At 45.6% G+C, this 72,089-nt stretch overlaps 3 protein-coding genes across 3 annotated transcripts; 1 reads left to right on the plus strand and 2 right to left on the minus strand.

Moving 5' to 3' along the window:
* Positions 1–35,430: 35,430 nt before the first annotated feature.
* Positions 35,431–38,712, plus strand: LOC109767125 (porphobilinogen deaminase, chloroplastic). Its single transcript, XM_020325893.3, has 5 exons — positions 35,431–35,748; positions 36,500–36,905; positions 37,285–37,488; positions 38,039–38,216; positions 38,313–38,712. Exons 1-5 carry the CDS (start codon positions 35,600–35,602, stop codon positions 38,429–38,431), a joined length of 1,056 nt encoding a protein of 351 aa, XP_020181482.1. The 5' UTR covers positions 35,431–35,599; the 3' UTR covers positions 38,432–38,712.
* Positions 38,713–39,107: 395 nt separating this feature from the next.
* On the minus strand, positions 39,108–41,509 carry LOC109767129 (uncharacterized). Its single transcript, XM_020325896.3, has 4 exons — positions 41,243–41,509; positions 41,059–41,151; positions 40,248–40,426; positions 39,108–39,549 (listed from the first exon to the last, which is right to left on the minus strand). Exons 1-4 carry the CDS (start codon positions 41,385–41,387, stop codon positions 39,484–39,486), a joined length of 483 nt encoding a protein of 160 aa, XP_020181485.1. The 5' UTR covers positions 41,388–41,509; the 3' UTR covers positions 39,108–39,483.
* A 5,813-nt stretch (positions 41,510–47,322) lies between these two features.
* LOC109767128 (protein DETOXIFICATION 29-like) lies at positions 47,323–48,317 on the minus strand. Its single transcript, XM_020325895.1, has 4 exons — positions 48,211–48,317; positions 47,875–48,080; positions 47,547–47,669; positions 47,323–47,435 (listed from the first exon to the last, which is right to left on the minus strand). The coding sequence occupies exons 1-4, from the start codon at positions 48,315–48,317 to the stop codon at positions 47,323–47,325; spliced, it is 549 nt and encodes a 182-aa protein (XP_020181484.1).
* Between the last annotated feature and the right edge of the window lie 23,772 nt (positions 48,318–72,089).

Below are 72,089 nucleotides of genomic sequence, written 5' to 3' on the forward strand. Positions count from 1 at the left end.
TGCAGGGAATCATCGTAGCAATTCCCAATGCTGGAAGTGACAGGAATGGAGTGTCGAACCCACAAGGAGCTAAAGGTAAGATCAATACTCTCTCAAGTTCTATCTGCCACTGATACGACTCTACATACACCGAACATTTGCTTCCAACTAGATACGAGAAATAAACCTACGTTGTGGGTATGAAGAGGATAACTTTGCATGATATCGGAGAGCTAAAATATAAAAGTAGGTGCTGTTATCATAAAGTTATAATATATTACTAAACACTATAAATAGCGAGTGTGGAATAAGGATGGGTTGGTGTGCGGAATTGTCCTAGGCAATTGTTAACAAGACCGATAATCACTATTGCAATTTCATATGAGGGAGAGGCATAAGCTAACATACTTTCTCTTCTTGGATCATATGCACTTATGATTGGAACTCGATCTAGCATCTGCAACTACTAAAGATCAGTAAGGTAAAACCCAACCATAGCATTAAAGCATCAAGTCCCCTTTATCCCATACGCAACAACCCCCTTACTCGGGTTTATGCTTCTGTCACTCAAGCAACCCACTATAAGCGAATCATAAACGTATTGCAACACCCTACAACTGGAATCCCTCACACTTGCGCGACACGGAGGGCACAATAGGATAGCACCAAAATAAAACATACAACTCATACCAATCTAGATCATCAATCAACCCAAAGACAAAGGATATCTACTCAAAGCATCATAGGATGGCAACACATCATTGGATCATAATATGTGGCATAAAGCACCATGTTCAAGTAGGGATTACAGCGGGGTGCGGGAGAGTGGACCGCGTACAAGAGGTGAGGATGCTGATGATGATGGTGATGTTGATGAAGATGATCACCGCGGCGATGATTCCCCTCTCGATGGCACTCCAGCGCCGCCGAGAGAGAGGAGGAGAAGTCCTCCCCCTTGTGCTTCCTCCTCCATGATGTCCCCCCTGGATGGGGAGAGGTTCTCCCTCTGGTCCTTGGCCTTCATGGCGATGATGGCCCCTCCGGGATCCTACTCCATGGCCTCCGGTGATGATGGCCCCCTCCGGCTAGAGCGGGCCTAGATTGATTTCTCATGGCTACAGAGGCTTGCGGCAGCGGAACTTCCGATCTCTCTTCTGTTCTGGGGTTTTCTTGATTTATAGGAGGAGTTGGCATTGATTTCACGTCAGGGGGGCCCTCGGGGAGTCCACGAGGCAGGGGGCGTGCCCCCACCCTCATGGAGCCCATGGGACTCCCCTCCGGTAGATTTTTTTCTAGTATTTTTTATATTTTCCAGAAAAATTCTCCGTTGATTTTCATCGCATTCTGAGAACTTTTATTTCTGCACAAAAACAACACCACGGTAGTTCTGCTGAAAACAACGTCAGTCCGGGTTAGTTCTAATCAAATCATACCAAAATCATATAAAACTATTGTAAACATGGCATGAATACTTCATAAATTATAGATACGTTGGAGACGTATCAGCTATCAATTCTAATATGTCGCAAGTTATTGATGATGCTTATGATGATGCTAGTACCTTGCTTGTTAATGATGATGTGTCACTTGGTGAATTTCTTGATGAACAAATTGCTAGAGTAATACAACATTATGTTGTTGAATCTGATGATGAACTTGAAATTGAATCTCCTGAAACACCTGCTAGAACTAGCCTTCCTAGATATGAATTGCCTTAGGTACCGGAAGGTTATGTTATGAGTGAAGAAACAACTAGAGATATTCTTGCTTGCAATGATAGAGATGATCTAGAGAAGTTACTATGCAAGTATAAAGAAAAATCTCTGAATGCTAGAATGAAATGTGATCCCAAGTTTGCTACTTCACCTATATTTATTGATGATAAGGATTATGAATTCTCTGTCGACCCAGAGTTAATTACTTTGGTTGAATATGATCATTTCCATGGTTATGAAACTGAAACTGTTGTGGCACATCTTACTAAGTTGAATGATATAGCCACCCTTTTTACTCATGACGAGAAAACTCGCTACTACTTTATTCTCAAATTATTTCCTTTCTCATTAAAGGGTGATGCTAAAGGTTGGTACAATACTCTTGCTCCTGGTTGTGTGCGTAGTCCCCAGGATAAGATTTATTACTTCTCTGAAAAATATTTTCCTGCTCATAAGAAACAAGCTGCCTTACAGGAAATATTTAACTTTGTGCAAACTAAAGAAGAGAGTCTCCCACAAGCTTGGGGGAGGCTTTGCCAGTTACTTAATGCTTTGCCTGATCATTCTATTAAGAAAAATGAAATACTTGATATCTTCTATAATGGACTAACCGAAGCTTCTAGGGACTTCCTAGATAGTTGTGCTGTTTGTGTTTTCAGGGAATGGACTGTTGGACAAGCAGAAGAATTATTGAATAACATATTGAAAAATTATGATGATTGGACTCTTCCCGAACCACCGGCTAAACCAACTCCGATGAAGAGGGGTATATTATATCTCAGTCCCAAAGATATGCAAGAGTCAAAGAAATCTATGAAGGAAAAAGGTATTAAAGCTGAAGATGTTAAAAATTTACCTCCTATTGAAGAAATACATGGGCTTAATACACCACCACTTCCTAAGGTGGTAGAGGTAAATCCTCTTCTGAAGTTCAATGAAAATTATAATCCTCACAATATGCATCCTAGTCAATGCCTTTATGAGTTTGAAAACTATATTAGAAAACAAGATCTCTTCAATGAAAATGTTATGAAACAATTGAAATATAATTCTAATATGATTGCTCGCTTGAGTGACTTGTTATTTAGAATTTAAAATGATGTTAGAGGTGTTGGAAAACATGCTTCTATGGTTCAAACTCGGTTATAACAAGTTGCTAAATCACAAAGAGAATTGCTTGATGAAATGAATCATAATATGCATGACTTTGCTATTAGAGTTGCAACTAGAGGAGGTAAAATGACTCAGGAACCACTTTATCCTGAGGGACACCCAAAAAGAATTGAACAAGATTCACAAAGAAATAACACTAGTGCACCTAGTTCTTCTAGAAAGAAAAAGGAAAAGAAAAATGATAGGACTTTGCACACTTCTAGTGAACCTGAAATAGAAAAACCTCCTGATAATGAAAATGAAACTTCTATCTCTGATGCTGAAACTCAATCTGGTAATGAACACTCACCTAGTGATAATGAAAAATATAATGATGAGGTTCATGAAGACACTCAACCAAATAATGAAAAAGAACCAGACAATGATGTTGAGATAGAACCACCTCTTGATCTTGATAACCCACAACCTAAGAATAAAAGGTATGATAAAAGAGACTTTGTGGCTAGGAAACACAGTAAAGAAAGAGAACCATGGGTTCAAAAACCTATGCCTTTTCCACCCAAGTCAACTAAAAAGAAAGATGATGAAGAATTTGAACGCTTTGCTGAAATGCTGAGGCCAGTCTTTTTGCGTACTCGCTTGACTGATATCCTTAAAATGCCTCCTTATGCAAAGTATATGAAAGACATCATCACAAATAAGAGAAAAATACCGGAAGCTGAAATCTCCACTATGCTTGCTAATTATACTTTTAAAGATGGAGTACCTAAAAAACTTGGAGATCCGGGTATACCAACTATACCTTGCTCTATCAAAAAGAATTATGTGAAAACTGCTTTGTGTGATTTAGGAGTTGGTGTTAGTGTTATGTCTTTCTCTTTATACAAAAGACTTGACTTGAATAAACTCACACCTACTGAGATATCTTTGCAAATGGCTGATAAATCAACTGCCATACCTATCGGTATATGTGAGGATGTGCCCGTTGTTGTTGCTAATGTCACTATTTTGACTGACTTTGTTATACTTGAGATGCCCGAGGACGACAACATGTCGATTTCCCTTGGTAGACCCTTCTTGAATACTACAGGGGTTGTTATTGATTGCAATAAAAGCAAGGTCACTTTTCATATCAATGGTAATGAGCATACGGTGCACTTTCTGAACAAAAATTCCAAGTGAATGGTATTAATGTTATTGAAAAATCTCCGACAATCACTATTGAAAGTTTTCAAATACCTCTACCTACTGTCAAAAAGAAATATGAAATGCTTATTGTTGGAGACATTCATATCCCCATTGAGGTAACTTAGTGATTTACGAAAGTTCTTCGGTTTCATGCTAATCGAAAGTGGTTGTTAATAAGACCTGATCAACCTTATTAATGAATCATTTTTGAGAGGTATGAAGTTGATGAATTTAGTAAGCACTACCTTCTGTCCCTACTTTTTATTTTCTGTTTTTATTAGTTAAATAAAATAAAATGCCATGTTTTGTCTGTTTTCTGATTTTTCCCGTGCAATAAAAAAATGACCCCAAAAAAAGTTCTCAGAATGACCTGAAAATTGAACATGATTTTTTCTAAATGTTTATGAACTTTTGGTGCAAATAATACCAGAGGGAGGTGCACCAGGTGGGCACAACCCACCTGGGCGCGTAAGGATCCCCAGGCGCGCCCTGGTGGGTTGTGGTCCCCATGTGGGCCCCCTCACTTATCTCTTTAGCCCACATCATCACTTACCTCCAGAAAAAAATCTCCATTGCTCTCTCTCCCGTGTTCTTGAGCTCAAACCCGCGGATTTCGATCTCTTTGCTCGAAGCTCCGTTTCTGAAACTGTTTCGGGCGATTGCTGCTTGGTATGTGACTCCACCATTTGTCCAATTAGTTTTTGTTTTAGTGGTTTATACTTTGAATAATTAGCTACTCTTGGTGCTGCTGTAGATGTGCTTGCATGTTGAATTCTTAGTGTTCTAAGTAGTTTGAATGCTTGCTATGGCCTCTATGTATCCCTATGAGTAGTTGCTATGAATTTTGTAAAGTTTTGTTAACAAATTTTTTGTCACCCCAAAAAATTTATTTTCAGAAAATTATACGCGGACATGAATATCTTCAGGAAGTTTGGCTCTAAGAAGAACTCCAAGGGTGTTATTGGGGAGTCTTCTGACAGTGATCTCCGCCCTCGGAGGTTGGTGGAGGTACGGCCGTGCGAATGGCCGCACACCCCGTTCCCGCAAGAGGCTGGAATTTTTGAGGAGTTCACACAATATATTGCCAATGCCGGCCTCATCGACTTCATCGCAGATGAGTGTGACCAGCACCAAATCCTCACAAACATCTTTGCTCAGAGTTTTACTTTCCTGCCTAGAAATAATCCTCCTGAATTGAGCTTTGATTTATATGCTGAAAACCATCAGATACCACTTACTGAATTTTGTGACATATGCATGCTCCCTTCTGATGGGAGTTTAGTTGAGCCTAGGCCAGCTGGGTTTGAGGCATTTTATCGCACTTTGACAGTGGGAGATGAGAGAGGGGTGTCCGCCACCACGGCTGTTAGCCTACACTTTCCTGTTGTACATTATTTTGCTTTATTTGTTGCTAAGTGCCTGCTTGCTAGAAACAAAGTAGGTGCGCTCAGCGCTCCAGACTTTGCTATTTTACGCCGGGCACTGGAGGGTGACAACACTTATAGCTTGGGAGCTATTGTGGCTCGTCGCCTTCATCTTAATAAATCACAGGGTGAAATACATGGTGGGATTTTTGCTACTCGTTTGGCGGCTCTTTTCGAGGTTGCGATTCGTCCTCATGATTACCCTCTGACCAAGGTTTACCTAGACCGTGCAGTGATGTCTACTACACAGCCTTCTTCTTGTACACGTTGTTGGGCCTCCAAGTGCAGAGGTTTGTAGGACAGTAGCAAATTTCCCTCAGTGGATGACCTAAGGTTTATCAATCCGTGGGAGGCGTAGGATGAAGATGGTCTCTCTCAAGCAACCCTGCAACCAAATAACAAAGAGTCTCTTGTATCCCCAACACACCCAATACAATGGTAAATTGTATAGGTGCACTAGTTCGGCGAAGAGATGGTGATACAAGTGCAATATGGATGGTAGATATAGGTTTTTGTAATCTGAAATTATAAAAACAGCAAGGTAACTAATGATAAAAGTGAGCAAAAACGGTATTGCAATGCTTAGAAACAAGGCCTAGGGTTCATACTTTCACTAGTGCAAGTTCTCTCAACAATAATAACATAATTGGATCATATAACAATCCCTCGACGTGCAACAAAGAGTCACTCCAAAGTCACTAATAGCAGAGAACAAACGAAGAGATTATTGTAGGGTACGAAACCACCTCAAAGTTATCCTTTCTGATTGATCTATTCAAGAGTCCGTAGTAAAATAACACGAAGCTATTCTTTCCGTTCGATCTATCCTAGAGTTCGTACTAGAATAACACCTTAAGACACAAATCAACCAAAACCCTAATGTCACCTAAATACTCCAATGTCACCTCAAGTATCTGTGGGTATGATTATATGATATGCATCACACAATCTCAGATTCATCTATTCAACGAACACAAATAACTTCAAAGAGTGCCCCAAAGTTTCTACCGGAGAGTCAAGACGAAAACGTGTGCCAACCCCTATGCATAAGTTCACAAGGTCACTGTGACGCCCCCGTTTTGACCATACACTAATCATGCACGCAAACGTGTACGATCAAGATCAGGGACTCACGGGAAGATATCACAACACAACTCTAAAACATAAATAAGTCATACAAGCATCATAATACAAGCCAGGGGCCTCGAGGGCTCGAATACAAGTGCTCGATCATAGACGAGTCAGCGGAAGCAACAATATCTGAGTACAGACATAAGTTAAACAAGTTTGCCTTAAGAAGGCTAGCACAAACTAGGATACAGATCGAAAGAGGCGCAAGCCTCCTACCTGGGATCCTCCTAACTACTCCTGGTCGTCGTCAGCGGGCTGCACGTAGTAGTAGGAACCTCCGGTGTAGTAGGAGTCATCGTCGACGGTGGCGTCTGGCTCCTGGGCTCCAGCATCTGGTTGCGACAACCAGGTAGAAAGGAAAGGGGAAAAGAGGGAGAAAAGCAACCGTGAGTACTCATCCAAAGTACTCGCAAGCAAGGAGCTACACTACATATGCATGGTTATATGTGTAAAGGGCCATATCGGTGGACTGAACTACAGAATGCAAGAATAAGGGGGGATAGCTAGTCCTGTCGAAGACTACGCTTCTGGCAGCCTCCATCTTGCAGCATGTAGAAGAGAGTAGATTGAAGTCCTCCAAGTAGCATCGCATAGCATAATCCTACCCGGCGATCCCCTCCTTGTCGCCCTGTTAGAGAGCGATCACCGGGTTTATCTGGCACTTGGAAGGGTGTGTTTTATTAAGTATCCAGTTCTAGTTGTCATAGGGTCAAGGTACAACTCCGGGTCGTCCTTTTACCGAGGGACACAGCTATTCGAATAGATAAATTTCCCTGCAGGGGTGCACCACATAACCCAACACGCTCGATCCCATTTGGCCGGACACACTTTTCTGGGTCATGCCCGGCCTCGGAAGATCAACACGTCGCAGCCCCACCTAGGCACAACAGAGAGGTCAGCACACCGGTCTAAATCCTATGGCGCAGGGGTCTGGGCCCATCGCCCATTGCACACCTGCACGTTGCGAACGCGGCCGAAAGCAGACCTAGCCTAGTAGGCGTTCCAGTCCAATCTGGCGCGCGCCGCTCAGTCGCTGACGTCACGAAGGCTTCGACTAATACCGCGACGTCGAGTGCCCATAACTGTTCCCGCGTAGTTGGTTAGTGCGTATAGACCAAATGGCCAGACTCAGATCAAATACCAAGAACTCGTTAAGCGTGTTATTTTGAAGTAACCGCGGACGCCGTCCACGGCCAGGCCCACCTCTCACCTAGGTGGTCTCAACCTGCCCTGTCGCCCCGCCACAAGATCCACTCGCGGGTACTCCTACGAGCCGACCCGACTGTAGTCACCACAGGTATCATGTATAGAGTATATAAGTATATACCCGTGATCACCATCCAAGTGATCACGGCCCAATAGTATAGCACAGCAGACGGACAAGAATGTAGGGCCACTGATGGAAAACTAGCATCCTATACTAAGCATGTAGGATTGCAGGTAAAGGTAACAACAGTAGTAGCAAGGACAGGCTATGCATCAGGATAGGATTAACGGAAAGCAGTAACATGCTATACTACTCTAATGCAAGCAGTATAGAGAAGAATAGGCGATATCTGGTGATTAAGGGGGGGCTTGCCTGGAAGCTCAGCCGAGAAGGAGGGGTCGTCAACAGCGTAGTCGGTCGGGGCACCAGCAGCGGCGTCGGTCTCGTAGTCTACCAGAGAGAAGAGGGGGAAGAAACAATGAATACAATGCAAACATATGCATAACGATGCATGACATGACAAAGCATGATGCTAGGGGTGCCCAATCGCGGTAGTAGTTGATACCGGCGAAGGGGGGAAACATCCGGGAAAGTATTCCCGGTGTTTCGCGTTTTCGGACAGATGAACCGGAGGGGGAAAGTTGCGTGTTTGCTATGCTAGGGATGTGTGGCAGACGAACGGGCTACGTATCCGGATTCGTCTCGTCGTTCTGAGCAACTTTCATGTACAAAGTATTTTCATCCGAGTTACAGATTATTTTATATTAATTTCCAAAGTTTTAATCATTTTCTGGAATTATTTTTATCTCAAAAATAAATAAGAAAAAGGCTATGGGTACCCAGAAGTGTACCCAGCCAGTGTATGGCAGGGCGGGCCAGTTGACTGGGTCAACTGCCCAGTCATCATTGACTGGTCAAAGTGAATAGTGGTGGTGGGTCCTTGCTGTCATTGAGTTAGCTTCCATTAGAGTTTAACTAAATAGTTTAATTAATATTAAGTTAATTAAGCAAACTTAATTAGGTTAATTATTAAATTAGTATATATATAATTTTCATTTTTCTTTTCGTTTAACAGGGGGCTGGGCCCCGCCTGTAAGTGGGTCAGGCCACCTCCCTCCTGTGCACGAACGCGCACATGGGAGGGGCAGGGGCATGGTGGCCGGACCTGGCCCCGGCAAGGCCATGGTCGAGGCTGGGAGCGGGGTATGCGGAGCAGGGCAGAGGGTGTGGCCGGGGACGCGGCAGCTGCGGTCGCCGGTGGCAGCGACACGGGAGGAGAAGCAGGGGCGGCCGCGGGCGTCGCTGGGTGTGGCGTGGACGCGTCCGGACAAGGCACGGGCGAGCACGGCCGAAGCGCGGGGCTGCGGACACGCGCGGGCGGTGCGTGCAGGGCTCAGCCAGGCACGGCCGGAGCGCGGCAGGGGCGCGGTGAGGTCGCATTGAATCGGGACGGCGCGGGCGCGTTCGATCTGTAGGGAAGAGGAGAGGAATGGAGGACGGCGGCTCACCCCCGTTGTAGGGGAACACCGGCGAGGCTCCGTGGAGCCGCGGTTGAGGAGGAGGTCGAGGACGTCGCGATGATGAGGACGAGGCGGCGGGGCGACGTCGGGGCGAGGTTGCGCCGGCGATCCGGCGACGGCGTGAGCGAAGGGGTCGGGACGACGAGCGGCTTCGGTCGGGCAGCGCCGCGCGGAAGGAGAGGGGGCGAGGGGTCGAGGTGGTGGCGAGGGGCGACGGTGTGGTGCGCCCCGATCCCGATTGGATCGGAGGGAGAGGGAGAGTGGGGGGAGTGCGTGTGGTAGTTAGGGTTCGGTGGGAGTGCAGGGGCCTAAGTTGGCCAGAGAGGGGGGCGGCTGGGCCGGCCTCTTGGCTAGCTGGGCAGGTTGGCCCAGCATGGGGGTGTTTCTTTTATTTTTCTTATTATTTCTTGTTTTGTTTTATTTTCTTTTCTTTTATTCTGTTTTATCTTTGTTTCCTATTGTTTTAGTTTTTGTAAAATATATACTTGGCATCTACTTTGGTATTTCAATTTAGTCCACTGCCACAAAAACTCTAGTCCCCAAATAATTTAGTTTGATATTTTATTAATTAGTAAAGGCATTTAGATAATTAGTTTTGCTACTATTTAAATCATTATAAAGTTAAGCATTTCATAAAAGTTTGATTTCACCACCACAATTACCTATGATTTATCTGACACATTTAGAACATTTTAGTTTTATTTTTGGGAAACTTTTGTTGTTTGCCTTAATTTCAAATTTGAATTTGAATCGGTTTCGAACTAACGCAAGATTAGTGACAGTAACGGAGGTGACGTGGTGTCATTAGCAGAGGTTACTGTAGCTTGATTATCCGGGCGTCACAATTCTCCTCCACTACAAGAAATCTCGTCCCGAGATTTAAGAGGGGGAATAAGGGGGAAAGGTCTGGTTACGAAATTCTAACGAATCTTCTCGGTCTTGGTTGCTCTTCTCGAAGTGGTCGATCCATTACATTGACGTCTTCATTTGTCTGCTTCAGGTCATCCTGATGAAGTCGTCATCCTTCCTTCAGGATCTCCATCGTACTTACGGAAAGCTAAGGAGGAAAACTCGGGAAGGACGGAGCTCAACATATGTTAGGTACCTGGGGGCTATCTCAGTGAACGTGGCATAGAGGCATCTCTCGAGTTGAAATTCAAGAAAGTTATCGAGAGCAAGGTAAGGAGGGGCAACAAGAAGCTCCAAGCGGTTAGGCAACCGTCCGTTGCCTGAAACAGAGGGTGAAAGAGGTTCAGAGCAATGGGAATAAGTATTGCGCCCGATACCAGAATAGATCACTAGGAAGGTGGGTCGTGATCTTTCATACGAAGCCAAGCGTGAGGAATAACTTTAGAAACAGGGGTGTACAGGAGAGTCAGGTTTTGATCCTGTGGAACTGTGGGTTATGGGCCCACCATGTGGTTAAAGTAGGAAGGGCGGTGACATCTTGCGCGATCATGATAGCAAGGCATGTCAGAGGGTAGCCTGTCAGTTATATGTCAGCAACATCGTCGGTACCAAGGGTGAGGGACGAAGAGAACCATTTTCCTGCTCGTTGAAACGAGGCGGACCAATAGGCAAAGTTCTCGTCCATCGGTGGTTACCGGAATGTCAACAACTATAGTAACAGGGTCTTACTAACACGGTTCTACACCAAGGTGTTTACATAAGCAGAAGAAAATATTACTACTTAGATCATATAGATCACAAGAAAGGTTAAACAAAACAATGGGAAGGAAAAGGCGATTATCAGATTAAGCAGAACAATGGAAATGAAAATGTGTTTAAACACATATTTCAAGGGTATATCCTTCCCAAGGAAAAGCAGAGCATGGTATCCATGACAGGATAGAAAGTAGAAAACCATTTAGGTAAGGGGGGAGGAATCTCATGATATTACCCATACAACAGTGTTAGGATAAATGATAAAGAAAATTTAGCATTGTGCTTCAAATGCTCTTATTAAAAATCGGATTACCACAGACATGCTTCGAGATAGCATTGACATGGTCTTCAAGCAAAGGTCAGACTTTGGATGCAGGAAGGATCCATCAGGAACAACTTGTAGAATAAGTCTTACAATTTCCTCATGGATGAATGGATAACCTTGCAGAAAAGGAAACTATAACACTAGGTGCTCCGGCCAGGTGTGCTAGGCATGACATCATCTTACCCGGTCATGTAAAGATGTTATAACTCTTGAAAATATGTTCCAACCATCATATCTGACCGAGATTTAGATCTGATTGGTGTCAAGATACCTCAGACACGGGATGCCTGAGAAGAAAAGGTGCAACGCAAATTGACGAGATGACATTGTATGATTCCCGGGGAAATGAACTATGAAAGCAAGTTCCGAAACAAGAGTTCATCATTAAACCAAGGAGAGGGTTAGGAGGTGGCTGATGGACTCAGCGACATTCCATTGAGATTTCCAGAAGATGGATTTCCACAATTATGTGTACAAGGAGATAGCTTTTGTCAGTTCAAATGATATAATGAGGTATGCTCGAGAAAACATACATGATTGAACATTGGTTGACGGTGCACCCGAAATACGGACTTAGGTAGCACAAACAATGTTAGAATGGCGATTCGATAACCAATGGTAAGAATGAAATGTTGACCATTAACTTCAAAGCAATAAGGTTGCTAGAAGTTTTAAAATTACTAGTCCATCTGTCGGTATTCCTGTTAGGAACAACAAGGGGACAAAGAAAAGAATGGTGATGGTGAAGTATCACTTATATCAAGAATTCTCAAGAGGTGGTGAGATTCTCACGACATTCCTGACATAAAAGATGGTAATACTCCAAGGTAAAGAAGAACAATTGCTGGATAGCAAGGATCTCAAGGTATATCACAAAGTACGAACAAGTTTGTGTTGAACGAAAGGCAATAAAGTGGTCGATGATAACACAAATCATCGAGAGCAAAGGGTGGTATTTCTCACCAAGAATTCGATAGATATCTTGGAAGAGCTCGGAATGTTGATGATGTTCACGACACATTTGTCGTGAGATTTCATGAAGATGTAATCGATCGGCGATGACATCAAGTCAAAGGAATGATGAGGCGAAAGATTATTGGAACCAAGAGTATGACACGAACTCGAAATCAAGCTTGGTGTTCAAGGCGAAATGATACGATGAGGAAGATCGGCGTAAGGTTACCTCATCGTCCAAAATTGTGCTAGCCGGTCAGGCTAGGAATGACGTGATCAGGTACAGACTCGTAAGTAAAGAAGATTACTAAAAGTTGTTGAACCATAGTGCGTACTCGGTTCAGTTATTGGTGTCTTTGAGTGTTTAATAACTCAGAGCCCGTGAAAAATTGGAATCAGTGAGAATGTAGTACTTGATGAAGAACTCATAAGAAGTTATGCAGTTCCATGATAATTTCGAGATACCAGGGGGTAATACTCGATGACAGATCAAAGTAGAGGTTGGACTAGGCTATTGCTCTCCAGAAGACAAGTGCTTGAACTTGTCCGAGAAATTTGGATCAAAGAAGAACAATATGGTCGGAAACCATGATTGCAAAAGACCAAATCCCAGATATAAGACAAAATTATATCAAGGGGATAATTATTGTTACGAGAAGCTTCCATGACAAGATCTACATCGTGTCCATGGGCATGAACACAAAGTTCAAGGTCGACTCCCACTTCTCCAATGCATAACCTATCATTCACTCCTCATTTTCGATGGAGTTGTAGTGTTGAAATTTTATCTGGTAAATCACCAGGAGAATATGACTCGTGAAAACTTTCGGGTTCAGACAGTTTTAGAGAAGGTATAGGTTCAACCCATCAGGGCATCTTAGAAACATATACCACAAGCTTCAAGAGTAACTAACACAAGCTCGAAAATAGAGCATGGTTGACAAAAGGAGAGGATACAATTTACCAAAGGCATTATGTATCGGAGAAAGAACTCACAAGGTGATTAATAATGAAGGACACTGTCGGATAATAATCCAACAGTGAATATGGCGATCCACAATGGAGCTGATGTGAGTATTGATACCCAATCAGAGGAAGAAAGAATGCAAATGCATCGGTTTATAGAACATCTGAATAATTCAACGTTTAAATAACAAAGGAATTATCATTTTCGAATCAAGGGATCAGGAGCAAACGCTCTGATCAAGGATGGATAAGTTGAATAGACTTAGGGGTACAATCAATGGCAATCTGATTGGCCGAGAACCAGCTCATGTTCGAAAGACGTCTGAGACGGAAAGATAATTTATAAGGATCAACTGATGATTGCGTGCATTCGCACACATATAGAATCAACGGACTCAAAATGATAGTGTCAAAGGATGCCAATAAGATTACTAGACTGATGGGATTAACCATAATGAAAGCAAGCAAGGATTTCAAGAGCATTAGGCTGCCGAAGATTTTTGGAAGATCGAATGGTATTTTCAAGACTATTGTGAAATACATGAATCAACTGGGAATGAGTGAATCCTCGATAAGTGCGAGAAATTATTCGTAGGGGTATTCAGGTGGCAAGGAACTGCAAGGCAGTAGGCACAAAGTATTCTCGGGATATCTTGTAATAACAAGATCGACTGGAAATAAAAGTAAGAACGACAGACGACAGGTGTAAGTATTTATCCATAGGGATGTTTCGGTGGTAGGGAATTGCAAAAGCAACGGGCACAAAGTCTCGAGAGAATATCGGAGAGTATCTTCGAAATCTTCTGGTGCAGCAGGCGATCATCTGTAATAAGGGGCTCTCCGGAAGAAAGTAATTACGAGAACCTTGAGTTAGAGTTAGCAAAATCATTTAACCCGAATAAAAGAGAGATCAGAATCTCGGAGTAAAGATCGAGGAGTAAAAGATCCTAATACCACCCAATGGCGACGTGGGCCCGTAAGCCACACAGCCATGTTAGTAAAAGTTTTGCAATGTCTAGACTCGACTTCGGCCAAGGAGTTCGGAAGGGGGATTCCTACAGGCAGTCGGCTCTGATACCAACTTGTGACGCCCCCGTTTTGACCGTACACTAATCATGCACGCAAACGTGTACGATCAAGATCAGGGACTCACGGGAAGATATCACAACACAACTCTAAAACATAAATAAGTCATACAAGCATAATAATACAAGCCAGGGGCCTCGAGGGCTCGAATACAAGTGCTCGATCATAGACGAGTCAGCGGAAGCAACAATATCTGAGTGCAGACATAAGTTAAACAAGTTTGCCTTAAGAAGGCTAGCACAAACTGGGATACAGATCGAAAGAGGCGCATGCCTCCTGCCTGGGATCCTCCTAACTACTACTGGTCGTCGTCAGCGGGCTGCACATAGTAGTAGGCACCTCCGGTGTAGTAGGAGTCGTCGTCGACGGTGGCGTCTGGCTCCTGGGCCCCAGCATCTGGTTGCGACAACCAGGTAGAAAGGAAGGGGGAAAAGAGGGAGAAAAGCAACCGTGAGTACTCATCCAAAGTACTCGCAAGCAAGGAGCTACACTACATATGCATGGTTATATGTGTAAAGGGCCATATCGGTGGACTGAACTGCAGAATGCAAGAATAAGGGGGGATAGCTAGTCCTGTCGAAGACTACGCTTCTGGCAGCCTCCATCTTGCAGCATGTAGAAGAGAGTAGATTGAAGTCCTCCAAGTAGCATCGCATAGCATAATCCTACCCGGCGATCCCCTCCTTGTCGCCCTGTTAGAGAGCGATCACCGGGTTATATCTGGCACTTGGAAGGGTGTGTTTTATTAAGTAGCCAGTTCTAGTTGTCATAAGGTCAAGGTACAACTCCGGGTCGTCCTTTTACCGAGGGACACGGCTATTCGAATGGATAAACTTCCCTGCAGGGGTGCACCACATAACCCAACACGCTCGATCCCATTTGGCCAGACACACTTTTCTGGGTCATGCCCGGCCTCGGAAGATCAACACGTCGCAGCCCCACCTAGGCACAACAGAGAGGTCAGCACGCCGGTCTAAATCCTATGGCGCAGGGGCCTGGGCCCATCGCCCATTGCACACCTGCACGTTGCGAACGCGGCCGAAAGCAAACCTAGCCTAGTAGGCGTTCCAGTCCAATCCGGCGTGCGCCACTCAGTCACTGACGTCACGAAGGCTTCGGCTGATACCACGACGTCGAGTGGCCATAACTGTTCCCGCGTAGTTGGTTAGTGCGTATAGACCAAATGGCCAGACTCAGATCAAATACCAAGAACTCGTTAAGCATGTTATTTTGAAGTAACCGCGGACGCCGTCCAGGGCCAGGCCCACCTCTCGCCTAGGTGGTCTCAACCTGCCCTGTCGCCCCGCCACAAGATCCACTCGCGGGTACTCCTACGAGCCGACTCGACTTTAGTCACCACAGGTATCATGTATAGAGTATATAAGTATATACCCGTGATCACCGCCCAAGTGATCACGACCCGATAGTATAGCACAGCAGACGGACAAGAATGTAGGGCCACTGATGGAAAACTAGCATCCTATACTAAGCATGTAGGATTGCAGGTAAAGGTAACAACAGTAGTAGCAAGGACAGGCTATGCATCAGGATAGGATTAACGAAAAGCAGTAACATGCTATACTACTCTAATGCAAGCAGTATAAGAAGAATAGGCGATATCTGGTGATCAAGGGGGGGCTTGCCTGGAAGCTCAGCCGAGAAGGAGGGGTCGTCAATAGCGTAGTCGATCGGGGCACCAGCAGCGGCGTCGGTCTCGTAGTCTACCGAAGAGAAGAGGGGGAAGAAACAATGAATACAATGCAAACAGATGCATGACGATGCATGACATGACAAAGCGTGATGCTAGGGGTGCCCAATCGCGGTAGTAGTTGATACCGACGAAGGGGGGAAACATCCGGGAAAGTATTCCCGGTGTTTCGCGTTTTCGGACAGATGAACCGGAGGGGGAAAGTTGTGTGTTTGCTATGCTAGGGATGTGTGGCGGACGAACGGGCTACGTATCCGGATTCGTCTTGTCGTTCTGAGCAACTTTCATGTACAAAGTATTTTCATCCGAGTTACAGATTATTTTATCTTAATTTCCAAAGTTTTAATCATTTTTTGGAATTATTTAAATCTCAAAAATAAATAAGAAAAAGGCTATGGGTACCCAGAAGTGTACCCAGCCAGTGTATGGCAGGGCGGGCCAGTTGACTGGGTCAACTGCCCAGTCATCATTGACTGGTCAAAGTGAACAGTGGTGGTGGGTCCTTGCTGTCATTGAGTTAGCTTCCATTAGAGTTTAACTAAACAGTTTAATTAATATTAAGTTAATTAAGCAAACTTAATTAGGTTAATTATTTAATTAGGATATATATTTAATTTTCATTTTTCTTTTCGTTTAACAAGGGGCTGGGCACCGCCTGTAAGTGGGTCAGGCCACCTCCCTCCTGTGCACGAACGCGCACAGGGGAGGGGCAGGGGCGTGGTGGCCGGACATGGCCCCGGCAAGGCCATGGTCGAGGCCGGCAGCGGGGTATGCGGAGCAGGGCAGAGGGTGTGGCCGGGGACGCGGCAGCTACGGTCGCCGGTGGCAGTGGCACGGGAGGAGAAGTAGGGGCGGCCGCGGGCGTCGCTGGGTGTGGCGTGGACGCGTCCGGACAAGGCGCGGGCGAGCACGGTCGTAGCGCGGGGTTGCAGACACGCGCGGGCAGCACGTGCAGGGCTCAGCCAGGCACGGCGGAGCGCAGCAGGGGCGCGGTGAGGTCGCGTTGAATCGGGACGGCGTGGGCGCGTTCGATCTGTAGGGAAGAGGAGAGGAATGGAGGACGGCGGCTCACCCCCGTTGTAGGGGAACACCGGCGAGGCTCGGTGGAGCCGCGGTTGAGGAGGAGGTCGAGGACATCGCGATGATGAGGACGAGGCGGCGGGGCGACATCGGGGCGAGGTGGCGCCGGCGATCCGGCGACGGCGATGGCGCGAGCGAAGGGGTTGGGACGACGAGCGGCTTCGGGTCGGGCAGCGCCGCGCGGAAGGAGAGGGGGCGCGGGGTCGAGGTGGTGGCAAGGGGCGACGGTGTGGTGCGGCCCGATCCCGATTGTATCGGAGGGAGAGGGAGAGTGGGGGGGAGTGCGTGTGGTAGTTAGGGTTCGGTGGGAGTGCAGGGGCCTAAGTAGGCCAGAGAGGGGGGCGGCTGGGCCGGCCTCTTGGCTAGCTGGGCCGGTTGGCCCAGCATGGGGGTGTTTCTTTTATTTTTCTTATTATTTCTTGTTTTGTTTTATTTTCTTTTCTTTTATTCTGTTTTATCTTTGTTTCCTATTGTTTTAGTTTTTGTAAAATATATACTTGGCATCTAATTTGGTATTTCAATTTAGTCCACTGCCACAAAAACTCTAGTCCCCAAATAATTTAGTTTGATATTTTATTAATTAGTAAAGGCATTTAGATAATTAGTTTTGCTACTATTTAAATCATTATAGAGTTAAGCATTTCATAAAAGTTTGGTTTCACCACCACAATTACCTATGATTTATCCGACACATTTAGAACATTTTACTTTTATTTTTGGAAAACTTTTGTTGTTTGCCTTAATTTCAAATTTGAATTTGAATCGGTTTCGAACTAACGCGAGATTAGCGACAGTAACGGAGGTGACGTGGTGTCATTAGCAGAGGTTACTGTAGCTTGATTATCCGGGCGTCACAGTCACTGAACCCGCAAGATGATCACCAAAACATACATCAAGGAGATCACGTGAATATCCCATTGTCACCACAGATAAGCACATGCAAGACATACATCAAGTGTTCTCAAATCCTTAAAGACTCAGTCCGATAAGATAACTTCAAAGGGAAAACTCAATCCATTACAAGAGAGTAGAGGGGGAGAAACATCATAAGATCCAACTATAATAGCAAAGCTCGCGGTACATCAAGATTGTGCCAAATCAAGAACACGAGAGAGAGAGAGAGAGCTCAAACACATAGCTACTGGTACATACCCCCAGCCCCGATGGTGAACTACTCCCTCCTCGTCATGGAGAGCGCCGGGATGATGAAGATGGCCACTAGTGATGGATCCCCCCTCCGGTAGGGTGCCGGAATAGGGTCCCGATTGGTTTTTGGTGGCTACAGAGGCTTGCGGCGGCGGAACTCCCGATCTAGGTTATTTTCTGGAGGTTTGGGGATTTATAGGAGAGGTTGGCGTCGAGAACAAGTCAGGGGGCCTCACGGGAAGTCCATGAGGCACAGGGGCGCGCCCTCCACCCTCGTGGGGCCCACGAGACTCCCCTCCGATAACTTTTTGTTCCATTATTTTTTATATTTTCCAGAAAAAATCTCCGTTGATTTTTAGCGCATTCCGAGAACTTTTATTTCTGCACAAAAAACAACACCACGGTAGTTCTACTGAAAACAGCGTCAGTCCGGGTTAGTTCTAACCAAATCATACCAAAATCATGTAGAAATATTATAAACATGGCATGAATACATCAAAAATTATAGATACGTTGGAGACGTATCATGCAGCCATGGAACACTATCACTTTCTTGCATATGATCGTCCTGATATTGCCATTCCTTATAACCTGGTCTTTAGCATTAAAACTCATGATGTTATTACATTGCCTGCACCTGCTTTATTTGATTCTGCTGCCAGGGGCGGATACCGGATTATGCCTGCAGACATCATCGCCTACCGGAACGCTTAGGCTGCTGCGGAGGCAGCACAGGAGGAGCCTCCGCAGTGGGATGAGTGGATGCCCGCTCCTCCGGATCCCTACTACCATCCAGGCTACTGATCGACTACCAAGTTAGGCCAAAAGCCTAAGCTTGGTGGAGCACGTGTTTCCACCGACTTTACATTCATGTCCACTTATTCTATTTGTCGGTGTCCACACTTTTTCATTGTATCATCCATGTTTAGATTTATTTTCTTGCTCTCTTCTTGTGTGTTTTAAAAACTTTAGAAAAACAAAAAAATTAGTTGTAGTAATTTACTTTCTATGCATGCTTAGTAGTAGTACTAAAAAGAAAACCCAAAAAGATTTCCTTGTTCTTCTTTTGCTTGTTGGGAGCTTTCCTGTGTAAATAGTTTTTCTCGTTTTTGCTTTTTATTTGCTTGTTGAAGAAAGCCAAAAACTCCAAAAATATTTCAGTGTGTTTCTATGAATTTCTTTTCCTTTTTATTCGAGTCTTACTGAGGAGAAGACCACGATGAAAATGTTGAGTGGCTCTCATATGAATAACTGTTGAACTAATAAAGAGCACATTTTACCTTGTCTTCTCCTGTTGAATAAAATGTTTGCAGATTCCAGCTTAGTCCACGACACTCTTGCACTATTATTATTTTCATATCATTCGGTTGTGCAAGTGAAAGTCAATCATGATGACATTCGATGAACTGGCCATGGCAGAGAGAAACTGGTATGAACTCGACTTGTTCTGTTTGTGTAAATATGTTTAACCTAGTATCCATGATTCAGCCCATTATGATTAAACATGTTTGCAATGACAATTAGAGATTATAGTTTCTCATGCCATGCATAAGTAGCTGGGAGTTAATAATGATTTATCTTGGATATCAACATAGCGTTAAAATGATTATAATGTAGTATGATGATATGGTATCCTCCTCTGAATGTTCGAGTGGCTTGACTTGGCACATGTTCATGCATGTAGTTGAATCAAAATCAACATAGCCTCTATGATATTTATGTTCATGGTGTTCATATCCTACTCATGCTAGTGTCCAATGTTACTTATGCATAATGCATGGTTATGATCGTTGTTGCTCTCTAGCTGGCCGCTTCTCAATCTAAATTGCTAGCCTTCGCCTGTACTAAGTGGGAATTCTGCTTGTACATCAAAAAACTTGAACCCAAAGTTATTCCAGATGAGTCCACCATACCTACCTATATACGGTATTACCCTGCCGTCCTAAGTAAATTTGCATGTGCCACCTCTAAAAACTTCTAAAAATTATCTGTTTTGTGCGCCTAGATCGTTCATGGAACGACAGGAGGTGGTTGATATCTTCCATGCTAAGCGGGTTATCCTCAGGTCGAGTGTTTATTCACTCGCCATCGCACGAGAAAATGGACGGTAATAGGGATGCCCAGTCCCAAACTGCAAACATGAAAAAGAGTTTATCTCTTAAATAATTAAACAAAAACTCCCAATGGAGTCAAAACCTTTACTTCTATCACTTGGGAACCGCCGCTAGCGTGCTTAGCATGGAAGATGTTGATAACTGATGGTCGTGAAGTGAATAAGAAGGGTGCATGTCTCAAAATATCATTTATCTCTGTTTTAAAAATTGAGCTCTGGCACCTCTGCAAATCACGGCTTCCCTGTGCGAAGGGACTTTCTATTTACTTTTATGTTGTGTCATCACCTTCTGAAACAAGCGCCAGAAACTGAGTAGAGCACAACTATCATGATTTGTGCATTGTGTATAGCTAATGTTGGGTGCATCATGATTGGATCTTTTCTACCATGAATTACAATGTTTAGTCGCTGCTTGAACTTTGTAGGTGCTCTGCATTTATGTTTTGCGGTCTCAGAAAGGGCTAGCGAGATACCACTATTGTCATATTATACCATGGTTGTTTTGACAACATGTTGCCGTTTGAGATATCTTATTGTTGCTCGCTAGCTGATTATGTCATTGATATGAGTCAATATAATCTTTAAGTGTTATTGTCGACATGGTTAGTTTTAATGCTGGCTGAAAACCTGGTGTTGTTTAAGCTTATTTATGCAAACAAGAGCAAAAGAGTTCGTTAAAGTTTTTCTTTCTCACTTTCAGTTTATCAACTGAATTTCTTGAGGACAAGCAAAGGTTTAAGCTTGGGGGAGTTGATACGTCTTCAACGTATCTACTTTTTCTCACGCTTTTCCTCTTGTTTTGGACTCTAATTTGCATGATTTGAATGGAACTAACCCCGGACTGACGCTGTTTTCAACAGAACTATCATGGTGTTGTTTTTGTGAAAAGTTCTCAGAATGGAATGAAACTTCGCGAGGATTTTTTATGGAATAAAAGAGAATTTTTGGAGCCAAGACCCACCAAAGAGGGGCCCCTGGGTGGGCATAACCCACCAGGGCGCGCCCCCCTCTCCTGGCGCGCCTAGGTGGGTTGTACCCACCTGGTGGCCCCGCAGACGACCCCCTGATACTATAAAATCACATATTTCCAGAAAAAATCAAGGAGAAAGAATTATCACGATCCACGAGGCGGAGCCGCCGCCAAGCCCTGTTCTTCCTCGGGAGGGTAGATCTGGAGTCCGTTTGGGGCTCCGGAGAGGGGGATCTTCGTTCTTCGTCATCACCAACCCTTCTCCATCGCCAATTCCATGATGCTCCCCACCGGGAGTGAGTAATTCCTTCATAGGCTCGCTGGTCGGTGAGGAGTTGGATGAGATTCATCATGTAATCGAGTTAGTTTTGTTAGGGCTTGATCCCTAGTATCCACTATGTTCTTAGATTGATGTTGCTATGACTTTGCCATGCTTAATGCTTGTCACTTTGGGCCCGGGTGCCATGAACTCAGATCTGAACCGTTTATGAATTCATCATTATATCCATGTTTTAGATCCAATCTTGCAAGTTATAGTCACCTACTACGTGTTATGATCCGGCTCCCCCGGAGTGACAACAACCGGGCCCACTCCCGGTGATGACCGTAGTTTGAGGAGTTCGTGTATTCACTATGTGTTAATGCTTTGTTCCGGTTCTCTATTAAAAGGAGGCCTTAATATCCCTTAGTTTCCAATATGGACCCCACTGCCACGGGAGGGTAGGACAAGAGATGTCATGCAAGTTCTTTTAATAAGCACGTATGACTATTTACAGAATACATGCCTACATTATATCGATGAACTGGAGCTAGTGTCGTATCGCCCTAGGTTATAACTGTGACATGATGAATATCATCCAACAAGTCACCGATCCAATGCCTACGAATTTATCCTATATTGTTTCTGCTAAGTTACTACTGCTATCATCACTGTAACACTTGCTACAAAAATACTGCTACCACTGTTACTGTTACTATTGCTGCTGTCACTACTATCAAAACTATCAAACTACTTTGCTACTGATCACTTTGCTATAGATAATTAATCTCCAGGTGTGGTTGAATTGACAACTCAGCTGCTAATACCTTCAAATATTCTTTGGCTCCCCTTGTGTCGAATCTATAAATTTGGGTTAAATACTCTACCCTCGAAAACTGTTGCGATCCCCTATACTTGTGGGTTATCAAGATGTTTTTCTGGCACCATTGCCAGGGAGCATAGCTATATTTGTTGAGTCACTTGGGATTATTATCATATTATCACTATGAAGAATCTGAAGTATCTAAAGACAATTTTTTTCCCTCAAAGACGAGGGGAGGTAAGGAACTGCCATCCAGTTCTGCTTTAGATTCACCTTCTGTTTTGAGTAAACTTGCAACACCACCACATGCTATCAATTCTAATATGTCGCAAGTTATTGATGATGCTACTTCTACTATGAATGATGCTTATGATGATGCTAGTACCTTGCTTGTTAATGATGATGTGTCACTTGGTGAATTTCTTGATGAACAAATTGCTAGAGTAATACAACATGATGTTGTCGAATCTGATGATGAACTTGAAACTAAATCTCCTGAAACACCTGCTAGTTCTAGCCTTCCTAGATATGAATTGCCTAAGGTACCGGAAGGTTACGTTATGAGTGAAGAAACAACTAGAGATATTCTTGCTTGCAATGATAGAGATGATCTAGAGAAGTTACTATGCAAGTATAAAGAAAAAATCTCTGAATGCTAGAATGAAATGTGATCCCAAGTTTGCTACTTCACCTATCTTTATTGATGATAAGGATTGAATTCTCTGTCGACCCAGAGTTAATTACTTTGGTTGAATCGGATCCTTTCCATGGTTATGAAACTGAACTGTTGTGGCACATCTTACTAAGTTGAATGATATAGCCACCCTTTTTATTCATGATGAGAAAACTTGCTACTACTTTACTCTCAAATTATTTCCTTTCTCATTAAAGGGTGATGCTAAAGCTTGGTACAATACTCTTGCTCCTGGTTGTGTGCATAGTCCCCAGGATATGATTTATTACTTCTCTAGAAAATATTTTCCTGCTCATAAGAAACAAGCTGCCTTATAGGAAATATTTAACTTGTGCAAACTAAAGAAGAGAGTCTCCCACAAGCTTGGGGGAGGCTTTGCCAGTTACTTAATGCTTTGCTTGATCATCCTCTTAAGAAAAATGAAATACTTGATATCTTTTATAATGGACTAACCGATGCTTCTAGGGACTTCCTAGATAGTTGTGCTGGTTGTGTTTTCAGGGAACGAACTGTTGGGCAAGCAGAAGAATTATTGAATAACATATTATAGTTCATCATGAAGCCTTTATAGCTTGGTGGCAGTGATTGAAGAACTCTGTCAATGACACTATCATCCAGAAGATTAACTCCCAGCTGAGTCAAGTGGTTATGGTACCCAGACATTCTGAGTATGTGTTCACTGACAGAACTGTTCTCCTCTATCTTGCAGCTATAGAACTTGTTGGAGAGTTCATATCTCTCAACTCGGGCATTTTCTTGAAATATTAACTACAATTCTTGGAACATCTCATATGCTTCATGACGTTCAAAACGTCTTTGAAGTCCCGATTCTAAGCCGTAAAGCATGGCACATTGAACTATCGAGTATTCATTAGATTTAGCTTGCCAGACGTTCATAACGTCCGGAGTTGCTCCTGCAACAGGCCTTGCACCTAGCGGTGCTTCAAGGACGTAATTCTTTTGTGCAGCAATGAGGATAATCCTCAAGTTATGGACCCAGTCCGTGTAGTTGCTACCATCATCTTTCAACTTAGCTTTCTCTAGGAACGCATTAAAATTCAAGGGAACGGTAGCACGGGCCATTGATCTACAACAACATAGATATGCAAAAACTATCAGGACTAAGTTCATGATAAATTAAAGTTCAATTAATCATATTACTTAAGAACTCCCACTTAGATAGACATCCCTCTAGTCATCTAAATGATCACGTGATTCATATCAACTAAACCATGTCCGATCATCACATGAGATGGAGTAGTTTTCAATGATGAACATCTCTATGTTGATGATATCTACTATATGATTCACGTTCGACCTTTCGGTCTCAGTGTTCCGAGGCCATGTCTGTACATGCTAGGCTCTCAAGTTTAACCTGAGTATTCTGCACATGCAAAACTGTCTTACACCCGTTGTATGTGAATGTATAGCTTATCACACCCGATCATCACGTGGTGTCTCGGCACGACGAACTGTCGCAACGGTACGTACTCAGGGAGAACACTTATACCTTGAAATTTAGTGAGGGGTCATCTTATAATGCTACCGCCGTACTAAGCAAAATAAGATGCATAAAAGATAAACATCACATGCAATCAAAATATGTGACATGATATGGCCATCATCATCTTGTGCCTTTGATCTCCATCTCCAAAGCACTGTCATGATCTCCATCATCACTAGCTTGACACCTTGATCTCCATCGTAGCATCGTTGTCGTCTCACCACTATTGCTTCTACAACTATCGCTACCGCATAGTGATAAAGTAAAGCAATTACATGGCGATTGCATTTCGTACAATAAAGCGACAACCATAAGGCTCCTACCAGTTGCCGATAACTTCTACAAAACATGATCATGTCATACAATAACTTATATCACATCATGTCTTGACCATATCACATCACAACATGCCCTGCAAAAACAAGTTAGACGTCCTCTACTTTGTTGTTGCAAGTTTTACGTGGCTGCTACGGGCTTCTAGTAAGAACCGTTCTTACCTACGCATCAAAACCACAACGATTTTTCGTCAAGTGTGTTGTTTTAACCATCAACAAGGACCGGCCGTAGTCAAATTCGATTCAACTAAATTTGGAGAAACAGACACCCGCCAGCCACCTTTATGCAAAACAAGTTGCATGTTTGTCGGTGCAACCGGTCTCATGAACGTGGTCATGTAAGGTTGGTCCGGGCCGCTTCATCCAACAATACCGCCGAATCAAAATAAGACGTTGCTGGTAAGAAGCATGACTATTATCGCCCACAACTCTTTGTGTTCTACTCGTGCATATCATCTACGCATAGACCTGGCTCGGATGCCACTGTTCGGGAACGTAGCATGCAATTTCAAAATTTTCCTACGATCACGCAAGATCTATCTAGGAGATGTATAGCAATGAGAGGGGGTGAGTGTGTCCGTGTACGCTCATAGACCGAAAGCGGAAGCATTAGGTTAACGCGGTTGATGTAGTCGAACGTCTTCGCGATCCAATCGATCAAGTACCGAACGTATGGCACCTCCGAGTTCAGCACACGTTCAGCTCGATGATGTCTCTCGAACTCTTGATCCAGCAAAGTGTCGAGGGAGAGTGTCGTCAGCACGACGGCGTGGTGACGGTGATGGTGATGTGATCCATGCAGGGCTTCGCCTAAGCACTACGACGCTATGACCGGAGGAGTAAACTGTGGAGGGGGGCACCGCACACGGCTAAGAACAGTTGATGTGCTATGGGGTGCCCCTGCCCCCGTATATAAAGGAGGAGGGGAGGAGGCTGCTGGCCTAGAGGGGGCGCGCCATGGGGGGAAACGGAATGGGACTCCAAGTCCTATTCGGCCCCCCTTTCCTTTCTTACGGAGGGGGAAAGGGGAAGGGAGAGGGAAGAGGAGAAGGAAAGGGGGGCGCGCCCCCTCCCCTAGTCCAATTCGGACTCCCCAAGGGAGGGGGGTGCGGCCACCCCTTGTGGGCTGCCTCCCCTCTCCCCTATGGCCCATGAAGGCCCATTACTTTCCCCGGGGGGTTCCGGTAACCCCTCGGTACTCCAAAAAATACCCGAACCACTCCGAGACCATTCCGGTGTCCGAATACCGTCTTTCAATATATCAATCTTTACCTCTCGGTCATTTCGAGACTCCTCGTCATGTCTATGATCTCATCCGGGACTCTGAACAATCTTCGGTCACCAAAACACATAACTCATAATACAAATCGTCATCGAACGTTAAGCGTGCGGACCCTATGGGTTCGAGAACTATGTAGACATGACCGAGACACATCTCCGATCCATAACCAATAGCGGAACGTAGATGCTCATATTGGTTCCTACATATTCTACGAAGATCTTTATCGGTCAAACCGCAATAACAACATACGTCATTCACTTTGTCATCGGTATGTTACTTGCCCGAGATTCGATCGTTGGTATCCCCATACCTAGTTCAATCTCGTTACCTGCAAGTCTCTTTACTCGTTCCGTAATGCATCATCCCGTAACTAACTCATTAGTCACATTGCTTGCAAGGCTTATCATGATGTGCATTACCGACAGGGCCCAAAGATACCTCTCCGAAATTTGGAGTGACAAATCCTAATCTCGATCTATGCCAACCCAACAAACACCTTCGGAGACACCTGTAGAGCATCTTTATAATCACCCAGTTACGTTGTGACGTTTGATAGCACACAAGGTGTTCCTCCGGTATTCGGGAGTTGCATAATCTCATAGTCAAAGGAATATGTATAAGTCATGAAGAAAGCAATAGAAATAAAACTTAACGATCATTATGCTAAGCTAACGGATGGGTCTTGTCCATCACATCATTTTCTTAATGATGTGATCCCGTTCATCAAATGACAACACATGTTTATGGTTTGGAAACTTAACCATCTTTGATTAACGAGCTAGTCAAGTAGAGGCATACTAGGGACACTCTATTTTGTCTATGTATTCACACATGCATCAAGATTCCGGTTAATACAATTATAGCATGAATAATAAACATTTATCATGATATAAGGAAATATAAATATCAACTTTATTATTGCCTCTAGGGCATATTTCCTTCGGTATTATCTTCGAATTCTAGTCTCCTTTTCAATTTTCAAGGCATTGAATTTGTATTTGCTCAGAAGGAAAGTGAGAGAAAAAAGAAGAGGAAGGGAAAACAATACACCAATGAAATTATGCCCTCGGATATCAGAGTACTTTTTTGGATATTAGAATTGAGAAATGGGGGGGGGGGGGGGGGGGTTGGTACAATTCATATGATTGCTTAATATTGAGTGCTTGAAGTAAAGTTGAAATGACTCCATAATAAAATAATAAAACCCGTGTATGAAATTTAGTGTGTTCAAAGTTATTAGGACTTAACCAATCTAAGAGTACTTGCATTACTTACTATGAAATAGGAGTGAGTGATCCTTCAGCATATTTTTTCACTAACTGAATTATGGACTCTTTTGGCATTCTCTTTGTTTAGAGACACACATTGGTCAGATGTGAATTTGTTAAAAAAATGTGTACGCATTTTTAATAGAGAAAAAATAGCCTCTCACATAAAGAACCTTTAAATAGTGAAACAACTTGTGAAGTATGAGTGTATGCCACAATATCAGGATCAAGTTTTATAAAATCACCACTATTTAGGGTAGAATTTGAGAAAGCCACAATTATTGGGGCTAAGGCTAACAAGATAGAGTAAGCTCGCGGTCTTACTCTATCTAGTCATACAGAGACTCAAACAAGGTTGAACCCCGACTGACTTTGATTCTACCTAGCGTTCAACCCTCACCGACCCCTATTGCTTACTCCCGCTTCACCAAACTCACGCCTCAAAACTCGTAATTGACTCTTTCCTCGCCGCCACAACCAATAATCACCTTTTGGCAAGTGGTTCACATCCCTGATAGTGGCACCGTCTGCGTTGAAATCGGATCCAGGCCGCTATCTTTTTAAGGTGTTGCATTATCACTAACTATGTGGTATGATCATTAATGTGCTTCGTGGAGTCTCGCTAACAACTACTTCATCGTGCATGGCCTTTAGCCAAGGAGCGATGAGTTCCTCCCTCTCATGGCCAAGGTCATGTCAATGAAGCTGCTAGTCATTGACACCATACCAATGGAGAACACCCTGCCACCATTACCATGTACTGGCGAGAAACCGCGGTGAGCTTCTCTTAGTTTTACACCACACTCACTTGTCGATTTTGGTGCACTCTCGCCCGACTATGATAGAGGTGAGTGTTATGCTCGTACTAGGGCTCATGCCAATCACGATCGAAGTTCTAGGTTGCACTCTCAATGCTCAAGCTTGTGGACAATACTAGCGCAACCTTCTTCGTCGATGTAGTCGACTATGCCGTCGTGCTTGCTCTTTTCACCACATGCACTGACAGGTGGGATCCAAAGGTCATATTTTCTGATCAACTATATGAATTGATTGATCTGAGTGGGCTACCGATGAGTCCAATATTTATGTTTTTTACCTCATTTTGTGCTTTAGTAGTAGGCTTTGCCGGATTTTACTGCATTCACGCAACTCTTTTTGCCTGTTTTTGCCAAGATGCCACTTACGAAAGTGTTTGGGAGTTTTGAGGAAAGAATGTCAAGATATGGTGATAAAATCACATCAATTAACATGATAAAATATTACTATAAATGAATAAATCAAAAGGGAGAAGTATAACGCCCACGATGCGGCTATATCTCCCACGTGTCGAGGCATAACCGCATTGTGGTTTTGTCGCAAGAAGGGTCATCTTCACACAATCCCATGTAATGAACAAGAATGGGATAACGAGAGTTGGCTTACAATCGCCACTTCACACAATACATAAATATAATTCATACATCATCCAAAATCCACACATAGACCGACTACGGTCAAATCCAATTGAAAATAAGATAACCCCAAATGCTAGATCCCCAATCGTCCCAACTGGGCTCCACTACTGATCATCAGGAAAAGAAACATAGTAACGACCACGTTCCTCGTCGAACTCCCACTTGAGCTCGGTTGCGTCATCTGCACTGGTATCGTCGGCACCTGCAACTGTTTTGGTAGAATCTGTGAGTCACGAGGACTCAGAAATCTCACACCTGCGAGATCAAGACTATTTAAGCTTATAGGAAAGGATGGTGTAAAGAGGTGGAGCTGCAGCAGGCACTAAGCATATATGGTGGCTAACATATGCAAATGAGAGCGAGAAGAGGAGCAACGCAACGGTCGCGAAGCTAGTAATGATCAGGAAGTGATCCTGAAACTACTTACGTTCATGCATAACTCAAACCGTGTTCACTTCCCGGACTCCGCCGAGAAGAGACCATCACGGCTACACACACGGTTGATGTATTTTAATTAAGTCAAGTGACAAGTTCTCTACAACCGGACATTAACAAATTCCCATCTGCCTCATAACCGCGGGCACGGCTTTCGAAAGATAATACCCTGCAGGGGTGTCCCAACTTAGCCCATTATAAGCTCTCATGGTCAACGAAGGATAAACCTTCTCCCTAGAAGACCCGATCAGTCTCGGAATCCCGGTTTACAAGACAAATCGACAATGGTAAAACAAGACCAGCAAAGCCGCCCGAATGTGCCGACAAATCCCGATAGGAGCTACACATATCTCGTTCTCAGGGCACACCGGATGAGCAGTCCGTACAACTAAAACCAGGCCTCAAGTTTCCCCGAGGTGGCGTTGCAAAGGGCTCTAGTTTGGACCAGCACTCAGAGGAACACTGGCTCGGGGGTTTAAATAAAGATGACCCTCGTGCTCGCGAAAACCCAAGGGAAAAGGCTTAGGTGGCAAATGGTAAAACCAAGGTTGGGCCTTGTTGGAGGAGTTTTATTCAAGGCAAACTGTCAAGGGGGTCCCATAAATCACCCAACCGCGTAAGGAACGCAAACTCAAGGAACATAAAACCGGTATGACGGAAACTAGGGCGGCAAGAGTGGAACAAAACACCAGGCATAAGGCCGAGCCTTCCACCCTTTACCAAATATATAGATGCATTAATTAAATAAGAGATATTGTGATAATCCAAAATATCCATGTTCCAACATGGAACCAACTTCAACTTCACCTGCAACTAGCAACGCTATAAGAAGGGCTGAGCAAAAGCGGTAACTTAGCCAAACAACGGTTTGCTAGGAAAGGATGGTTAGAGGCTTGACATGGCAATATGGGAGGCATGATATAGCAAGTGGTAGGAAGCGCAGCATAGAAATAGAACGAACAACTAGCAAAGCAAAGATAGAAGTGATTTCGAGGGTATGGTCATCTTGCCTGCAAGGTTCTCAGAGTTGTCGAAAGCTTGATCCTCGTAAGCGTACTCAACAGGTTCCTCGTTCACGAACTCGTCTCCCGGCTCTACCCACAACAAGAACACAAGCAACGGAACCACAATCAATCATGGAAAATGCACAAGCAACATGATGCAAAACATGCATGATATGCGAGATGTGGTATGCGATGCATATGCGTGCTCCGGAAGAAAAATGATGAACAAGGCAGTAAATTGGCAAACCAAGCATGCCATTGGAAAGATGAGATGATTTCGGTTGAAATCGATATAAAGGTCACCGGAAACGGATGCACGGTTTGCAAATGGCAAGCAAAACAAGAATGACACGATTCCTGCGATTAACAGCATGATAGCACTTAGAATACATCAAGTAACTATGCTACAGCATTCCAACATAGCAACAAAGTATATGGCAATGATCTACAGGAGATTCTTGACAAAATCTGAACACTGAGCTACGGCTAGATCACAGCAAAGCAGGTTCAAACAAGCATGGCAAAAGTGCAAAAGATATCAGGTTCACAGACACAGTGAAATTACTGGACATGGCTGAAACAGCATCAGGTAGTAATGTTCAGAGCAAGCAAAACACATGCTACAGGAACTTAACATAGCGAAACAAGGCATGGCATGAATCTACTGAATGCATAGAACAAAAGTCCCTTACTTACCACGAGTCAAAAATGACCAGAAGATATGATGGCAACCATGTAAACATAGCAAGTTTCGTTAACAGGTTCCAGACTTAGCAGAAAACAGAGCATGGCAGAAACAGTATTATGAAGGCATCTTGGTGAGCTTGATGCACTCATCACAAAGCAATGCATGACAAAAAGATCATACCTACAGCAAGATGGCATGTTTATGAAGATATCAATGGCAAGAGCAAATACATAGCATGTATGAAATAACTACAACAACCTTGGCAAAATTGAATATCATGTTAACAATCTGCCAGAAATATTTTATAGCAAAAGTAGAGCAAGATTAAGACATGCTATGGCACTCCATAATTGCAAACAGGGGCATGTATGGATAGAGCACAACTATATCTACAAAATATCCTTACTGAACATCACCAAAAGGAGCATGGATCTCACTGTAGTCACATGGATACATGGCAACCAAATAACAGCAGTCACAGACTTGGTAAAATTACTCTCTGAAAACAGAAACATCACGAAGCCTAGTTTGCATGCTTGTTCTAGTCACCACATAGATCACAAAAATACATGGCATACACCTATGTAAAGATGGAATGGCATACATCAAAACACCTGTAGAGCTCATGCCCATAAGATGCACACATCAATTGCAACAAAAATAACAAATCACCAAGTTCTGATAAGTAACAGCAGGTAACAACATATAGCACTCTTGCACCTGAGATTTTGGCATCAAGATGGACTCAAATGAACATACATTAATGAAACAAAATGAAGAGCATCTCGAGACGAACATTTCGACATATCATGCATGCAAAACGGAGCAGTATGCAGAGAGTTATGATGCAATGAACAGGAGCATATATTGTAAAATATCTAGGACTTGGAATATTTTCGGGGGAGGGGAGAAGTCAACCTCCAGATCGGATCGGGGCTCGGCTAGGGGCTCGGACGCCGAGGTTCGCCGGAGCAGGGGAGAGGACGAGGCCGGAGATGGGGCGCGGCGCCGACGGGAGGTTGGAGGAGGCGGCGGAGGAGCTCGGGGCGCAGGCACGGGCGTCGCGGCGACGAGCGGCGGCGAGGAGGCGGCGTCCGGTGGCGGGGCACGGCGGCGCCGGCGCGGGAGGCGCGGGAGGACGGCGAGGCAGCGGGGCACCGCGGGAGGAGGCGGAGGCGCGCGGCTCGGGCCGCAGAGCGAGGACGCACGGGCCACGGGGGCGGCGTACGGGCCCAGCGGGCCGGCGGCGCGGGGAACGGAGCGGGGCCACGTGGCGCCACGGGACTGGTGCGGCGCAGCGGCGGGGACGTCTGGCGGCGGCGGACGTGTCCGGTGGCGGCGGGGTGATTTTTGCTAGGGTTTGATCTGCGAAGATTTTCGGAGGGGGGAGGTGTTTTATAGGTAGAGGGAGCTAGGAGACTCCAAATGGAGTGCGGTTTTCGCCCACACGATCGTGATCGAACGACCTAGAGCATGGAAGGGACATAGAGGGGTTTTGGGCTGTTTGGAGGGGGGTTTTGCTGCAACACACAAAAGGACTTTGCGGTTACCCGGTTAACCGTTGGAGCATCAAACGACCTCCAAATGGAACGAAACTTGACAGGTGGTCTACCGGTAGTGTACCAAGGCCACTTGACAAACCTCGGTCCATTCCGAGAATGTTTAACACCCGCTCACGAAAAGAAACAAGAGGGGTGCGCCGGTGCATGTGGGAGTGCCGGATTGCAAAACGGACAATGGGGAAAATGCTCGGATGCATGAGACGAACACGTATGCAAATGAGATGCACATGATGACATGATATGAGATGCATGACATAAACAAAATGCAAAACGAAAGACAAAACCCAACCACGAAGGAAATATCATAACACATAGCCGAAAATGGCAAGAGTTGGAGTTACAAATATGGAAAGTTACATCCGGCGTGTTACAAGAAGAGAGATGGCTCGTGGAGGAGTTCAGAGTGCTTGACGACGCTCGTACCACTTGTCATAATGCACACCGGCGCCTCAGTCTGGTCCAGTATTTCACCCTTGCATGATTGAATCGAGGATTAGGCGTCGATAGCCACTAGAAACCACTCTAGAATGCAGAACCATAGCCTCCAGAAGGCATTGAGAGGGGAAATCGGTAATGACGACTCCGTCATCGCCATCACCTTGTGCAAGAAGACACGGACATCAACCATCTTCATCACCATCCCATCTCCATTCCATTGTAGTACCGAACCCTAGTGGATCCCTACGTGTATTACTTTGATTTATCATCCATGTTTGTGGTCGCTATTCATATGATGCTTGCCATGTGTGAGTAGTTTTCTTAGTTCTCATGGATATGGATGAACCTTGGTATGTATAGGTGCTGAACGCTTATGTGGATATGAGATTCTCTGTTGAATGCTTGATTTAATAACCGTCGTGAATGTCGTGAAGGAGTCCCACTCAGTATTTTCACCTTGAATACTACGGAGCATATTACTGTCTTTGTAAATGCTAAGATTTTGAGGTCATTCGAGGTGATAGCAAAATTCTCTCTACCCCACCTTTGCAACTGATAGGAGAATAACGGAGAACTCTTAGCGCGGTCGCGTCCAAGGGAAAACCCTTAATTGTCGTGTTGAGAACCGGAACTGGGAAACCACGCTAGTGATGTGCGTGGTACGAAGTCTAACTCGAGTAGAACATATACCCTATGTTTGTATCCGGATCCGCCTAATTACAAATATCAACAATGGCTCAAGTATCTAACCTAGAACTATGCAATAGCATATGTTACGTTAGTCACGTACCGATGAGAATTCCGGACTCCCTGAGAATGCCTTAATTCTCTTACTGGTTTTATCGCTTTATTCACCTCGTTGTGCTCTTCTACTTCTTTTATGCTATTTACTTTTGTTTGCACTCTACTCAAAATTATTACAACCATTCACCTTCATTTTACTTTGCGTCTACTTAACTTGCAGGCACATTTCATAAGTCACTATAAGGGACAAAATCCAATTCATGTGCTGCATGTAGGATTGATACTCTTATTCAAAAAGACTACAACTAAACCATGTGTACATGCAAAGCCATCAACTACCTTTAGCCCCAATAATTTGGTTTCCTGATATTTTTTTCCAGAAAGTTGTTGTTTTCTAAATCTTTCGTCTGAATACATGTGGTTCATTGATATTCACTCTAGAAGGTTTACAAAGACTTTTCTCCATCGTCTTCAACACTCAGTCCTTTTTTTCAGAAAAAATTTCAATCTATTCATCAACTATCAAGGTAGTACAAAGAACATAAGAAATAAAAATTACATTCAAATCCGTAGACCATTTAGCGATGAGAGCAAGCCTTAGGCTCGCCGCCGCCAACGCCCCTCACCGGAGCCGGGCAAACTTGTTGTAGTAGACAGTCGGGAAGTCGTCGTGCAATGGCCCTACGGGACCAGCGCACCACAACCGATGCCGATGAAAAGAAGCATAGATCGGAAGCATCCAACCTGTAGACACACGAATAGGGACCGGATCCACTGAAGTTGAACGTCGACCGAATCCCGTGAGATCTGTCGGAGACAAACCTCCATACGCCCTCCAACGACGTTAGAAGCACCGCTGTGACGAGGCCTAGGCGGGGATAACCTTGTTTCATCTTTAAAGAGCTGCCATCGCTTGCCTCTCAGAGCAAGAAACAAACCCTAACAAAATTCACAAAAACATCCAAAAATAAAGTCCTCCGGCCAGTAAGGGTCGGGATCCACCGTGCCTCCATGGGCCTAAGACTACAAGAGATGAGGCAGACCGCCGACACAGAAAACCCACGCAACGGGTTGCCCTTGCGTACGAGCGAAGGAGTACTCTTCAATAATTAGTCATTGTAAAAAACATTAAATCTCTTAATACATGCCGAAAGATAAATCTTCCGTCATGCTAAACTCATCTTCTGTATATCTAAAAGATCCCAAAAAATAAACAAGCCCTTGGTATCTTACTCCCTTCGTTTTTATTTACTCCGCATATTAGATATAACTAAAATCAAACTTCATAAAATTTGACCAAGTTTACAGAAAACATTATAAACATTTACTATAATAAATGTGTATGAAGTGAAATGGTATTGATTTGTTCTTGTATATGTTAATATTTTTGTTTATAAACTTTGTCAAAATTTGCAAAGCTTGACTTTGAATAAAGCCAATACGCGGACTAAATAAAAATGAAGGGAGTACATAATTTGAGTATAACGTGGACCCATACCTACTCCCTTCGTCCCATAATGCAACACATTTTACATTATGAGATGGAGTAGTAGTAAATTAAATTCATTCAAGCTGGTTTAGGAAAAGAGCTGAATAAACCGCAGCAAACCTACAAGATCCAATAAACCTGATTTCTTTCTCTCTCCCTCTGTTCTCTCTGCACTATCCGGACAATACATTATCCTCTGCCCCCCTCATCCATCCCTCCGCCCTCTCCATAACAGCGCAGAATTCTGCTCTGCTCCTTCCTCGACCCTCCCCCTGCATCTCCCGCCCGCCTCGCCCGACCCTCTCTCACCCCCCTTCCCAGCCGCCGGAGATGGCGACGCTGAGATGCACCAACCACACCCTCCTCGGCTCGCCGACCTGCCTCGCGCGCCCGCGCCGGGCGGTGGTGCGCGCCGCCGTCGCCGTCCAGGCCGAGGCGGAGCCCAAGGTCTCCCTCATCCGGATTGGCACGCGCGGGAGGTGATCAAATTCGAACCCTTTCGTCACAGAGTCTCGGTTGCTTAGTGCACAAGAATCGCGTCTCTGGGTGTCAACTCGGTTGGATTTGGGGGCGGCAATGTGCCGGAGGCGCCTGCAAGATCCTGTTTTTCTTGTTTCCTAGGAGTTCCGGTTTTCCAGATGCGGCTCTGACTGACCCGTTTGCGTTTCTAGGTGCCAGATATTGCCTGATTCTGACGCGAATTGTTGAGGACGTTTACCAGGATCTGCATTTTAGCTGGGCTTTGATGGAATCGTGGAACATCGGTAGCACCACGCCGTTGACCTTAATCGTGCTAAATAATGGACCTTTTCCAGTCAGCTAAACTGCACCTATACATGTTAGCAGCTCGATTAGGGATCAATCGTGAGATGTTTCAGAGATTTTTAGTTCGGTGAACTAGCTGTGGGTTTTCACGTGGATGTATACAGAGATTGGTGTAGCGTTTGGCCACTTGCTTGTTTTGTCTTAGTGAATTCAGAACATGACTTGGTGGAAATTTGAGTTGCTTCTGATAGACCGAATGATCTGGCCTAACCAATCTCAAGGTCTATCAGCTTCTGCCTTCATTTTTAGGGTGGGAGAAAAATTCCAAGTAGAAAAGCGTCCTGTCGAATTCTAGCTGTCTTTTTCGATGTTCAGTTCGATGTGTTTTTATTTCTTTCTTCTGTAGCAAAGTATCTTGCTTGCACATGCAAGTCTATAATTCAAATTGCTGACTATGTAGGACAGTCCTCTTGCTCTTGCACAAGCCCGTCAAACCCGTGACGAACTGAAAGCTGCACACACGGAGTTAGCCGAGGATGGTGCCATTGAGATTATCATCATAAAGACCACAGGAGACATGATCTTGGACAAACCCCTGGCGGATATAGGAGGCAAGGGTTTATTCACCAAGGAGATAGACGATGCGCTCTTGCAGGGAAGCATTGACATCGCGGTCCACTCGATGAAAGATGTCCCAACATATCTACCAGAAGGCATGATATTGCCCTGTAACCTCCCACGAGAAGATGTGAGAGATGCATTCATATGCCTGACTGCAAAAACTCTTGGGGAGCTTCCTGCTGGTAGTGTTATCGGAAGTGCTTCCCTGCGGAGGCAATCTCAGATTCTCTATAAATATCCATCACTAAAAGTAAGTCTACTTGTGATGACTGCATTAGTGCAATACATATCTTTCCTTATGTTTTGTTCCTTGTTGTTTTTCATTCTAAAAATAATCTCTGCTAACCCATCACTGTTAAACTCATATTTTTCTTTTCCATACATAAAACTGCCTGAAACTTGTATAAGGACATATATCACAGATTGCTATTTTGAAGGGATGTTGTTTCATGTTCCTTATGTGCCAAGCAGTATTCTTGCAAAAATAATAATATTTAAAACCCATCCAATCCCGCTATAAATCAGTCTTCTACTTTAGTAATATGTACTGCTTTATTATTTTACAAGCCATTTTTATTAGTGACTCTTCTCGGTTAATTTAGGGCTTAACAATAGTGAATGCTTTTCAGGTTGTTAACTTCAGAGGAAATGTTCAGACACGGTTAAGGAAACTTAAAGAAGGAGACGTACATGCTACATTGTTGGCACTGGCTGGACTAAAACGGTTAGGCATGCCAGAAACTGCAACATCTGTATTATCAGTAGACGAAATGCTTCCAGCAGTCGCTCAGGGCGCTATTGGAATAACTTGCAGGAGCAATGATGATAAAATGGTAGGTCATCTAATGTTTCAATCTGCTAGCAGAGTAAAAATCTTAGATGTTGCATGCATGCATAATGCCATACCCAAATGTGGTACCAGCTGTGTTATGCCACTATGTTTTAATTCTTCAATTTTGCATGTGCCTCTGATAAATTGATAGGTTCAAGTGTCTATTTTGTGGTCTTTATTGGCCATTGTACCACATCATGTTCTTACCAAGATGCAGTTGTGTCCAATTCTGCATTATCGACCAACTCTTCATATTTCACATCTTTATTAGCCATTTTGCCTAGCTTGCCTCCAATCCTTTTTTGTTGTTGATTTTTTACCACACCATATTGAATATTTTAGTTTTCGAAATTACTCAAGAGAGCATGGAGTTAGAACATTCTGATTTCCTATTGCATACTGTTGTTTCATTCTGTGTTGTGCGTAGGTGCCCTGAGTTTCATTCTGTGTTGTCCGCAGAACACACCAGCCAATTGCCTGAGTTTTTCTTTTGTTTACACCATCTAGTTAAAGATGCTGATCCCCCCCTCTTTCCATTTTTTTGTGTGTAGATGGAGTATCTGTCCTCTTTGAATCATGAAGATACCAGATTAGCTGTTGCATGTGAAAGAGAATTCTTGTCTGTTCTTGATGGTAATTGCCGAACTCCAATTGCGGCATATGCTTATCGTGACAAGGATGGGAACTGTTCATTCCGGGGGCTATTGGCTTCACCAGATGGCTCTATAGGTATCATTTTATTTTCAATTAAAGAACATATGATACGAACTAGCCATATTTTATTAGGCAAATAATTTCTGTGCTTGTGCATGATTTTTCTTACAGTATACGAGACGTCAAGAAGTGGAACATATTCTTTGGATGACATGGTTGCGATAGGTCAAGATGCCGGCCACGAACTGAAATCAAAGGCTGGACCTGGTTTCTTTGATGGCTTGCAATAGAAAATCTGCCACCCCCTAATAGTGTTGATTTTATTTTTCTTACCATCTCCTTGTAGTTATGATAGAAGTTTGTACTACATATTGAGCTGTACCATCCAAATTTGTATCTCTGTTTTTTTGGCTCTGCGGGTTAGAACTTAGAACACGGTTTAGTGGTTTGTTATCCTTTGATTTTCATCGAGTTCTGGAAGAGGCTTCTGCTCGCAGTATTGTTGTAACATTGTAATGTGATGTAATTTTGCAGATGTTTTGCTGTTTCAAGAAATAACCGGTTCTGAGTCGCTGTTTGCCAAGGTTGTTTATTTTTCTTTATATTCATTTTTGAATAGTTTCCAGGACATCTCTCATGTATTATGCTACCACGCTTGTGCTACCTAATACAGATCATTTTTTTGCCAGGATAGTACGATCATATCTACTACTCCCTCTGTAAATAAATATAAGAGCGTTTAGTACCTTGGAAAAATGGCAAAAAGTCATGTTTAAGTCTTGCAACAAATTTATATGACACAATCTATCTTGGTGTTAGAAATGATTTCATTATCAAAGCATCCTTTAAAAAAATGACTAAAATGTGGCACTTTTCTTAGGTTGGGAGCAGCGGCAGCACATTGGCACTTATAATTATGAGAATTTTCTGTGTCATATTATGACAATTTAATATGTCCACATCATATAAGACAAATTCACATCATATCAAGACATGAGAACTTAAATTCACAAGATCACATGTACTCCCTCGTCTCATAATGTAAGATGTTTTTTGATACTACATTAGTGTCAAAAAAGATCTTACATTATAGGACGGAGGGGGTATCTGATAGGCTGACAAATGAACTGCTCAGTAGAACAGGAAAGAGCCCCCTCAAGAAGAGAACAATAGGTTGGCAACACAGACTGATAATCTTAACACAAGAGTGCCTGGCCCTCACAGGCTCGCAGCTAACGACCGTTACAATTCCAACATTCCAAGTTCATCGGAGTAGTAGATTGCTTGTTAGATTGGTTCTTGCTGGAACTAAATAACAGATTCACTATGCAATAGATCTTGGTCAACTGTTCTGATTCTGCCTGGCTGACATGTTAGCCATGTCTTCAGCAGTCACTGGCTTGTGCATCTGCACGAACAGGAAGCCCGAGTTAGGACAATCTGATAAAATTTCAGAAGTTCTTTCAGTAGATACCACATGTTACCACACCTAACCGGCTAACAAAATGAAAGGAATATCGACCAAACAAAGAGATATCATGTTGGTCAACTGTAAGCTTAGCACAAGTAGGTCCAGGAACAACACACTACAGAATCAATCAGACGAACAATAATGTTTAGTTTGCACAGCAGTGTCCATTGAACAGAAATGAAGAGAATGTGGAATTACTAACACAATCAAACTCACCAAGCAAGGGTACAAGTCACCAAACAGTCATGGTCAATAGTCGTCTATCAAATATATGGGGGATGGAAGCTAAACAGTACAGAAGCATAACAGCTCGTCATCTTAAAAATGGGTTAAACAAATTCTGGAAAAAAAATAGCACTCACTGCATTCACAATGGTTAACATAATCAAACTCACCAAGCAATTAGTAGAAGTTAATTCATTCTATGGGAATAGCTCATATTGACTTAACCAAAATTTTGTCTTATGTACCTTACCTGACTAACATGTTCGACAGTCATCAACCAAATATTTTATTATGTACCTTACCCTGACTAACATGGTCAACAGTCATGTACCAAACTGTACAGAGGCTTAACAACTCATCTGCTAGAAATGGATCAAACAGATTCTGGAAAGAAAGGAAAAAACACTTACTGCATTCGCAATGGCTAACCAATGAAAGCACCGTGGGAGAGGATCCTCTGCTGATGGCATGGTGTCATGATTCCAGTAAGTTATGTTCTGGAATTCTGCACGGGATACAAAATTGCTAGCCTCCTCATCCATGCCCTGAGCATCCTTTTCTTCGTTCTTCTTCTTCTCCAATACATAACCTACAGGTAAGTTTCAGACCACCAGACTCGATCAACATACAGGAAGATGGTGCCAAACTCAGACATATACCGAAAACATGGAAGAGTAGAGTGTCACCAACATCCTATCATGCCATCACTATAGTCCAGATATACATCGTTATATTTGCAAACCTAGTATCCCTAGACAGTTTTACATTCTGCCAGGAGTAAGGCATCTAAGATCTTTGTTTCCATGCCGGTTGGATACAAGATAATAAAATTGTAAAAGACCATGTCACATTTCAATGGCCATTTCTGTGGTAAGCTAAACCAAATTTCACGTTCCTTGCGAAGGTTTCCATTATAAGCACTACCCTGTTGAAATGAATTACGACTATCTAAGTAACTACACTCTGGTACATTTTAATTTAACACAGGATCAGGCCACAATTCATCTTTAAATATTCAGATCTCAGAGAAAAGCTTTAACATCAAGCAGTAGCGCGCATATTTCTCATATGTGGACAGAAGGACGGCGTAATTCCAACAGAGAGAAGTTTGCTTTGTGCAGTTTTTCAAATCTGTGCCACAGCTTCCAAATTTAAGTATCGTGACCGTTTCCACCGAACAGAAACAGGTTTAGATGGCACCATCAGATCGCGGGAGTTCACCTCGGTAGTCATCGGGGAGCGCGACGGTGGCGCCCTGCAGGTTCCTCCCGCGGAAGAAGGCCTCCTCCACCTTCACCCCGTCCACCTCCACGCCTGCGCGCACGCACGCACCCACCAATTCGTCAACCAAACAGACAGAAGGTGGACAGACGAACGGAGAGAGGAGGGAAACGAGCGAACGGACCAGTGTCCCTGGGCTTGAAGTAGTCGGAGACGGCGGCGGCGCTGTTGTGCCTGATGCCGCAGGGCAGGAGGTGCACCCGGCCGAGGTCGGTCGCCGCCGGGGATAGGTCGATGCCGGCGGCGGCGGGAGGGGTGGCTTGCTCCATGGTCTGGTTTGGGGGGTTCAGAGTAGCCGCGATGTCCCGCGCTGGTGGGCTGGTGGACTGGTCTCTTCGTTGGTTTGGGCGGCGCCCTGGTGAGCCGAATAAAGATGGGCCCCCGTTCCAGCGGCCCACGCTTCATGCAAGCCCTTTTTATCCGTTTAAGTCGCCTGGGCGCTTGTCATACGCCTGTGTCCAACCAATGCGCTTAACCGGCCGACCTAATTCTCATCCGCGTAGAAAATAATTTGAACTTAGAAAAAGGTCCGTGACAAGAGATCATGCCAGCGGTCATTGCCATCACCCAGAGTTTATGCTGGCGACGGGCATACATGCCAGCCTTTAAAAAACACTACACAGTTCATGCCGACGCACTTGCTAGCGGCCGGCACACATGCCAACACACACAAAAAAGGGCGGGAGTTGAACCACACCGTCTCGGTTGTGGTCATGCCGGCATATAAAAAAGATGGCGCTTTCCATCATAGATCAATCACCAAGCTTGAGCGTCTCCCTCTGCATCTTCTCGAACCAAGGCCTCTTCGTCAGGGACACCATGCTCAAGTCCACCTTCATTATCTCCACCTCCTTCAACATGCAAGCGAGTAGCCTCGATCTCGAGCCTCTTCACTTGCACGTCCGCCTCCACCTCGCTTCTTCGCTTCTGGCATATCTAGACAACTTGTTTTGTGGCTAACCGTAATTTGATTAAAAGAGCTAAAAATTCGTAGTTGCCTATTCACCCCCACCTCCTCCCTCTAGTCAATCATATCGATTGTTTCACCATGGTTGCCAGGTGTATCGGAAACACCCCTTTTTGGTCGGGCTGATACACTGCATCTAGATTAGCTTTGAGAATTGTTGCACATACGAGTGTCCTGGCTCTTATGGTTAGATGGGCATCAATTGCATGGTGAAGAGGCGTAGATCCATTTTGCATCACCTTGTGATGCAAGGTCTATGTTCCATTCTAGTACAATCTTTGTGAGATATGCACATATAGCAAGCAGAAAGTTGTTTAGCAAATAAGAGAAGCAGATCAATACATACATAACAGACGCAGAAAGTTATTAAAAATTAGAATAAACTTTGACTTGCAATGCATAGCCAATACATAAAACATTGGTAATGACATAATTATAAATAAATATAAAAAAAGAGTTTGCTAATGAGCGAGCCCCAGATAGCTTTAGAGTACATAGTCTTGCTTACAGACCTTGGTGATGATGACATAACTAGAAGTAAAGTAAATAAACGACATGACTAATGGGCAGGAGTCACTCTAAGAGAACAGCCTCAGCTATACTTCACGCATAGATATGGAGCAGCTAATGAACAGATAGCAAAGGGTAGACCAATTTAAGGGCCAATGGTGGAGGCGGATCCTAAAAGAATAGCTTGAATATATCTTCGGGCATAAATAGAGAATCACATCAAGATTGATGATGCCGATGATGATTAGAAACTTTAGTGCCAGCATGATGTTCATGACTGAATGGGCGGGAGATTGAGGCACATAGATGAACAACTTAGGCCACTTTGCACGCAACACATCAACAGAAAGTACAACTATAAACGAGGCATATACTTTACTGTAAATAACTGATACAGATTCATGTACTTGCCATATACAATATCGTTGAGAATCTCAAGGTCGATAAATAACCTGCTATATTTCCGACTATACAGTGGCCATGGTATTAAACATAGTATGAGTCGCAATTGGATATATATTCTCACCCCCACATGAAAGAAACTCAGAAACAATACAAATGTATCAACACTGTAAGCAATAATCACATGGGGTAATATGTGGGTTTGAATGAGGTATACCATTGCTGCGGAGGACAGCTACGTGCAGTGCATTTTGTCCATTTCACCTAGAGTAGTAGAGGAGCCCAACACTTAGCTGGTGCATTGTCCGTGCAATAGTTTCGTTATGTCTCGGGATTGCATGATACAGTGGGGAAGCTTGTGTCTTTGGAACACGTAACAACTCAGGGCACTCATTCAGTAACCACCGTGCTATAGCATCATATTAACAGAGGACAACCATACTCAAGACAGTGTACTTGAGTGCATTTCTCATTTCCATTAGCTCCTTGGCTTTGTTCTGATCATTTTCAAAATTAATGATGGATGTAACTAGCTGAATCCGTCGAGTCTTTATAGCACGCAGGGTCGGCCCCACAGATATTGGGCCTTAGGTCAAATAAACATCACTATTTATACTAAACTTTAATAGTTGTTTATAATTCATTTTCTCACTTATTGTCATATCTAATTATTATGGTAAATTTTAACAATATTTTGTAATAAAAAATACATTTCTCAACAAAATATGCTTTATAACATATTTAAATTGATTCGACTTAAATGTGATTAAATAAGAAATAAGAAAAATTCATGCGCGTTGGATTATTTCCGAATCTTGTATTAATGTAACATATATGGATGTGTGTGCCGTCAACTATCTTCATAAATACCTTGAAGCGTGTGGTATACATATATGCCTTCATATTATCTTTATGATTAGATATATGCAAATAGGAAAAAAATTCTGGAGTACACGAGATGTTTATGAGGAGCTTGCTACCTAATAATTGAGACTCTTCTTTGTTCATTTTTTTTGGCAAATGTGGGTAACATATTACGATGGGTTCAATAATATGTTGATGATGTGTATATGGTATGTACTTGGCACTGAAATAATATCACTCTAGCTAAGACACCCTTTAGTACAACTTCCAAAAAACCCGAGAGACTTGCATTCTAAGTAAATTGCTCTATAGTGTAAATTTGTAGGTCTCTTATTTTGTTTAGATATTCAACGATTTCATATACTTGACATGCTTTTGGATGTAACACTTTTTCACTAATAATGTGATTATTAATATGCATAGTTTGTGAGTGTGTATGTGTGTGTGTTTTGTGCGTGTGTGTGCACACCTCTGCCATTAGGCCAGAGGTCATTGCCTTGTTTGTTTGGTCTATCTGTTCGCTCTAACGTCAAGGGGACCAAAAGGGCACTGACGAAGGGAAGTAGTAGTTGTTCGCTCCATTGGCAGCAGCTATGTACTACCATCTTGATGGAGAAGAGAAGGGGCAGCACCCCCGGCGAGGTGCGGATGGAACGAGATGCTCTAACATCATGAAGGGATGTTAGAGAAGCTACAGTACCCTAACATCCCTTCTTCACATCCATATAATTAAGCCTAAAATGACTTGAATTAATTTGCAAATTACAAATCTATTGTATACATTTACAAAAATTACATACAAACAAAATTATGGTGCAATAAAATTAATTTCGGATTTTATTTTCTATGAACCGTAATTGCGCACAGTATCTTTGCTACAGTGCACGTGACATCCCTTCTTCGTTTTGCACTGGGATTGCACTGTAGCTTCGTGACATCCCTTCATGATGTTAGAGGATCCGTTCCCGGTGCGGATGTAGGGATGCCGCCAGGTAGCCTCATCCTCAAACAAAAAGGCTTCATAGCAACAGTCGTTGCTCGCCTGGGATCGGGTGTGTAGATGAGTTCTTTGCGACATTAGTTCAAATATATAAAATGTTTTGAAATGTGAATGTTTTTTTAAACACGGTATAGATGCAAGCGCTTATATATACCCGCACACACTCACCCATATGAATGCACACACGCACACCCTACCCCTATGAGCACCTCTGAGAGAGTGAGCTGACATATCATTTTAAGATTTTACGAAGACACCGTAGGCGCCTCGTATTTGACGGAAATGTCTCCCCCCACTGACGTGCATCACCGGAAATCCTGAGAATAAATCCAGAATAAATGCGAGCACCAGGACTTGAACCCTGGTGTGCCTGGGATACCACTATCCTCGTAACAATCCAACCACAAATTGGTTCGCTGAAATGTGAATGTTGGTTCAAAAGATATGACCAATTTAAGTTAGCAAAGATGAAATAAATGGGTGCATTTGTGTAGAAGAGAGAAGAGAGGGAAGGGGCAGCGCATGCATGCAACCCTATGTATAGCTCTTTTCCTCTGTTATACATCAATAATTGCACAATTCTTGATTTACACACGAACGTCCAAGGATCTGCCGGTAATGCTCAATTTTTCATTTTGTGTACAGCACGGTGAGATCTTTTCGCGATGAAATCGAGTTCTGGCGCAAATTCCTTTCCTGGCTGCTTATTCCGATCGTCCTCGTGGCCGCCTTCTTGGTCATCTTTGTCGGCGATTCCTATTTTGCGCTTCAGGCGCCTGTTACAGAAGTGTATTTTCCAAACGAGCGCCTGAAGCGTCCCGCGGGACAGCCCATCTAGCTTTTCTTCGTGTTTTTAATCCGCAAAAATGCTCGCTTAGTGATTCAATCTCGAGACCTCTAGCCTCGACGCCAGTGACAGTAATCACACAACCAAACCACCAGCTGCGTTTAGTTAGATCTTTTCTTTCTTTTCTTCTTCCTCCTTTCTTCTTTCCTTTTCTCCTTCTTTTTTTCTTTTGTCGATGAACTTTATTCAAATTCGTATTTTTTCTTCAAATCGATGAACTTTTTTCTCAAATTTGATGAACTTCTTCAAATTGATGAACTTTTTTAAAATTTGATGAAAGTTTTTTTTTGAAATTCCATGAAATTTTTTCAAATTCGATGGACATTTTTCAGATTGATGAACTTTCTTTCAAACCGATGTTCTTTTTCCAAATTCTATGAACTTTTTTAAACCGATAATTTTTTTTCAAATTTGTGAATTTTTTTTTCAAAATCTGTTAACATTTTTGAATTCACGATATTTTTTCTTTTTCGTCGAAAGTCAACAGTGAGCCATGTACTACCTCCGTCCTGGTTTATTGGTCCCATCACATTTTGTGCCAAAATTTGATCTTAAATTTAACTAGTAAAATGTTAATGCTTGTAATAAAAATAATACCATTGAATACTATGTTTAAATACGAATCCAACAATATAATTTTTGGTGATATGCATTATTATTTTCTAAGTTAAATTTATGATCAAAATTTGACACTAAATACTAAGGAGACCATAAACCAGGACGGAGGTAGTAAATAGGAAGCTTTCCTGACGCTGAATGCGCCAAATAGGAGCTCCCGTCCTCGTCACGGCCTTCGCGGTTGTTTGCCCCGTCCATGTAGCCGTCGAAGACGCCTTCCTCGCCCTCGCCGGGCCCAACGGCACCAGGTTCGCTTACGATGTGTTCCTCGTTGACTCCATGCACAACCGCAACTGGGCCATGCATATCGTGCTCGGGGCTGACGCTCTGCTCGACGCTAAGCTCTTCGCCAGCGAGCACTTCGCCAGCATCCGGATCCAGGGGAGTTCGCGCCGGAGTATCCGGCCGGGAAAGACCGAGGTCTACAATGTCGTGGCGGCGGGCGAGGGCGCGCGCGCCGCTGGGGAGTGCCGGGGTGGCAGCGCTCGTGAAGGAGAGTGTGGCAGGTGGCGGGTTCCAGCTGGAGCTGAAGCTTGCCGGCGAGGCCAGGTAGCTGCCGCACCGCACGCACAGGTTGGTGGGTGGAGGCCACCTGCCCGCTTGAGCTGCCTCTGGCGTCGTTCATGGGGCAGGCAAGGTTCAAGAAGATCAAGTGCGTGGTGTAATCATGGATGGCGATGTAGCCTTCTTCATCTTAGGGGGAAGAATGACCCGGTCGTATAGGATTTTCTTCCATCTTAGGGTGTCTCTCTTTATGTAGTACACGCATACTACTCCCTCCGTTTCTAAATATCTGTTTTTTTAAATATTTTAATAAGTGGCTACATACGAAGCAAAATGAGTAAATCTATATTTTAAAATATGATATGTCTATATACATTCGTATGTGATAGTTCACATAAAATATCTAGAAAGGCTTATATTTAGGAACGGAGGAAGTAGTATTTATTTATTCTTGGTGCCCTCCTGTCCTGACAACGAGCCGTTCCCCACAGTTCATCTTGTTTCTTGCATGGCCGGCAGCTCCATGTCTCCTCCCATGCTCCGTACCCGCTCTACTGCGATCATAGCCTGCATCACGGCAAAACTCTTCATCAGAAACCCAAAAGCTTGATATTAATCAAATTAAAAAAAATCATACTTTCCAATCATTGCAAGCAGCGTGTCAAATGTGTCTTAATTTATACTCCCTCCGTCCCAAAAGAGGGAGTATACATTACCTCTTTCTTCCATTTGGTTCTGAAGAGAATCACAGATAGGATGACGGTATGCAGAATCGTGCCGATCAGCATCCCCACCCATATTCCCCTGCACGTCAAGCTTGAGCTTGATGCCGAAAACCGCTGCAAGGGGCAGGCCAACGAGATAGTACCAGCCGACATTCACCAAGGCACCAAGCTAGGATGGCCACCCAGCCCCTATGGCGAGTTGGCAACTCCTGAAACCACCAACGGTAAACACAAGTTATATCACTGATTTGCTCTGAACAGATTTACGTACTTAACAAAACACGCGAAGCATTTGAGGATGATGTATGCATGTATTTACCTGACAACGCCGGCTGGATGCTGTTGAGTATGGTGGCAGCCAGGAGATAGCCCGGTCTCGCGGTCTCCTTGACGAGCAGGTCGTCGTCGCTGAAAAGCCTCGGCAGCTGCTTCCTCGCCACGAGGGCGACGAGCGTGAAGATGAGCCCGATGGCGGCCGACGTGGTCACGGCCGCGACGACCGAGAACTTGGCCGCTTTCGGGTGTCTGGCGCCAAGTTCGTGCTGTTTTTTTTTAAACTGAAGTTCGTGCTGTTGAAACCGTCAAACCGAGCACAACATCATTTTTCCTTCTGATGTGCGACAGAGCACAGAAAATCATGAGAGGAGATGCGTACCTCACTGCGGCGTTGAAACCGAAAGCTACCGTCGGTGTCCAGATGTTGTAGTTCATGCCGTTGCAGCAAATTTTGAGCAAGCATCGGCAGAGATTATCTATGTCCATTTCAACTTTGAGAAGCAAAAACAGACACTATTGACAGGTGCACTAACCATATGGTCACGGCCCCAACTTGAATCACTGGGTTCTTCAAGCAACCCACCAGAATGAGTACCGCATTTCTAAGCTGCAGAACAAAAATACGGAGTAGAAAATACAAGTATATGTCATTCAGTATTAACTGTACCACACTCAAGAACACGTGCATTTTATCCATAAAAGCAACTCCAACGTAGGTACCCATTTCGTCCGCTGCCGTTCGTTTGAGTCGGCGCGGATAAAAGTGGAGACCCAACGCGCCAACCCATTTGCAAAACGCGTCCGCGCCGACCCATTTGCGGCGGAAATGCGTCGGCGCGGACGCCTCACGCGCCTTCTTGATGTCCGCCGCTTCCCCACCTGGCGACCGTCCACCTACCGCGGTTAGCTTAATTTATGACGACCGCCCATCTCGGGCCCACACGTCAACGACGGCGGTCGGCCTTCTTTAATCCAAGCGTGCAGGGGGGGGGGTGTCCTCATCCGCTCCAGAAGCCCCCCGTCCCCATCTCGCCAGCCTCTGCTCCCCCGTCGGCGGCAACCCTAGCCACCCCTCTCCCCCGCCGTCTCCCCACAAGGATGGGTTTCTTCTTCGGCAAAGGCAAGGGCAAGGACCTCGACACCCCTCCCCCCACCCCCGCCTCCGCCCCCGCCAGCGTCTTCCCGTCGGCCGAGGCAGCGCGTGAGCGTCCCAGTGCACCAGGCGAAGTGGAACTAGGAGAACCGCGTCCCTCTCCCCTACCCGACGTCACCCTGCCACACGACTGGCACTTGGATCCGGAGAGGATCCCAGTGCCGGCAGCGCTGCGGTCAGCGAGGGTGCACGCGGAGGATGTGCGGCACCGGCGGGCGCTGCTGACGCCGGAGCAGCGCCGCTTCTCCGCCTACGACGTCGACTCGCCCTATTGGGCCCGTTGGTTCGCCTTCGAGCACAAGGAGGCCAGGCGGCGCGACGTCCACGACGTCTTGCATGGCTCCCCGCCGTCGGCCCTCGTCGTTCGCGATGAGGACCAGGCGGCGGAGGCCGCCTACCATGCGGCCCTGGCGGCTGTCCTCCGGGAGAGCAAGGAGGAGGAGGCGGCGTACAAGGCGCGCATGGCGGAGGCCATGGCGTTGTCCGCGGCCGACGACTACGTCATGCCGCCGCTGGCCCCGCTGTCCCCAGCCAAGGCTGAGCCGGAGCCGACCCCCATCGAGAGCTACTCCTGGACCGGGGTAGTGCGCGAGTGGGTCAGCGCGCCACCGGTGTGGATGCGGGCGACATAGGCGCAGAAGCGCGCCTACCTCGAGCAATGGCGCCAGCGAAGACTGCCCGAGGAGCGCCGCGAGGGCGAGCACTGTCGGTGTCAAAACCGGCGGATCTCGGGTAGGGGGTCCCGAACTGTGCGTCTAAGGTCAATGGTAACAGGAGACGGGGGACACAATGTTTACCCAGGTTCGGGCCCTCTCTATGGAGGTAATACCCTACTTCCTGCTTGATTGATCTTGATGAATTTGAGTATTACAAGAGTTGATCTACCACGAGATCGTAATGTCTAGAACCCTAGAAGTCTAGCCTGTATGACTACGATTATGATTGTTCGCCTCTACGGACTAAGCCCTCCGGTTTATATAGACACCGGAGGGATCTAGGGTTACATAAAGTCGGTTGCAGAGAAGGGAATCTGCATATTTGGTCGCCAAGCTTGCCTTCCACGCCAAGAGAGTCCCACCCGGACACGGGTAGAGTCTTCGGTCTTCGTATCTTTACAGCCCATCAGTCCGGCCCATGGCTAACATGCCGGACGCCCGAGGACCCCTTAGTCCAGGACTCCCTCAGTAGCCCCTGAACCTGACTTCAATGACGAGGTGTCCAGCGCGCAGATTGTCTTTGGCATTGCAAGGCGGGTTCCCCTTTCCGAATATTCCAAGATAGTCTTCGGACGAACGTGTCCGGATCTGCAACACAAGTACCACACACAACCGCAGAGAGTATAATATTTCACGAGTCTAATCCACTGACAACTTTTTGTAATGTGACATCACGTCTACCCGGTCATTATTTCGAACCGTTTTCGTCTGCCGTTCCGTGTTTCGAGACGCGGTTTTCATTGGCACATCTTGTCGAAGCAGAGATCATGTCCCCTCATTGCGGGATTCTCATCAATACGGGCGTGGGTAATCCAATCGTGTCGTTTACACTGTGCTTGGGAACATGCAAATTTTAAGGCGAGTGAGAAGGCGCTTGATATTCACTGCCTTTATAAGGAGATAAGGATTCCCTTTCTTCACCCATGCCTTCTCTCTTTCTCTGCCTTCCCATTCTCGAGCTCCAGCGCCCAAGTTCTCATCTTTTCCACTTCAAGGAAGCACTCAACCATGTCCGGATCTGAAGGTCAAGGCAAGTGCATGGCCTCCTCCATTAAGGAGAAGGACATCACCAAGCTTCGGGAGGCCGGGTATCTGGCGAAACAAATCACCCACCGGCTTCCAGCCAAGGGGCAAATCGTCCCCACCCCGAAGCCCAACGAGAGGGTGGTATTCATCCCTCACTTCGTCCACGGGTTAGGGTTTCCTCTCCACCCTTTCATCCGCGGGCTTATGTTCTATTACGGGCTAGATTTCCATGATCTAGCTCTGAACTCTTTCCTCAACATCTCGGCATTCATTGTCGTGTGCGAGGCCTTCCTTCGCATCCAACCCCACTTCGGATTGTGGCTCAAGATCTTCAACGTGAAGCTGAAGGTGGTGGATGGCCAGCACGCAGAGTGCGGAGGCGCCATGGTGAGCAAGCTGCCCAATGTCACATGGCCCAAGGGTACTTTTGTGGAGACCGTCAAGGAGTGGCAGAAACTGTGGTTCTACATCACAGAGCCCCGCGACGCCACCTGGGCCGCGGCTCCCGAATTCAAGTCCGGAGCTCCAATGCGGCTCACCTCCTGGATAGAGAAGGGCCCAAACTGGTCTTCGTCGGACGAACTGATAGCGCTGCAGACACGCATCCAAGGCATGGTGGATAAAAACATCAAGCTCGTTGACGTGATCCAGGTGATGCTAGTTCACCGGATCCTCCCATGCCAAAGCTGAATCTGCCCTTTGTGGGAATTCGATCCGGAGAAGCATCAAACCTTGGAAAGGCTCTTCGGAACCACTCACGAAGATGCCTGGAAGTTGCTCTTTAAGGGCAACGAGATGCCGCCGGCCATAGACTCGGACCGCGGGCACGATCTTGCCCACCCTGCCAGTGCGGTAAGTCTTTCCGGTCTCAAGGTGCATCCTCTACTTGCTTGTTCAAGGAGGATATCTAAATTTTACTATTTTCTGAGGTATGGACAGAGAAAGCGGAGCAGATTCAATGTTCGGCTCCGCTGCATGAAGAACCAGTCATCCCGCTCCTGGCGAAGATGCTGGTCCCTGCGCTCTATCAGGCGCCGGAGAAGAAGGCCAAGAAGAAGGCCAAGGGGGTCCGGAGTGGCCCCCGCCGTAGGGGAGCTTTTTACGTGTCGTCCGAAGACAAGACTCACTCCTCCGCCGCCGAAGACGATGACGACGAGGAGGAAGAAAGGAACTCTCCCCCTGATGGGGGAGGAAGAAGAGGGCGGCCTCCACAAATCTGGAGGTGGAGGCGCCCAAGAGGGGAAAGGCCCCCCTTGCGGATAACACCGCGTGGGATGTCGACAGCAGCCCGGAGCGACGCCCCCGAAACAAGCCCCTGGCCGCATCATGAGTACTAAAGACCCACATACGTCCATATGTCTGGCCTCTTTGTTTTATGGTATTAATATGTTTAAATTATGCTGTGGCAGTCCGGCCCATGGCAGCTCCCTGCGATCCTCATTAGGAGGTTCGCTGGATTCGAAGGCGATGGCCAGCGAGTCACTGCCGGCCGCTCAATCTCCCCAGGCCAAGCGCGACGCCGAGGTGCTATCCCGAAGGACCTTCCCCGGCCAGGGGGAAGCCCAGGAAACTGTCCGGGAGGCGCCGGAGGGCGAAACCTCAGTCGCCGGACATATGGGGGAGCAGATCCCTATGGAGACCGGCGATGGGGGCCGTGTTCAGTTCGGCCCCCAGCCGGATACGGTTCCGGAGACCTATACAGCTCCGGAGTCCGGCGAGCAGCCTCCTTCGAGAGAAGGAGGTGTGCCTATCCCGCCGGTGACCTCTGTCCAACCAGAGGCACCGGATAATCTACTGGAAGCGCTACGAGGCGCTTCCATTGTGGATGAACACCGTATCCTTATGGGTACGGTGATTGAGAGGGTTCAGTCCGTCAAAAGCGGACTAACCGAAGCCTGCAGCAGCTTGCTGACAGGTTTTGAGGTAAGCAACACATAAGAAAAAGTCTCATTATAGACAGTAGCCCCTGAGACACTGTCTGGTATTCGGAAAGAAAGGCTGGACAGAGGATCAATTTGTTTATGTAGGAAACTAACTAAATATGTCTTATATGAATAAACAGGCATCATTACTGGCCGTGACCTCACACACTGCCGAAGTCTCCGGACTAAAGCAGAGACTGGAGCGGGTCGAGGAGGAGCTCGGCCAAGCGAGGAAGCAGCTAGAAGACAAGCAAGGTATGTAGTGACTTGCTGTATATTCGGAAAGAATAAATGATGTGTATTGACCGTAATGCTATGATATGTGCAGGAGCGGCGACCGAGGTCGAGGTCCTTAAAAAGGCCCTGGCCGAAGCCGAGGAGAAAGCTGCCAAGGAACAAGCCGCCCGTAAGAAGCTCAAGGCCAGGCTTAATGAGGTCCAGCAAGAGCTCCAGGATGCTGTGAAAAAATGCGAGACCTTGGAGTGCGATGTTTCAGCTCGAGAGACCGAACTCGCCAAGGCTCGCCAAAGCGCGGAAGAGGCCCGGGTTGAAGCCCACGGCGCCCTCCAGGAGATCCAGGAGGCCAAGAAAATCGCAGTGGGTAAGGCGTTTAGCATGCAAAGCAAGTATGTGAAGAAGAAGTATTTCTTACTAACCCGGATTCGGAGTTCTCCAGGGGTGTTTGCGGATCTGCCGCGCAGTGTCTCTGACGCTGCGGAGTTCTTTCAAGCCGAAGAAGGGAGCTCAACAAAGAAGCTGTTCTGGTCGCAATACCTTGCGCCAGAACATCCAGTGCCCTTCACCGATCAGCTAAAGCAGCTGGTCGAGCTGCATAGGGTGGCCGAACTGGCCATGAAGGATTTAATAATCCGGTTGTGGCCTGCCGAAGCTATACCCAGCAGCTACTTCGGTCTCGTGAAGCGGCTAGTAGATGCCTGCCCTCGGCTGGACGTCGTCAAGCGGTCGGTCTGCATCGAGGATGCGCGCATGGCCTTCGCCCGCGTCAAGGTGTGGTGGGCAAAGATGGACGCCGCCAAGCTTGTGACCGAGGGGCCACCTGAGGGCAAGGAGCACCGCACGCCCGAGCGGTATTTTGAAGACGTCCTGGAGGGGTCTCGCATTGTGGCGATGCAATGCGCATAAGACGTTATCTTTGAATGAATACATTCATGTTGTCTCTGCCTTGTATGATGAAACAAAATCGTTATGTAATGTAATGTTTGTTATGTTTTAAAAAAATTTACCTCCTGTGCGGCCGTGTTTTGTAAAATCTGAGAGTTGGCCAGTCGTCGGCTTCTGCCCCCACGTAGGTAGTACGGGGGTGTTCAGGATGTAATCTAAACACTCTTGATCCAATTGTGCGGTCCTTGAAGGAGGTGTTTAGCGCAACGAACCAGGCAATCAGACTATGCGGCTTTAGCACCCTCACTTAGCCATAGGAGTTTGACAATAAAAATGTAGGCGCAGCCCCTAGTATCCGAACTAGGATGCTATAAGCACCTGATCGGGTAAGTACGATCCCTCACGTAATGCAGAAAAAATCTCTAACGATTTGAAACCTCCGAAGAGCTGACCGGATCTCGCCACATCATGACAGTCAGTTTTCGGCTTTCTCTACTGAGGTGCTCATCCGGGTAAACCAGGGCACAATCGCAGTAGTTATCCCTTTACTACCCTAGCCGATATAGCGGAGCGTAAGGTACCAAGCACAGGAGCCTGGCAACCCAACTATTGACCAAAGACATGATTCAGAGCCAATGCATATAGTGCTAAATTCGGGGTGCCGAACTGTACTGTAAAAAGTGTTCGGACTTTGTTGCCGTATTGCGGGGCGCTATGAAGCCCCTGGCGAATTGGAACGTACCAAGGTGTACGGGTGCTACTTGATAAAGTTATCGAAAAAAGAAAAGAAGAAAGGGTAGTAAGCTAGAGCCGCAGAATTTGGGCTGCAAACTGTTTCCATTATAATTTGAATAATGCGTTAAAGTGCATTTATACAAGTAGTGTAGCAAGCAACATGCTATTTTAACATGTCACAACCAAGGGAGAGCTGCCTGTGGGCCCTGAAAACGGGTAGAGTGATCGTTAAAGAGACCACCTAAAAATTCCCCAGTACGTCCATGCTTCTTGCCGTCTTGGTGTATTTATCCTTCGAAAGGACCGGGGTCAGGCCGTCAAGGAAGGCCTATGAAAAAGAAACATGAAAAGGGAGAAAAAAGGAAGCAGTGAAAGTATGTGTGTTCGGGGATGGTTGAGCTGTTGGAAATATGCCCTAGAGGCAATAATAAAATGGTTATCATTATATTTCCTTGTTCATGATAATTGTCTATTGTTCATGCTATAATTGTGTTATCCGGAAATCGTAATACATGTGTGAATACATAGACCACAACATGTCCCTAGTGAGCCTCTAGTTGACTAGCTCGTTGATCAATAGATAGTCATGGTTTCCTGACTATGGACATTGGATGTCATTGATAACGGGATCACATCATTAGGAGAATGATGTGATGGACAAGACCCAATCCTAAGCATAGCACAAGATCGTGTAGTTCGTTTGCTAGAGCTTTTCCAAATGTCAAGTATCATTTCCTTAGACCATGAGATTGTGCAACTCCCGGATACCATAGGAGTGCTTTGGGTGTGCCAAACGTCACAACGTAACTGGGTGGCTATAAAGGTGCACTACGGGTATCTCCGAAAGTGTCTGTTGGGTTGGCACGAATCGAGACTGGGATTTGTCACTCCGTATGACGGAGAGGTATCTCTGGGCCCACTCGGTAATGCATCATCATAATGAGCTCAATGTGACCAAGTGTTTGGTCACGGGATCATGCATTACGGTACGAGTAAAGTGACTTGCCGGTAACGAGATAGAACAATGTATTGGGATACCGACGATCGAATCTCGGGCAAGTAACATACCGATTGACAAAGGGAATTGTATACGGGATTGATTGAATCCTCGACATCGTGGTTCATTCGATGAGATCATCGTGGAACATGTGGGAGCTAACATGGGTATCCAGATCCCGCTGTTGGTTATTGACCGGAGAGTCGTCTCGGTCATGTCTGCATGTCTCCCGAACCCGTAGGGTCTACACACTAAAGGTTCGGTGACGCTAGAGTTGTAGAGATATTAGTATGCGGTTAACCGAAAGTTGTTCGGAGTCCCGGATGAGATCCCGGACGTCACGAGAAGTTCCGGAATGGTCCGGAGGTAAAGATTTATATATGGAAAGTCCTATTTTGGCCACTGGAAAATGTTCGGGATTTTTCGGTATTGTACCGGGAAGGTTCTAGAAGGTTCCGAAGTGGGGCCCACCTGCATGGGGGGACCCACATGAACGTGGGTAGTGGGGGCAAGGCCCCACACCCCTGGTCATGGCGCACCAAGATCCCACCTTAGAAGGAATAAGATCATATCCCGAAGGGATAAGATCAAGATCCCTAAAAAAGGGGGATAACAATCGGTGGGGAAGGGAAATGATGGGATTTCTTTCCCCCACCTTTGCCAATGCCCCAATGGACTTGGAGGGGAAGAAACCAGCCCCCTCCACCCCTATATATAGTGGGGAGGCGCATGGGAGCAGCACCCCAAGCCCTGGCGCCTCCCTCCCTCCCGTGACACCTCTTCCTCCCCGCTTGCGCTTGGCGAAGCCCTGCCGGGATCCCGCTACTTCCACCACCACGCCGTCGTGCTGCTGGATCTCCATCAACTTCTCCTCCCCCCTTGCTGGATCAAGAAGGAGGAGACGTCCCCGCTCCGTACGTGTGTTGAACGCGGAGGTGCCGTCCGTTCGGCGCTAGGATCATCGGTGATTTGGATCACGACGAGTACGACTCCATCAACCCCATTCTCTTGAACGCTTCCGCGCGCGATCTACAAGGGTATGTAGATGCACTCCCCTCTCTCTCGTTGCTAGATGACTCCATAGATTGATCTTGGTGATACGTAGAAAATTTTAAATTTCTGCTACGATCCCCAACAGTGGTATCAGAGCTAGGTCTATGCGTAGTTTCTATGCACGAGTAGAACACAAACTTGTTGTGGGCGTAGATGTTGTCAATTTTCTTGCCACTACTAGTCTTATCTTGTTTCGGCGGCATCGTGGCATGAAGCGGCCCGGACCGACCTTACACGTACGCTTACGTGAGACAGGTTCCACCGACTGACATGCACTAGTTGCATAAGGTGGCTAGCGGGTGTCTGTCTCTCCCACTTTAGTCGAATCGGATTCGATGAAAAGGGTCCTTATGAAGGGTAAATAGAAGTTGGCATATCACGTTGTGGTTTTACGTAGGTAAGAAACGTTCTTGCTAGAAACCTATAGAAGCCACGTAAAAACATGCAACAACAATTAGAGGACGTCTAACTTGTTTTTGCAGCATATGCCTTGTGATGTGATATGGCCAAAAGGATGTGATGAATGAAATATATGTGATGTATGAGATTGATCATGTTCTTGTAATAGGAATCACGACTTGCATGTCGATGAGTATGACAACCGGCAGGAGCCATAGGAGTTGTCTTTATTTTTTGTATGACCTGCGTGTCATTGAATAACACCATGTAAATTACTTTACTTTATTGCTAAACACGTTAGCCATAGAAGTAGAAGTAATCATTGGCGTGACAACTTCATGAAGACACGATGATGGAGATCATGGTGTCATGCCGGTGACGAAGATGATCATGGCGCCCCGAAGATGGAGATCAAAGGAGCAATATGATACTGGCCATATCATGTCACTATTTGATTGCATGTGATGTTTATCATGTTTTACATCTTATTTGCTTAGAACGATGATAGCTTAAATAAGATGATCCCTCGCAATAATTTCAAGAAAGTGTTCCCCCTAACTGTGCACCGTTGCGAAGGTTCATTGTTTCGAAGCACCACGTGATGATCGGGTGTGATAGATTCTAACGTTCGAATACAACGGGTGTAAGCCAGATTTACACACGCAATACACTTAGGTTGACTTGACGAGCCTAGCATGTACAGACATGGCCTCGGAACACGGAAGACCGAAAGGTCGAGCATGAGTCGTATAGAAGATACGATCAACATGAAGATGTTCACCGATGTTGACTAGTCCATCTCACGTGATGATCGGACACGGCCTAGTTGACTCGGATCATGTTTCACTTAGATGACTAGAGGGATGTCTATCTGAGTGGGAGTTCATTGAATAATTTGATTAGATGAACTTAATTATCATGAACTTAGTATAAATCTTTACAATATGTCTTGTAGATCAAATGGCCCACGCTAATGTTGCCCTCAACTTCAACGCGTTCCTAGAGAAAACCAAACTGAAAGATGATGGCAGCAACTATATGAACTGGATCCGGAACCTGAGGATCATCCTCATTGCTGCCAAGAAAGATTATGTCCTAGAAGCACCGCTAGGTGATGCACCCATCCCAGAGAACCAAGACGTTATGAACGCTTGGCAGCAGCGTGCTGATGATTACTCCCTCGTTCAGTGCGGCATGCTTTACAGCTTAAAACCGGGGCTCCAAAAGCGTTTTGAGCAACACAGAGCATATGAGATGTTCGAAGAGCTGAAAATGGTTTTCCAAGCTCATGCCCGGGTCGAGAGATATGAAGTCTCCGACAAGTTCTTCAGTTGTAAGATGGAGGAAAATAGTTCTGTCAGTGAGCACATACTCAAAATGTCTGGGTTGCACAACCGCTTGACTCAGCTGGGAGTTAATCTCCCGGATGACGCGGTCATTGACAGAATCCTTCAGTCGCTTCCACCGAGCTACAAGATCTTTGTGATGAACTTCAATATGCAGGGGATGGAAAAGACCATTCCTGAGGTATATTCAATGCTGAAATCAGCGGAGGTGGAGATCAAAAAGGAACATCAAGTGTTGATGGTGAATAAAACCACTAAGTTCAAGAAAGGCAAGGGTAAGAAGAACTTCAAGAAGGACGGCAAGGGAGTTGCCGTGCCCGGTAAGCCAGTTGCCGGGAAGAAGCCAAAGAATGGACCCAAGCCTGAGACTGAGTGCTTTTATTGCAAGGGAAGTGGTCACTGGAAGCGGAACTGCCCCAAGTACTTAGCGGACAAGAAGGCCGGCAACACCAAAGGTATATGTGATATACATGTTATTGATGTGTACCTTACCAACACTCGTAGTAGCTCCTGGGTATTTGATACCGGTGCGGTTGCTCATATTTGTAACTGAAAGCAGGAGCTGCGGAATAAACGGAGACTGGCAAAGGACGAGGTGACGATGTGCGTCGGGAATGGTTCCAAGGTCGATGTGATCGCCGTCGGCACGCTAGCTCTACATTTACCTACAAGATTAGTTTTAAATCTCAATAATTGTTATTTAGGGCCAGCTTTGAGCATGAACATTGTATCAGGATCTCGTTTAATTCGAGATGGCTACTCATTTAAATCCGAGAATAATGGTTGTTCTATTTATATGAGAGATATGTTTCATGGTCATGCCCCGCTGGTTAATGGTTTATTCTTAATGAATCTCGAACGTAGTGTTACACATATTCATAGTGTGAATACCAAAACATGTAAGGTTGATAATGATAGTCCCACATACTTGTGGCACTGCCGTCTTGGTCACATTGGTGTCAAACGCATGAAGAAGCTCCATGCAGATGGACTTTTGGAGTCTCTTGATTACGAATCATTTGACACGTGCGAACCATGCCTCATGGGTAAGATGACCAAGACTCTGTTCTCCGGAACAATGGAGCGAGCAACCAACTTATTGGAAATCATACATACTGATGTGTGCGGTCCAATGAGTGTTGAGGCTCGCGGTGGCTATCGTTATGTTCTCACTCTCACTGATGACTTGAGTAGATATGGGTATGTCTACCTAATGAAACACAAGTCTGAGACCTTTGAAAAGTTCAAGGAATTTCAGAGTGAGGTTGAGAATCAACGTGACAGGAAAATAAAGTTCTTACGATCAGATCGTGGAGGGGAATATTTGAGTCACGAATTTGGCACACACTTAAGGAAATGTGGAATAGTTTCACAACTCACGCCGCCCGGAACACCTCAACGAAATGGTGTGTCCGAACGTCGTAATCGCACTCTATTGGATATGGTGTGATCTATGATGTCTCTTACCGATCTACCGCTCTCATTTTGGGGCTATGCTTTAGAGACTGCCGCATTCACTTTAAATAGGGCTCCGTCGAAATCCGTTGAGACGACACCGTATGAATTATGGTTTGGGAAGAAACCTAAGCTGTCGTTTCTAAAAGCTTGGGGATGCGATGCTTATGTCAAGAAACTTCAACCTGAAAAGCTCAAACCCAAATTGGAAAAATGCGTCTTCATAGGATACCCTAAGGAAACCATTGGGTATACCTTCTAACTCAGATCCGAAGGCAAGATCTTTGTTGCCAAGAACGGGTCCTTTCTGGAGAAAGAGTTTCTCTCGAAAGAAGTAAGTGGGAGGAAAGTGGAACTTGATGAAGTACTACCTCTTGAACCGGAAAGTAGCGCAACTCAGGAAGATGTTCCTGTGGTGCCTGCATTGACTAGAGAGGAAGCTAATGATGATGATCAAGGTACTTCAGATCAAGTTACTACTGAACTTCGTAGGTCCACGAGGACACGTTCCACACCAGAGTGGTATGGCAACCCTGTCCTGGAAATCATGTTGTTAGACAACGGTGAACCTTCGAACTATGAAGAAGCAATGGCGGGCCCAGATTCCAACAAATGGCTTGAAGCCATGCAATCCGAGATAGGATCCATGTATGAAAACAAAGTGTGGACTTTGACAGACTTGCCCGATGATCGGCGAGCGATAGAAAACAAATGGATCTTTAAGAAGAAGACGGACGCGGATGGTAATGTTACCATCTATAAAGCTCGACTTGTCGCTAAGGGTTATCGACAAGTTCAAGGGGTTGACTACGATGAGACTTTCTCACCCGTAGCGAAGCTGAAGTCCGTCCGAATCATGTTAGCAATTGCCGCATACTATGATTATGAGATATGGCAAATGGACGTCAAAACGGGATTCCTTAACGGCTTTCTTAAGGAAGAATTGTATATGATGCAGCCGAAAGGTTTTGTCGATCCTAAGAATACTAACAAGGTATGCAAGCTCCAGCGCTCCATCTATGGGCTGGTGCAAGCATCTCGGAGTTGGAACATTCGATTTGATGAGATGATCAAAGCGTTTGGGTTTACACAGACTTATGGAGAAGCCTGTGTTTACAAGAAAGTGAGTGGGAGCTCTGTAGCATTTCTCATATTATATGTGGATGACATACTGTTGATGGGAAATGATATAGAATTCTTGGGAAGCATAAAGGCCTACTTGAACAAGTGTTTTTCAATGAAGGACCTTGGAGAAGCTGCTTATATATTAGGCATCAAGATCTATAGAGGTAGATCAAGACGCCTCATTGGTCTTTCACAAAGTACGTACCTTGACAAGATATTGAAGAAGTTCAATATGGATCAGTCCAAGAAGGGGTTCTTGCCTGTATTGCAAGGTGTGCAATTGAGCACGGCTCAATGCCCGACCACGGCAGAAGATAGAGAAAAGATGAGTGTCGTCCCCTATGCCTCGGCCACAGGGTCTATTATGTATGCCATGCGTGTACCAGACCTGATGTAAACCTTGCCGTAAGTTTGGTAGGAAGGTACCAAAGTAATCCCGGCATGGAACACTGGACAGCGGTCAAGAATATCCTGAAGTACCTGAAGAGGACTAAGGATATGTTTCTCGTTTATGGAGTGACGAAGAGCTCGTCGTAAAGGGTTACGTCGAGGCTAGTTTCGACACAGATCTGGATGACTCTAAGTCACAAACCGGATACGTGTATATTTTGAATGGTGGGGCAGCAAGCTGGTGAAGTTGCAAGCAAAGCCTTGTGGCAGGATCTACATGTGAAGCGGAATACATGGCGGCCTCAGAGGCAGCACAAGAAGCAATCTGGGTGAAGGAGTTCATTACCGACCTAGGAGTTATTCCCAATGCGTCGAGCCCGATGACTCTCTTCTGTGACAACACTGGAGCTATTGCCCTTGCCAAGGAGCCCATGTTTCACAGGAAGACCAGGCATATCAAGCGTCGCTTCAACTCCATTCGTGAAAATGTTCAAAATGGAGACATAGATATTTGTAAAGTACATACGGACCTGAATGTAGCAGATCCGTTGACTAAACCTCTCCCTAGAGCAAAACATGATCAACACCAAAACTCTATGGGTGTTCGATTCATCACAATGTAACTAGATTATTGACCCTAGTGCAAGTGGGAGACTGTTGGAAATATGCCCTAGAGGCAATAATAAAATGGTTATTATTATATTTCCTTGTTCATGATAATTGTCTATTGTTCATGCTATAATTGTGTTATCCGGAAATCGTAATACATGTGTGAATACATAGACCACAACATGTCCCTAGTGAGCCTCTAGTTGACTAGCTCGTTGATCAACAGATAGTCATGGTTTCCTGACTATGGACATTGGATGTCATTGATAACGGGATCACATCATTAGGAGAATGATGTGATGGACAAGACCCAATCCTAAGCATAGCACAAGATCGTGTAGTTCGTTTGCTAGAGCTTTTCCAAATGTCAAGTATCATTTCCTTAGACCATGAGATTGTGCAACTCCCGGATACCATAGGAGTGCTTTGGGTGTGCCAAACGTCACAACGTAACTGGGTGGCTATAAAGGTGCACTACGGGTATCTCCGAAAGTGTCTGTTGGGTTGGCACGAATCGAGACTGGGATTTGTCACTCCGTATGACGGAGAGGTATCTCTGGGCCCACTCGGTAATGCATCATCATAATGAGCTCAATGTGACCAAGTGTTTGGTCACGGGATCATGCATTACTGTACGAGTAAAGTGACTTGCCGGTAACGAGATTGAACAAGGTATTGGGATACCGACGATCGAATCTCGGGCAAGTAACATACCGATTGACAAAGGGAATTGTATACGGGATTGATTGAATCCTCGACATCGTGGTTCATTCGATGAGATCATCGTGGAACATGTGGGAGCTAACATGGGTATCCAGATCCCGCTATTGGTTATTGACCGGAGAGTCGTCTCGGTCATGTCTGCATGTCTCCCGAACCCGTAGGGTCTACACACTTAAGGTTCGGTGACGCTAGAGTTGTAGAGATATTAGTATGCGGTTAACCGAAAGTTGTTCGGAGTCCCAGATGAGATCCCGGACGTCATGAGAAGTTCCGGAATGGTCCGGAGGTAAAGATTTATATATGGGAAGTCCTATTTTGGCCACTGGAAAATGTTCGGGATTTTTCGGTATTGTACCGGGAAGGTTCTAGAAGGTTCCGAAGTGGGGCCCACCTGCATGGGGGGACCCACATGAACGTGGGTAGTGGGGGCAAGGCCCCACACCCCTGGTCATGGCGCACCAAGATCCCACCTTAGAAGGAATAAGATCATATCCCGAAGGGATAAGATCAAGATCCCTAAAAAGGGGGATAACAATCGGTGGGGAAGGGAAATGATGGGATTTCTTTCCCCCACCTTTGCCAATGCCCCAATGGACTTGGAGGGGAAGAAACCAGCCCCCTCCACCCCTATATATAGTGGGGAGGCGCATGGGAGCAGCACCCCAAGCCCTGGCGCCTCCCTCCCTCCCGTGACACCTCTTCCTCCCCGCTTGCGCTTGGCGAAGCCCTGCCGGGATCCCGCTACTTCCACCACCACGCCGTCGTGCTGCTGGATCTCCATCAACTTCTCCTTCCCCCTTGCTGGATCAAGAAGGAGGAGATGTCCCCGCTCCGTACGTGTGTTGAACGCGGAGGTGCCGTCCGTTCGGCGCTAGGATCATCGGTGATTTGGATCCCGACGAGTACGACTCCATCAACCCCGTTCTCTTGAACGCTTCCGCGCGCGATCTACAAGGGTATGTAGATGCACTCCCCTCTCTCTCGTTGCTAGATGACTCCATAGATTGATCTTGGTGATACGTAGAAAATTTTAAATTTCTGCTACGATCCCAACAGTGGTATCAGAGCTAGGTCTATGCGTAGTTTCTATGCACGAGTAGAACACAAACTTGTTGTGGGCGTAGATGTTGTCAATTTTCTTGCCACTACTAGTCTTATCTTGTTTCGGAGGCATCGTGGCATGAAGCGGCCCGGACCGACCTTACACGTACGCTTACGTGAGACAGGTTCCACCGACTGACATGCACTAGTTGCATAAGGTGGCTAGCGGGTGTCTGTCTCTCCCACTTTAGTCGAATCGGATTCGATGAAAAGGGTCCTTATGAAGGGTAAATAGAAGTTGGCATATCACGTTGTGGTTTTACGTAGGTAAGAAACGTTCTTGCTAGAAACCTATAGAAGCCACGTAAAAACATGCAACAACAATTAGAGGACGTCTAACTTGTTTTTGCAGCATATGCCTTGTGATGTGATATGGCCAAAAGGATGTGATGAATGAAATATATGTGATGTATGAGATCGATCATGTTCTTGTAATAGGAATCACGACTTGCATGTCAATGAGTATGACAACCGGCAGGAGCCATAGGAGTTGTCTTTATTTTTTGTATGACCTGCGTGTCATTGAATAACGCCATGTAAATTACTTTACTTTATTGCTAAACACGTTAGCCATAGAAGTAGAAGTAATCATTGGCGTGACAACTTCATGAAGACACGATGATGGAGATCATGATGATGGAGATCATGGTGTCATGCCGGTGACGAAGATGATCATGGCGCCCCGAAGATGGAGATCAAAGGAGCAATATGATACTGGCCATATCATGTCACTATTTGATTGCATGTGATGTTTATCATGTTTTACATCTTATTTGCTTAGAACGATGATAGCTTAAATAAGATGATCCCTCGCAATAATTTCAAGAAAGTGTTCCCCCTAACTGTGCACCGTTGCGAAGGTTCATTGTTTCGAAGCACCACGTGATGATCGGGTGTGATAGATTCTAACGTTCGAATACAACGGGTGTAAGCCAGATTTACACACGCAATACACTTAGGTTGACTTGACGAGCCTAGCATGTACAGACATGGCCTCGGAACACGAAAGACCGAAAGGTCGAGCATGAGTCGTATAGAAGATACGATCAACATGAAGATGTTCACCGATGTTGACTAGTCCATCTCACGTGATGATCGGACACGGCCTAGTTGACTCGGATCATGTTTCACTTAGATGACTAGAGGGATGTCTATCTGAGTGGGAGTTCACTGAATAATTTGATTAGATGAACTTAATTATCATGAACTTAGTATAAAATCTTTACAATATGTCTTGTAGATCAAATGGCCCACGCTAATGTTGCCCTCAACTTCAACGCGTTCCTAGAGAAAACCAAACTGAAAGATGATGGCAGCAACTATATGGACTGGATCCGGAACCTGAGGATCATCCTCATTGCTGCCAAGAAAGATTATGTCCTAGAAGCACCGCTAGGTGACGCACCCATCCCAGAGAACCAAGACGTTATGAACGCTTGGCAGCAGCGTGCTGATGATTACTCCCTCGTTCAGTGCGGCATGCTTTACAGCTTAGAACCGGGGCTCCAAAAGCGTTTTGAGCAACACAGAGCATATGAGATGTTCGAAGAGCTGAAAATGGTTTTCCAAGCTCATGCCCGGGTCGAGAGATATGAAGTCTCCGACAAGTTCTTCAGTTGTAAGATGGAGGAAAATAGTTCTATCAGTGAGCACATACTCAAAATGTCTGGGTTACACAACCGCTTGACTCAGCTGGGAGTTAATCTCCCGGATGACGCGGTCATTGACAGAATCCTTCAGTCGCTTCCACCGAGCTACAAGAGCTTTGTGATGAACTTCAATATGCAGGGGATGGAAAAGACCATTCCTGAGGTATATTCAATGCTGAAATCAGCGGAGGTGGAGATCAAAAAGGAACATCAAGTGTTGATGGTGAATAAAACCACTAAGTTCAAGAAAGGCAAGGGTAAGAAGAACTTCAAGAAGGACGACAAGGGAGTTGCCGTGCCCGGTAAGCCAGTTGCCGGGAAGAAGCCAAAGAATGGACCCAAGCCTGAGACTGAGTGCTTTTATTCCAAGGGAAGTGGTCACTGGAAGCGGAACTGCCCCAAGTACTTAGCGGACAAGAAGGCCGGCAACACCAAAGGTATATGTGATATACATGTTATTGATGTGTACCTTACCAGCACTCATAGTAGCTCCTGGGTATTTGATACCGGTGCGGTTGCTCATATTTGTAACTCAAAGCAGGAGCTGCGGAATAAACGGAGACTGGCAAAGGACGAGGTGACGATGCGCGTCGGGAATGGTTCCAAGGTCGATGTGATCGCCGTCGGCACGCTACCTCTACATTTACCTACGGGATTAGTTTTAAACCTCAATAATTGTTATTTAGGGCCAGCTTTGAGCATGAACATTGTATCAGGATCTCGTTTAATTCGAGATGGATACTCATTTAAATCCGAGAATAATGGTTGTTCTATTTATATGAGAGATATGTTTCATGGTCATGCCCCGCTGGTTAATGGTTTATTCTTAATGAATCTCGAACGTAGTGTTACACATATTCATAGTGTGAATACCAAAAGATGTAAGGTTGATAATGATAGTCCCACATACTTGTGGCACTGCCATCTTGGTCACATTGGTGTCAAACGCATGAAGAAGCTCCATGCAGATGGACTTTTGGAGTCTCTTGATTACGAATCATTTGACACGTGCGAACCATGCCTCATGGGTAAGATGACCAAGGCTCCATTCTCCGGAACAATGGAGCGAGCAACCAACTTATTGGAAATCATACATACTGATGTGTGCGGTCCAATGAGTGTTGAGGCTCGCGGTGGCTATCGTTATGTTCTCACTCTCACTGATGACTTGAGTAGATATGGGTATGTCTACCTAATGAAACACAAGTCTGAGACCTTTGAAAAGTTCAAGGAATTTCAGAGTGAGGTTGAGAATCAACGTGACAGGAAAATAAAGTTCTTACGATCAGATCGTGGAGGGGAATATTTGAGTCACGAATTTGGCACACAATTAAGGAAATGTGGAATAGTTTCACAACTCACGCCGCCCGAAACACCTCAGCGAAATGGTGTGTCCGAACGTCGTAATCGCACTCTATTGGATATGGTGTGATCTATGATGTCTCTTATCGATCTACCGCTCTCATTTTGGGGCTATGCTTTAGAGACTGCCGCATTCACTTTAAATAGGGCTCCGTCGAAATCCGTTGAGACGACACCGTATGAATTATGGTTTGGGAAGAAACCTAAGTTGTCATTTCTAAAAGCTTGGGGATGCGATGCTTATGTCAAGAAACTTCAACCTGAAAAGCTCGAACCCAAGTTGGAAAAATGCGTCTTCATAGGATACCCTAAGGAAACCATTGGGTATACCTTCTAACTCAGATCCGAAGGCAAGATCTTTGTTGCCAAGAACGGGTCCTTTCTGGAGAAAGAGTTTCTCTCGAAAGAAGTAAGTGGGAGGAAAGTGGAACTTGATGAAGTACTACCTCTTGAACCAGAAAGTAGCGCAGCTCAGGAAGATGTTCCTGTGATGCCTGCACTGACTAGAGAGGAAGCTAATGATGATGATCAAGGTACTTCAGATCGGTCGAGCATGAGTCGTATTGATCTTGGTGATACGTAGAAAATTTTAAATTTCTGCTACGATCCCCAACATGAGCCGTATTGTGGATCACAAGCTGGTTATGCCTCCATCCCTGCCCATGGTATTTTGAGTGCAAAGTTATGTACACGTGGTACGATTTTCGCCACTTGGTCGGGACTGGGACGGGGGCCAAATTGCTAGTCGAGCTCAAGACGGGCCGAGCTGTCCTGCGGCAGAATAGTCCGGACTCTCTTGACAGTGTCCGGGAGCTCGGCCGCAGAATTAAGGTTCTGCTTGAAAAGGCCGCTCTGTACTTCTGCTGCTAAGGCAGCGGTGTGCTCATCGGTACGGAGGGACCGTTTCGTGTTTCCATTAACTGTTATGACGCCGCATGATCCAGGCATCTTGAGCTTGAGGTAGGCGTAGTGCGGCACCGCATTGAATCGAGCAAATGCAGTTCGTCCAAGCAGTGCATGATATGTAGGGGAACGTAGTAATTTCAAAAAAATTCCTACGCACACGCAAGATCATGGTGATGCATAGCAACGAGAGGGGAGAGTGTTGTCCACGTACCCTCGTAGACCGAAAGCGGAAGCATTAACACAACGTGGTTGATGTAGTTGTACGTCTTCACGATTCGGCCGATCAAGTACCGAACGCACGACACCTCCGAGTTTAGCACACGTTCAGCTCGATGACGTCCCTCGAACTCCGATCCAGCCGAGTGTTGAGGGAGAGTTTCGTCAGCACGACGGCGTGGTGACGATGATGATGTTCTACCGACGCAGGGCTTCGCCTAAGCACCGCTACGATATTACCGAGGTGTAATATGGTGGAGGGGGGCACCGCACACGGCTAAGAGATCAATAGATCAATTGTTGTGTCTCTGGGGTGCCCCCTGCCCCCGTATATAAAGGAGCAAGGGGGAGGCCGGCCGGCCCTTGTTGGCGCGCCAGGAGGAGGAGTCCTCTGTTGGGAATCGTAGCATAATTTGAAATTTTCCTACGCTCACCAAGATGCATCTATGGAGTCTACTAGCAACGAGGGGAAAGGAGTGCATCTACATACCCTTGTAGATCGCGAGCGGAAGCGTTCCAATGAACGTGGATGACGGAGTCGTTCTCGCCGTGATCCAAATCACCGATGACCGAGTGCCGAACGGACGGCACCTCCGCGTTCAACACACGTACGGTGCAGCGACGTCTCCTCCTTCTTGATCCAGCAAGGGGGAAGGAGAGGTTGATGGAGATCCAGCAGCACGACGGCGTGGTGGTGGATGTAGCGGGTCTCCGGCAGGGCTTCACCGAGCTTCTGCGAGAGAGAGAGGTGTTGCAGGGGAGGAGGGAGGCGCCCAAGGCTGTGTCTTGCTGCCCTCCCTCCCCCCCTTTATATAGGCCCCCTTGGGAGGGGGGCCGGCGAAAACCCATCTAGGGTTGGGGGGGCGGCGGCCAAGGGGTGGAAAGGGGTGCCTTGCCCCCCAAGGCAAGGGGGAAGCTCCCCCCTAGGGTTCCCAACCCTAGGCGCATGGGGGGAGGCCCAAGGGGGGAGCCCCAGCCCACTAAGGGCTGGTTCCCTTCCACTTTCAGCCCACGGGGCCCTCCGGGATAGGTGGCCCCACCCGGTGGACCCCCGGGACCCTTCCGGTGGTCCCGGTACAATACCGGTAACCCCCGAAACTTTCCCGGTGGCCGAAATTTGACTTCCTATATATAATTCTTCACCTCCGGACCATTCCGGAACCTCTCGTAACGTCCGGGATCTCATCCGGGACTCCAAACAACTTTCGGGTTTCCGCATACATATATCTCTACAACCCTAGCGTCACCGAACCTTAAGTGTGTAGACCCTACGGGTTCGGGAGACATGCAGACATGACCGAGACGCCTCTCCGGTCAATAACCAACAGCGGGATCTGGATACCCATTTTGGCTCCCACATGTTCCACGATGATCTCATCGGATGAACCACGGTGTCGAGGATTCAATCAATCCCGTATACAATTCCCTTTGTCAATCGGTATGTTACTTGCCCGAGATTCGATCGTCGGTATCCCAATACCTTGTTCAATCTCGTTACCGGCAAGTCTCTTTACTCGTACCGCAATGCATGATCCTGTGACTAACGCCTTAGTCACATTGAGCTCATTATGATGATGCATTACCGAGTGGGCCCAGAGATACCTCTCCGTCACACGGAGTGACAAATCCCAGTCTCGATCCGTGCCAACCCAACAGACACTTTCGGAGATACCCGTAGTGCACCTTTATAGTCACCCAGTTACGTTGTGACGTTTGGCACACCCAAAGCACTCTTACGGTATCCGGGAATTGCACGATCTCATGGTCTAAGGAAAAGATACTTGACATTGGAAAAGCTCTAGCAAACGAAACTACACGATCTTTTATGCTATGCTTAGGATTGGGTCTTGTCCATCACATCATTCTCATAATGATGTGATCCCGTTATCAATGACATCCAATGTCCATAGTCAGGAAACCATGACTATCTGTTGATCAACGAGCTAGTCAACTAGAGGCTTACTAGGGACACGTTGTGGTCTATGTATTCACACATGTATTACGATTTCCGGACAATACAATTATAGCATGAATAATAGACTATTATCATGAACAAAGAAATATAATAATAACCATTTATTATTGCCTCTAGGGCATATTTCCAACAGTCTCCCACTTGCACTAGAGTCAATAATCTAGTTACATTGTGATGAATCAAACACCCATTGCGTCCTGGTGTTGATCATGTTTTGCCCTAGGGAGAGGTTTAGTCAACGGATCTGCTACATTCAGGTTCGTATGTACTTTACAAATATCCATGTCTCCATTTTGAACACTTTCACGAATGGAGTTGAAGCGACGCTTGATATGCCTGGTCTTCCTGTGAAACCTGGGCTCCTTCGCAAGGGCAATGGCTCCAGTGTTGTCACAGAAGAGAGTCATCGGGCCCGACGCATTGGGATTCACCCCTAGGTTGGTAATGAAGTCCTTCATCCAGACTGCTTCCTGTGCTGCCTCCGAGGCTGCCATGTACTCCGCTTCACATGTAGATCCCGCCACGACGCTTTGCTTGCAACTGCACCAGCTTACTGCTCCTCCATTCAAAATATACACATATCCGGTCCATGACTTCGAGTCATCCAGATCTGTGTCGAAGCTAGCGTCGACGTAACCCTTTACGACGAGCTCTTCGTCACCTCCATAAATGAGAAACATCTCCTTAGTCCTCTTCAGGTACTTCAGGATATTCTTGACCGCTGTCCAGTGTTCCATGCCGGGATTACTTTGGTATCTTCCTACCAAACTTACGGCAAGGTTTACATCAGGTCTGGTACACAGCATGGCATACATAATAGACCCTATGGCCGAGGCATAGGGGATGACACTCATATTTTCTATATCTTCTGCCGTGGTCGGGCATTGAGCCGTGCTCAATTGCACACCTTGCAATACAGGCAAGAACCCCTTCTTGGACTGATCCATATTGAACTTCTTCAATATCTTGTCAAGGTATGTACTTTGTGAAAGACCAATGAGGCGACTTGATCTATCTCTATAGATCTTGATGCCTAATATATAAGCAGCTTCTCCAAGGTCCTTCATTGAAAAACACTTATTCAAATAGGCCTTTATACTTTCCAAGAATTCTATATCATTTCCCATCAATAGTATGTCATCCACATATAATATGAGAAATGCTACAGAGCTCCCACTCACTTTCTTGTAAACACAGGCTTCTCCATAAGTCTGTGTAAACCCAAACGCTTTGATCATCTCATCAAAGCAAATGTTCCAACTCCGAGATGCTTGCACCAGCCCATAAATTGAGCGCTGGAGCTTGCATACTTTGTTAGCATTCTTAGGATCGACAAAACCTTCCGGCTGCATCATATACAACTCTTCCTTAAGGAAGCCGTTAAGGAATGCCGTTTTGACGTCCATCTGCCATATCTCATAATCATAGTATGCGGCAATTGCTAACATGATTCGGACGGACTTCAGCTTCGCTACGGGTGAGAAAGTCTCATCGTAGTCAACCCCTTGAACTTGTCGATAACCCTTAGCGACAAGTCGAGCTTTGTAGATGGTCACATTACCATCCGTGTCCGTCTTCTTCTTAAAGATCCATTTGTTTTCTATGGCTCGCCGATCATCGGGCAAGTCAGTCAAAGTCCATACTTCGTTTTCATACATGGATCCTATCTCGGATTTCATGGCTTCTAGCCATTTGTCGGAATCCGGGCCCGCCATCGCTTCTTCATAGTTCGAAGGTTCACCGTTGTCTAACAACTTGATTTCCAGGACAGGGTTGCCGTACCACTCTGGTGCGGAATGTGTCCTTGTGGACCTACGAAGTTCAGTAACTTGATCCGAAGCTTCATGATCATCATCATTAACTTCCTCCCCAATCGGTGTAGGCACCACAGGAACATTTTCCCGCGCTACGCTACTTTCCGGTTCGGAAGGGGTGACTATCACCTCATCAAGTTCCACTTTCCTCCCACTCAATTATTTCGAGAGAAACTCCTTCTCCAGAAAGGACCCGTTCTTGGCAACGAAGATCTTGCCTTCGGATATGAGGTAGAAGGTATACCCAATAGTTTCCTTAGGGTATCCTATGAAGACGCATTTTTCCGATTTGGGTTCGAGCTTTTCAGGTTGAAGTTTCTTGACATAAGCATCGCATCCCCAAACTTTTAGAAATGACAGCTTAGGTTTCTTCCCAAACCATAATTCATACGGTGTCGGCTCAACGGATTTCGACGGAGCCCTATTTAAAGTGAATGCGGCAGTCTCTAAAGCATAGCCCCAAA

This window comes from Aegilops tauschii, chromosome 6 (assembly GCF_002575655.3).
Source record: "Aegilops tauschii subsp. strangulata cultivar AL8/78 chromosome 6, Aet v6.0, whole genome shotgun sequence".
Taxonomy (NCBI): domain Eukaryota; kingdom Viridiplantae; phylum Streptophyta; class Magnoliopsida; order Poales; family Poaceae; genus Aegilops; species Aegilops tauschii.

Coding starts and splice junctions, on each gene's coding strand:
- LOC109767125 (XM_020325893.3), top strand. CDS start 35,600: ATGGCGACGCTGAGATGCACCAACCACACCCTCCTCGGCTCGCCGACC. Junction 37,489..38,038: donor GGAGCAATGATGATAAAATG/GTAGGTCATCTA, acceptor TTTTGTGTGTAG/ATGGAGTATCTGTCCTCTTT. Junction 38,217..38,312: donor TTCACCAGATGGCTCTATAG/GTATCATTTTAT, acceptor TTTTTCTTACAG/TATACGAGACGTCAAGAAGT.
- LOC109767129 (XM_020325896.3), bottom strand. CDS start 41,387: ATGGAGCAAGCCACCCCTCCCGCCGCCGCCGGCATCGACCTATCCCCG. Junction 40,427..41,058: donor GCTCCCCGATGACTACCGAG/GTGAACTCCCGC, acceptor ACTTACCTGTAG/GTTATGTATTGGAGAAGAAG. Junction 39,550..40,247: donor GGTTAGCCATTGCGAATGCA/GTAAGTGTTTTT, acceptor CTGTTCGTGCAG/ATGCACAAGCCAGTGACTGC.
- LOC109767128 (XM_020325895.1), bottom strand. CDS start 48,317: ATGGACATAGATAATCTCTGCCGATGCTTGCTCAAAATTTGCTGCAAC. Junction 48,081..48,210: donor GGTTTCAACGCCGCAGTGAG/GTACGCATCTCC, acceptor ACTTGGCGCCAG/ACACCCGAAAGCGGCCAAGT. Junction 47,436..47,546: donor GAACCAAATGGAAGAAAGAG/GTAATGTATACT, acceptor ATTAATATCAAG/CTTTTGGGTTTCTGATGAAG.